Raw genomic sequence first — 72,089 nt, 5'->3', positions numbered from 1 at the left:
CTCTTTTTGCCATGACGGCCGTTCTGGAATACGCTGGTTTTAAAAGTACAAGGAGGAGGCCGGCACGGTGGCATAGCAGGTAAAGCTGCCACCTGGAGTACCGGCATCCAAGTTCCGGCTGCTCAACTTCCAATCTAGCTTCCTGCTATGTCCTGAGAAAGCAGCAGAAGATGGCCCAAGTCCTTGGGCCCCTGCACCCACGTGAGAGAGCCAGAAGAAGCTCCTGGCCCCTGGCTTCGGATCAGCGCAGCTCTGGCAGTTAGAGCCACTTGGAGAATGAACCAGCAGATGGAAGACCTCTCTCTGCCTCTTTGTAATGCTGCCTTTCAAATAAACAAGTAAATCTTAAAAAAAAAAAAAAAAAAAGGTACGAGGAGAAATATGCTGGCCTTGACTATAGACATAGGAGTAAAATCAGAAGACATAATCTTAGCACATCACTACTTTGCTGTGTGGATTTGGACAAGTCAGTATTGATCTTGCAAGTTAAGATTTTGCAGATGTTCAGTGGGATAACAAGAACATCCCAGATCAACTCACAAGATTTTACAAGAACCAAACCCGATCAAGTTTGTGAATGTGCCACACAAAATGTAGCGATGTTAGCTACAGTTAATGCCAGGTCAGCTAACTTTATACTCATATTCTATGGGTTCAGTTAGTTTTATGTTATTACATTAATTAAATACTTAAGTTGATTCATTCTCTCAAACTCTGGAATTTTCACTATCGTATCCCTATCTCATTGATGAAATGAAGAAAATTAGAATTGTTATTGTACTCAAAGTGGCACAGTTATTCACATAAATTCCAGGTAGGAACTGGCTCTTTGAAACAAGTCTGTGTGCTGCTTCAGTTAGCTCTTTCCATGCAACATCCTCATGATATGACATTTTGTTTAATGATCAATGTGCCAACCTGCGTTAAGAAGTCATACTTCTAATCTGCTGAGATTACTCTTGTCCATTTGCAGGCCGTGTAGTGATTGGGTAAACAAAGACAAGATATCCAATTAGTCTGACTCTCTCTTAATCTTTTTTCTTTCATTATTGGCATCTATATTTTTCCATTATCCCAAGATTTGGAGGGTTGGGAACAGCAAATGGTGAAAACCAAAATCACAGAAAATGCAATACAGACACTTTATATACAATATGTTTTCCAAAGTGTAACTAAGAACTTGCAAAGAAAGTCTAGGGCATCAGAATATGAACGTATTACAATAATTTTATTTGAGCTCCTAAATGCTAGACTCTGTACTAGAATATAGAATAAAAGTTGGAGTGAGTGAGGGAGGGAGGGTAAGGAGGGAAGTATCATTTTTTGAGGGGGAATATCATTATGTGCTTAAAACTATATATGTGAAATACATAAAATTTGTTTCATTTATATAAATTTAAAAAGTGAAAAAATAAAAGTATAGCCTCAGTGTAAAGTTGTCATTTTTCTACTCCAGCCTGTGAGGCAGGCAAATAAACAGAGTGTTGTAGCTGAGCACAATAAATTCCAGGTGAAAGATTAACTGAGTGTGCTTTGGGGCATGTAAGAGAGCCTACTACCTAGAAGAAAGGTAGAGAAGAGAGGGCAGGTTTCTAGATCAAGGTCACTGTTGGTCTGAGTCTTAAAGAAGCAGCACAAACATTACTCCCGCAATGAAACACAGTTCTTCCTCCCCCTTCCTCCCCGTATTTAGTTTCTACAATCTCTTTGTGGCTTCATTCCTTATTTTCTTACACCCTATCCTGATTTTTTCCTTAGTCACAATTAAAGCATAAGAAGTAGAGGGGTTGGTGCTGTGGCTCAGCAGGTTAAAGCCGTGGCCTACAGAGCCGGCATCCCTTATACACACCGGTTCAAGTCCCAGCTGTTCCACTTGTGATCCAGCTCCCTGCTAATGTGCCTGGGAAAGCAGCAGGGGATGACCCAAGTACTTGAGCCTCTGCATCCATGTGGGAGACCCAGAAGAAACTCCTGGTTCCTGGCTTCGAACTGGTCCAGTCCTGGTCGTTGCAGCCATTCAGAGAGTGAACAAGCAATGGAAGCTAACTTGAGCACACATTTTCTCTCTCCGTAACTCTGACTCTCAAATAAATAAATAAATCTTTTTTTTAAAATAAGGCATAGGAAGTCTTAAACCTAAGTTTTCCCTTCCACTCTTTAACTTAAGATATGATTTGCTTAAAAACTAGTGCCACCCTCCTTGTTTGTTGGAGGAAATGAACCCAAATGAAACCCTTTTACTTTTGGAAATCAGCTGAGAATAGCTTAAAAACCCTGAAATGTTATAGAGTCATCAGAATCATTTAACTTGGCCTAAGGAGACCTTGGGCACCAGAAGTGTGGAAATCAGTATTCTTTTTTTTTTTTTTTTTTTTTTTTTTTTTTTTTTTTTTTAAGATTTATCTATCCATTTGAAAGGCAGAGTCACAGAGAGGCAGAGGCAGAGAGAGATCTTCCAAATGCTGGTTCACTCCCTAAATGGTCACAACAATAGGAGCTGCGCAGATCAGAAGCCAGGAGTCAGGAGCTTCCTCCAGGTCCCCCATGTGGATGCAGGGGCCTGAAGACCTGAGCTATCCTCTACTGCTTTCCCAGGCCATAGCAGAGAGCTGGATCAGAAGTGGAGCAGCCGGGACTCGAACTGGCACCCACATGGAATGCTGGCCCTGCAGGTGGCGACTCCACCTGCTATGCCACAATGCCCGCCCCACCAGTATTCTTGTTTTTTTTTTTTTTTTTTTTTTTTTTTAAGAGAAAATGTGTGTTCAAGTTAGCTTCCATTGCTTGTTCACTCTCTGAATGGCTGCATTTATTTGAGAGAGAGAGAGAGAGAGAGAGAGATCTGCTATGTGCTAAATGTGAACAACAGCCAGGACTGGGTCAGGCTGAAGTCAGGAGCTAGAAACTCCATCCAGGTCTTCTGTGTGGAAGGTAGGGGCCCAAGCACTTGGGCTGTCATCTGCTGCCTTGCCAAACCTATTAGGAAGCAGGATTGAAAGTGGAGCAGATAGGACTCGAACCAGCACTCCGATAATGGATGCCAGTGTGAGTGGGTGGCTTCATCCACTGAGCCACGATGTTGGCCCATAAGCCAGTATTCTCTCTCTCTCTCTCCCTTCTTTCCACAAATGTGCACAAAAGAGACATGAAAGAACACCTCCCGTGGTTTTGCTTTCAGGGGTTTACCTTCCACTGGCCATGAACTTTTTGTGCCAGCAGAGGTCCATAAGAATATAACTGACTTATCTGAGACACCTAGACTCAAATACTAAGAAGAGAGAAAAATAAAATATATTTGAAATCAGAAGAACATTAATGGGGCTGGAACTGTGGCATAGTGAGTAAAGCCACTGCCTGCAGTGCCAGCATCCCATATGGGTGATGGTTCAAGTCTTGACTGTTTCAATTCTGATCCAGCTCTCTGCTATGACCTGGGAAAGCAATAGAAGATGGCCTAAGTTCTTGGGCCTCTGCACTTGCATGGGAGACCCGGAAGAAGCTCCAGGCTCCTGACTTCAGTTTGGCACAGCTCTGGCCATTATGGCCAACTGGGGAGTGAACCAGCGGATGGAAGACCTCTCTTTCTCTTTCTCTTTCTCTCTTTACCTCTCCTCCTCTCTCTGTGTAACTCGGACTTTCAAATAAAATAAATGAATCTTTTTTAAAAAGAAAAACATTAATGACTTTTCATGAAAAGTTAATACAAAACAAATGCTGTAGTTTGGGGTTGCTTGCCTGAGCCCAGTTGGAATTAAAATCAAGTCGCTTGTATCAAAACCCTAACACCAACAAAAAAGCATGAAGCTGGGAAGTAATGAGTGAGGACCCTCATACACACATGCCTATGATAAGAACTATTAGGAAGACTTCCTGAAGGGCTCCTAAACACATACATTGTAACAAGAACTCTTATCAAGGACTTTCTAAACTACAGTTCGCTACAAGGGTCTCAAGCACAGTAAGCTGGATGCACAAGAGATGGCTGACACACTTTCCTATCTAATGAACTGACTTCAACCCCTGTGATGAGACCCTGGAGCCAATATTCTCTATGTGCTTCTCTCTTTAGACTTTACTAGTTTCCCCTTGTATCAGCCTCCCTGGATATGCCCTTGGTTCACCATGGCACAAATCCCAGGTTATAATCCTTTTGTTTATTCCCAGATAATCTCATTATTTTGGGAGACTCTCTTTCTGTTGTTATTTAAGTTATTATGATTTGATGTTCAGGAATGAGAGGGATTCTGCAGTTAGTTCGTTTCCATCTCTGAGCTGATACCTACCAGCTGTGTACTTCCTCCACTTGGTTGGATTATCTGAGCCTCAGTTTCTGTACTCAGTTGCTCAGTTTTCATTTATTCTGCAAAATGGAGAAAACAGAAGCAGTCTCGCATGGCTGTTGAGAGAGGAAAATGAGATATTGACACTGAATGCCCACAGAATAGTGTCTGTTGTAAGTTGGTGTGCCGGAGAAGGTGCTGTATTCTGGCTTGTTCCATGGCAGCTGCCCTTTCCACTCTGCGTGGAGAAGCATGAAGTGTTGGCGTGCTGGGTGGTCTTAGCCCAACTCAGCAGTTGGGCCCAGGGAGACAGAGCCAGGTTCGTGTGTTGACAACCCCACTTCCTTTGGGCTAGGAAGTTTGGAGAGGATCATTCTGTCTGGCAGGGTGAGCACCAGTATGACAAAAGGCCCCATTAGAAAAGCCACATGCTTTCTGCCTTCCAAGGATGACTCGTGAATGGAAACACAGGGGTCAAAAATCTCCAGAGCTGTCAGTGTTTGTGTAAAAACACAGGGCACACTCTCACATAGATGGCCCTCTGCCATACTCCTGGGCTTTCTTTAGTGTCTAGCATGGAAGCTCCTGCTGTTTTCTCAAATGTAACTTACAATGTCAGGAGAGATTCAGTTACAGCTCCAGAAACTGGTAGCTAGAACATTCCACACTTCTGTCAACAGATTCTCCTCCTGCTGGCCTACCTCCCCATTGCCATGCTATACATATGTGTAGCTGGGCTGTGGTAATACAGGTCAACTGTATTCAAACTTTTTTTTTTTTTTTTTAATGAGCCTTTCTCTAAAGATAAGTGTCAAGATAATTCCCATTAAGGTGGTAAAATGCAATCATCTGTAGTTCTGTATGATTCAATGCAGGAAAGAACCTGGATGAATCTCCAGAGGATTATGCTGGGTGAAAAATAAAATGCCCATTCCCCAAAATTACCTTCTGTGTAATTCTTTTTTTTAAACTTTTATTTAATGACTATAAATTTCCAAAGTACAGCTTATGGATTACAGTGGCTCCCCCCCCCCCATAACTTCCCTCCCACTTGCAACCCTCCCCTCTCCCGCTCTCTCTCCCCTTCCATTCACATCAAGACTCATTTTCAATTCTCTTTATATACAGAAGATCAGTTTAGTATATATTAAGTAAAGATGTCAACAGTTTGCATGCACACAGAAACACAAAGTGTAAAATACTGTTTGAGTACTAGTTATAGCATTAAATCACAACGTACAGCACATTAAGGACAGAGATCCTATATAAGGAGTAAGTGCACAGTGACTCCTGTTGTTAACAAATTGACACTCTTGTTTATGGCATCAGTAATCACCCGAGGCTCTTGTCATGAGTTTCCAAGACTATGGAAGCCTTTTGAGTTTGCCAACTCTAATCTTATTTAGACAAGGTCATAGTCAAAGTGGAAGTTCTCTCCTCCCTTCAGAGAAAGGTACCTCCTTCTTTGACGACCTGTTCTTTTCACTGGGATCTCACTTGCAGAGATCTTTCATTTAGGTCATTTTTTTTTTTTTTTGCCAGAGTGTCTTGGCTTTCCATGCCTGAAATACTCTCATGGACTTTTCAGCCAGATCCGTGTGCCTTAAGGGCTGATTCTGAGGCCAGAGTGCTGTTTAGGACATCTGCCATTCTATGAGTCTGCTGTGTAACCTGCTTCCCATGTTGGATCATTCTCTCCCTTTTTTTTATTCTAATGGTTAGTATTTTCAGACATTAGCCTGTGTAATTCTTAAAATGACAAAATTCTGGAAATGGAGGACAGATTTGTAGGAGTTTAGGAAGCGAATGGAAGGGACATGAAGTGACAATCAAATGGCAACATGAGGGATTCACATGATGATGGAAATGTTCTTGAATTCAGCTGTAATGACACCAGCATTCTGAATTTGATTTTCCATTAGAGTGTTTTTTTGTTTTTTTTTTTTTGACAGGCAGAGTGGACAGTGAGAGAGAGAGAGAGACAGAGAGAAAGGTCTTCCTTTTTTTGTTGGTTCACCCCCCAAGTGGCCACTACGGCTGGCGTATTGTGGCCGGTGCGCTGCACTGATCTGAAGCCAGGAGCCAGGTGCTTCCTCCTGGTCTCCCATGCGGGTGCAGGGCCCAAGGTCTTGGGCCATCCTCCACTGCACTCCCGGGCCACAGCAGAGAGCTGGACTGGAAGAGGAGCAAGCAGAACAGAATCCGGCGCCCCAACTGGGACTAGAACCCAGTGTGCTGGCACTGCAGGTGGAGGATTAGCCTAGTGAGCTGTGGTGCTGGCCTTCCATCAGAGTTTTGCAAGATGTTACCACTGAGGAAACTGGGTAAAGGGTACATGGGACTCGCTCCTATTTTTAACATCCACGTGTAAATCTACAACTATTTAAAGTAAAAATTTAATAAACAATCCAGCCACAGTGAATTTACCATTCATTTTGAGTTTCTTCCTTGCCTGATTAAGTTTTCATGCCCTGACTTGGAATTCAGGTTTCCATGACCTTAGCCCAAATGGTCTAGTTTTACCTATTAACCAAACAGAACTTTGCTGTATGAACTTCGGGCTTTCCCACATTTACTGCTCATTTCTAAAACAGAAAATCCTTCCTGCTTCATCTGTACATGTTCATGTTCCACTCAGTATTAGAGGCTAGGCCAAATGCTGCCTATTCCATGATGGTCACTTCAGAGAGAAGCCATTTTCCTGCCTCCAAACAATTGCAGATTTTTTTTCTAAAAATATTGTGATCCTCTATATTCTACCTTTAATTTGCATGATTTGTGTGCATTTCTCCTTTTATTAGATTTATACATCATGAGGATAGGAACTTTTCTTTTTATATGAGGCAATTAATTTCTGCATGGCATTCGGAACTACATTTGCACAGAACAAGAAAATCATATCCATAATTTCTGTTGCAGTCCTAGATATTTTGTCCACAGTATTCTGACTCTTCAGTGACTCATAGACAGGGGCGGATGCTGCAGCATAGTGGGGTAAGTCTCCGCCTGAGGCACTGGCATCCCACATGGGCACCAGTTCATGTCCCGGCTACCTCTCTTCTGATCCAGCTCTCTGCTATGGCCTGGGAAAGCAGTGAAAGATGGCCCAAGTTCTTGGGCCCCAGCACCCATGTGGGAGACCCAGATGAAGCTCCTGGCTCCTGGCTCCTGGCTTCAGATCGGCACAGCTCCTGCTGCTGAGGCCATTTGGGGAGTGAACCAGTAGAAGGAAAACCCTTCTCTCTGTCTCTCCCTCTCTGTCCATAACTCTCTCTTTCAAATAAATAATAAAAAGTTTTAAAAAATTTTTAAAAGTGACTATTAAATAAATGTTAAATATAAGAGTGGGAATAAGAGAGGGAAGAGATGTGTAATTTGGGACATGCTCAAATGGTAGAGTTAGAAACATACCAGGGGATTCCAATTCAATCCCATCAAGGTGGCATGTACCAATGCCATCTCACTAGTTCCGGTGATCAATTTCTGTTCACAATTGATCATAATGATAGGACTAAGAGCCAAAGGGAACACACAAACAAGACTAGTGTCTGCAAATACTAGCTGATAGAATAAAAAAGGGAGGGAACCATCCAACATGGGAAGTGAGATACACAGCAGACCCATAGAATGGCAGATGTCCTAAACAGCACTCTGGCCTCAGAATCAGCCCTTAAGGTAGATCTGGCTGAAAAGCCCATGAGAGTATTTTAGGCATGGAAAGCCAAAAAACTCTGGCAAAACAAACAAACAAACAAACAAAAACAAAAACAAAACCTAAATGAAAGATCTCTGTGAGTGAGACGAGTGAGATCCCAGTGAAAAGAACAGGTCATCAAAGAAAGAGGTACCTTTCTCTGAAGGGAGGAGAGAACTTCCACTTTGACTATGACCTTGTCTAAATATGATCAGAGTTGGTGAACTCAAAAGGCCTCCATAGTCTTGGAAACTCATGACAAGAGCCTCGGGTGATTACTGATGCCATAAACAAGAGTGTCAATTTGTTAAGTTAACAACAGGAGTCACTGTGCACTTACTCCTCATGTAGGATCTCTGTCCTTAATGTGCTGTACACTGTGATTTAATGCTATAACTAGTACTCAAACAGTATTTTACACTTTGTGTTTCTGTGTGCATGCAAACTGTTGAAATCTTTACTTAATATATGCTAAACTGATCTTCTGTATATAAAGAGAATTGAAAATGAATCTTGATGTGAATTCAAGGGGGGAGGGGGAGAAGGTTGTGGGTGGGAGGGAAGTTATAGGGGGGAGGGGGAAGCCATTGTAATCCCTAAGCTGTACTTTGGAAATTTATATTCATTAAATGAAAGTTAAAAAATAAAAAAAAAGAAAAAAAGAAAAAAAATTTTAAAAAGTGACTATTAAATAAATGTGGTATTTTTTGGACTTAAATTTTCAATTTTATTTTTGTAACTAAATCATCAAGATACTCTATTTGCAAACGTTTGAAATTAATTTGCATTATTTTAGGGCTAATAAAATCTAGAACTTTAACAACAGGAATAAATTCCAATAAATAAATGCATACAAATGAAATGTAGCAATGGATATTATATAACTTGGCCTTTTTCAGGGAAAAGGAGTAAAATATATACATATAAAATGCAATAATGGCTATTACATATTTAACCATATATCAGTCAAATGTCTCCAAATGAGACAAGGGTAGTAGCAGAGAAGCAGGAGTTACAACACAAACAGTATTAACTAGATTCTGCTGCTGATAATTTAGAAATCTTTCAAGTGTCACTTGATTTCTCCATGCCTCTGTGAACTGAAGTTATTGGGCCAGAAGAACACCAGGTTCTTTTCTAGCTCTGGCATTTTGTGGTTTTATGAATGTGGGATGACTGAGCATTGGGCACAAATGCTAAGCCATGTGCCTTTCAGTCCACTAATCCTTCCCATTGAATTCATGTGGGTTGAGTCTCTGAATCAGCCATCGGGTGACCAGCATCATTGTGGGCTCCTGTGCCGCATGTGAAACCAGCCTCTTCCGTTTGTTGTGCACTTAGTTCTGCTGTCCCTGACTATTAGCTACAGATTAATCATGATGACTGGTAACTCTCGGGTGAAAGTCAGTTGAGTTCAGACTTTGGTATTAGATGTGTTTAAATTTCTAAGCTCAACTCCAAGCCCAGCTTTTGGCTTACATTCCCACCTTTTTCTTTCTTTGATGGCGAATTTTAAGCTTTACCTGAAGGCAAAGACTTAAAAAAAAAAAAAAAAGATGGAAGGGATGCATCTTGTGTGTATAACTATGGCATTGCCTTTTTCAGTCCACAGAAATAGGGTTATAACTGAAGCTAGTCTAAGAGCTAGTACAAAGGGAGACTGCGAGAAAGAGCATGAAGCAAGTACACACGAGGTCAACATCAAGAGGAAAACTTTAGTCACTTAGACATTATTTTGTTGAAATAACTAGTGTCACGATATTCATCGAATAGATGAATAGCATACATAGGGCATCAGTTATATCCAAGGAACTCTGCTAAGGACTTTAGAAGCACTTAATATTGCTTAATAGAAAATCCAATTAGATACATGTTATTATTAATTCCATTTTATAAATACACCAACAGGAACTTAGAAAAATTGAATAATTGGTCCCAAATTTCACGAACAGTGAGTACAGAACAGAGATCTGAAAACAGATTGCTGGGCTCCAAGGGGCCAGGTTATTATGCAGAACAATTATTGCTTCTCAAATATCAAAAGCCACATTATCATCTGAATGATTACTATACGAGAATTGCTTAATAATTGACCTGAGATCGTGCCACTAGTGAGTGGCAGAACCAGAATTTAGCATCTATTTGACTTCAAGGGTCAAGATCTTTCTAGCATTATTGTACTTTGAAAGAAAAGCATAATTTCCATGTGACTAAGGGATTTGCAACTAATTGATATTAAGGTACTTCTCCAGATGTCATTTAGGAAAAATATTCAAATGAGTAAGCCAGGAAATGAAAGGACACAGGGTAATACTCTAATTATGTACACAAGGATCACTTACTAAAATCCTCAAGGGAACACAGAACTTTTCTTCACAGTTGTCTTCAGTCCTGAAATATTCTCATTGAGTTGATCACAGCACGTGCTAATTAACCAAATACTGATATGAAGTTTTTTTTTTTTTTTTTTTTTTAAAACCACCAATCTCTTTTGGCTGATTCTTTTTCAGTAACTCTGAGTTTGGTGTGTTTTTTAGGGTTTCTCTTCCAGGCTGAGACAGTGCTAACCAGCTTTACAGAATATTAAGGGTGCTTACAAGTTGTGTCCTTGTGTTAAGGAATAGCGAAACAAAAGGAATCCACGATAACTAAATGCAATACACGATTCCAGATTAATATTTATCACAAGGGAAATGTCATAAAGGGAATTATATGGATGATAAGAGAAAACTGGAAGTGCCAATAAACTGTATATTAGGTTCTAGTGTTCTGTCAATGTTTAGTTTCTGGAGTTAAAATATTGTACTCTGGTGTTGTGAAAGAATGATTTTATTCCTAATTTTTTTATCTTTTTGTTTTTTAAAATTTTCGTTAATCTACCAAGAATAGAGTTCATATATATTTCATAGAAAAAGCTCTAAGAACACAACCACATTTCCCTCACTCTTATATAAAAGGGTTAAAAGACATGCCATCTGCAGATTACTCATTTGTCTCATGAGGAAAATGTGTCTATATAGAGAATGGGAGTGATAATAATATGAAGACTATTGCAAATGGAGAAATAAATGTACAAAAGGGTTCTGTGTACTGCTCTAGCAATTTTGAAATTTGCAATAATTTTACAATAAAAAATTAAAAATCAGTTGCCAGCCAAAATCAGTTTTATATTTACTATTTACTACATTTTTCCCCAGGCTGGATCAATCTGTAAAATGTGACTTGATAAAAACCAAGCAAACATGAGTTGCCAAGGCCATAGCCTTTTGAGTTCACCGACTTCGATCTTATTCCAACAGGGTCATAGTCAAAGTGGAAGTTCTCTCCTCCCTTCAGAGAAAGGTACCTCCTTCTTCGATGGCCCCATTCTTTCCACTGGGATCTCACTCGCAGAGATCTTTCATTTAGGTCTTCTTTTTTTTTTTTTCCAGGTGTCTTGGCTTTCCATGCCTAAAATACTCTCATGGGCTCTTCAACCAGACCCGAATGCCTTAAGGGCTGATTCTGAGGCCAGAGTGCTGTTTAGGACATCTGCCATTCTATGAGTCTGCTGTGTATCCCGCTTCCCATGATGGATTTTTTTTTTTTTTTTGACAGGCAAGAGTGGACAGTGAGAGAGAGAGACAGAGAGAAAGGTCTTCCTTTGCCATTGGTTCACCCTCCAATGACCACCACGGCCGGTGCGCTGCGGCCAGCGCACTGCGCTGATCTGATGGCAGGAGCCAGGTACTTTCCTGGTCTCCCATGGGGTGCAGGGCCCAAGCACTATCAGCTAGTATTAGCAGACACTAGTCTAGTCATGACTAGAGCCTAGGGAGATAACTGACGCCATAAACAAGAGTGTCAAATTGTTAAGTCAACAACAGGAGTCACTGTGTACTTACTTCTCATGTGGGATCTGTCCTTAATGTGTTGTCCAATGTGAAGTAATGCTATAACTAGTACTGAAACAGTATTTTACACTTTGTGTTTCTGTGTGGGTGCAAACTGATGAAATCTTTACTAAATATATTCTAAATCGATCTCCTGCATATAAAGATAATTGAAAATGAATCTTGATGTGAATGGAAGGGGAGAGAGAGCGGGAGATGTGAGGGGTGCGAGTGGGAGGAAAATTATGGGGGGGGGAGTCGTTGTAATCCATAAAGTGTACTTTGGAAATCTATATTTACTAAATAAATAATAAAAAAACAAGCAAACAACAATGCTAAAACTCCAGTGAAACCACATCAGGATAGCAACATGTCAATTTCTCATGAGCATTTCTATAGGTCAGAAATGTCCATTTTTTTAAGATTTTATTTATTTTATTTGAATGTCGGGGTTACACAGAGAGAGAAGGAGAGGCAGAGAGAGAGAGAGAGAGAGAGAGAGAGAGAGGTCTTCCATCCAATGATTCACTCCCCAGTTGGCCACCATGGCTGGAGCTGCACCAATCCGAAGCAGGAGCCAGGAGTTTCTTCTGAGGCTCCCACATGGGTGCAGGGACCCAAAGACTTGGGCCATCTTCTACTGCTTTCCCAGGCCATTGCAGAGAGCTGGATTGGAAGTGGAGTAGTTGGGACTCAAATTGGTACCCATATGTGATTCCGGCACTGCAGGTGGCAGCTTTACCCACTACATCACAACACCGGTCCCAGATATGTCCATTTTTAAAAAAATACTAAATTCTTGTTACATTGCTCAGCATTGAATTATGTATTTAAAAGCATTGCCATTCTCTTGGTATAAATATCTATTAAGTGATCAGGTTAACTTCCTAGTGATTTTGTAATTAACCTAAATATTTATGTATATGATTATTTTTTGCTGGAATAAACCCACTGCCCAGAAGCTAAGGGCCACTTCAGAACCATGGCCTAGAGTGTTTCAAGCCCCCATGGAGAATTTTGTGGTCTTTTCTTCATAGAGACACTATGTCTCCTTCACCGTGTGTTAAAGTGATGTTAAAATGACAATTGAGCTTTCTCCCAAACTTGTTTCTTGCCTCAGGTTTTTATTTTCCAGAATGCCACCTTCCTAGTGTGCTACAACAGAAAACTTTCAACCATTCTGAAAGTCACTGAATTTGGATATCCAAGGAATTTAGCTATCATCTCTAATTCTCCTTCTTAAATATCCTTTCACCCATCAAAATAGGAAGGCTCAAATATGTCTTCAGAGGACATAAAAATCCCAGAGTACATCAGCAAGTGAAATTCTAATGGAGAACTTGTGTTCCGTGTGAAATTGTAACCTGGCTATTCAGTATATTCTGAGATAGTCATCAGAAGATGGGTGTTTTGTAGATGGCACACGTGTACAACATCACTTCCAAAGGTCAAGTGAACTTAGTGAAATTCCAAGGGTCAAGTGAAATTAAAAGTACATGAATTGCCCAAGGAAAGAGGCTTTGGAGTTCACACTCCCATCTGAATTATGTGAGGAAATAACTAAACTTCTCTACCTTGAGGTGGCTTTATTTTGAGTTCATCTCAAAAATTAAAAAAAAAAATCCCCTATTCGTCTTCGGTTATTTCAAAGTAAAGTCAGAAGTAGAGATTTGACATTCTCTCTCTGGGAATGATGAATTCAGACTTCTAGAGCAGAAAATACTTTGTGCTATATGGATACTGAGGGTAATGAGATTGCATTTATGCCTGTAAAATAGAATTCTTCATGATAAAATTCCTCGTGGGCTCTCCTGCAGCACATGGGGGAATAAGATACTATTAACTTTTCAAGGTTTTAAGAATTATTATATGTATGGCTTTCATACAAATAATGAAATACAAATAATGTCTAAAGATTCAGGACAAGCCAATATAAAACAGATATTTTCTGTTTAATCCTTTAATGTCTTATTTAAACAGTGAAGATTTAATTTTCAAATATTTAAACTTGCTTCTGGCTTTTGTCTTGTTTTGTGTTCAGTACTTTTTGTTATACATTAACAATGTTCTGGTGGGATGGTGAGATGCCATTACAACATTAACTTGTCTACGTATTAATTTATTTATGCATAGTTTTATATACATCTTTTAGAAATATAGGCACTGTCTGGTTTCAGGAAAAGGAAATTCTCCTCTGTATTTAGATATTTTCCTTTCCCAGTGTCCAAAAGCTTTCACTTCTTTTTAAGACTTTGGTAATTCCAGTGTTCAAAATGGTAATTATGCCTCAAATCTCACAAGGTAGTCCAAATTGCATATCTTATAGGCCCACACATGTCTGAGAAACCTTTGAAATAGGGATTGAAATTTATTTCAGATCTAAGCAGCTAATGAAATTCACTCATAATTACATCATTGCACTTGACTGTGGCAGCTACCATGGTGTCCTAACAATAGTGTCACTGAAGTATCTGTTAACATGAAATGATGGACTTATTTATACTCATGTAAAATTATTGTCCTTGAAATCACTAGGCTTAGATTTTAGGCTGGTGTACTGAGAACATTTTGGAAACTGCATAGGAATATACAAGCGTTCACTTGATTTTACTTGGGTCCAAGTCAGTTCAACAGGAGAGCATGACAGAATGAAAGCACCATTAGCAGCGCTGGTGTGAGGACAGAAGTGTGTCAGCACGGTGCAGTTATGGAGGACGTGTCTACAGCGGCTCCCTTTTGATCCTCAGATCTCTCCTTAAAAGGATCAAGAAGTGCTCTCTCGCTGCATAAAACAGCACCTCCCAATATGAGTTTTCTGGATGTTAATTGACAATAAATGAGGGTAGTGGAAAGGCCAGGCCTCTGCTAAAATGAATTTGGAAAGAAAGCAAAAAAAAAAGCTTTAAAACTAAACAGGTTGCATGGTTTTTCAGACCCTAATATGCAATTTGAAAGTCCAAGAGGGGAATATATTGTATAGACTATTTCCAAAATTTTTAATGGAATATTGCCTGAGAGATTGTAGAACTTCTATCATTTTTTTAAATTTGTTAATATGAAGAGAATTGATTATATGTGTTTTATAGGTACAATTCTTGGAAGATAGCTATATTTCTTCCCACCCTCTTTACCTTGCTCAATCCCCTCTTCCTGCCTTGCACCATTTTACCCTTTATTTTTTGCAAATCTTATTAAGGTGCCAGTCCCATCAACTTCCGTTTGTGCGATCAGTCCGAGTTCGCATTAGACTTCCCAGTTCTGCTCCTTTGGCACATCACTGCACTGTCTGGGTTTTTAGAATCCTCATCGCTGTTTCACATCACCCTTCACAGCTTGCTTTCCTTTAGGTGGGTGGGATTGAGTCTTCGTTTACCTCTAAATTAAAGCATTTTGAGATAATGGAACATTCACTATTCTTCTGCCTTCTGTAATAACCATCATGGTGCCCAGAACTTTGTAGGAATTGAATACATGCTTATTGAAGGACTGATGCCATTTATCTCAAATGTGTGCTACTGGTTTCAAAATTCTTGCAGAAAATGTTTCTGTACCCTTTGAAAATGATTGATACTTTAATTTTTTATTTGCCTGGTACAGAGAGGGAGAGAACGAGAGTACCCATTTTTTCACTCCCCAGATTAATTCCCTTAACATTGTAGAGTGGTCCAAGACTGGAGCCAGGATGATAACACACAGTGCATGCCTTCCACATAGGTGGCAAGAACACAACCATTTGAGCCATCACTGCTACCTTAGCAGGTAGCTAAAGTCAGGAACAAGGAATTAAACTGAAACTCCAGTGTGGGATATGGGTGTCCTTTTTTATTTAGTTTATTTTTATGTATATGAAAGGCCTAGTAAAAGAGATATGGAGATCTTCTATTTGCTGATGCACTTGCCAAATGCTCACAACAGCTCATGGTGGGCTAAGTCAAAGTCAGGAGCCAGAAACTCCATCTGTGTCTCCCATGTAGGTGGCAGGGGCCCAAGTATTTGAGCCATCATCTGCTGATTATCAAGATCTAAATAAGCAGGATGCTGGAATTGCAAGTGGAGATGGGATTCAGTCTCAGGCACATGAATAAAGAATGTGGGGTATCCAAAGCTTAACAGGCCACGGTAACATCTCCACTCCACCTCTGGCCGACCTCACCACCTTTTTTAAGAATTTATTTTTATTTATTTGAAAGGCAGAGAGAGAGAGAGAGACAGAGACAGAGAGACAAGAACTTAACTGCTAGGCCAAATCCCACCCTTAGGACTTTTTTTTAACATATATTTATGCTCAGTTTAACAGTGTTTTAGAGGGACAAGGATAGTAAATCACTCTAACCGATACTTCTATTTGAAAAAAAAAATTCAGACGGAAAAAGAATCATGCTAGGTTGTTTTATTAAGCTTTCTATTCAGATTACAGCTGAGTACTGCAGGCATTACTCATTCGACAAGCAGACAGGGCATTCTAGGAACTATCTCAGGACACTGAGGACTTCCTAACTCCTGGGAACAGAGCAACGTGCTCTGCAGTTATCGTCTATGTTAAGCACTTGAAGGAGTCATTAAGGGAAAGAGGCTAAATGACTACTGGTTCTCTTCTATAAAGTGATTTTCCTGAATAAGTAGCTACAGAAAAAAAAAAAAAAAAAGCACATGGCTAGGACAGAGCTACAGAGAGCTTGTATCTAAATCTGTGCTTTCTATTTAGCCTAGGACCTGGGGGTCACATAGCAGGGAGCAAACGATTCTTCCAAATAAGCTGCCTGTCAAGACTTTAATGTGTAGCAGTAATACTAATGTGATTAGTTTATGCTAAAGAAAATCAGGAACAGAACAATTGAAGGTCTAAAACACATTCTATTTGTGACTGCTGCTGATGTGTAGCCATTGCAGTGTCGTCTCTCTCAGAAGTTCCTTTACGAGTTCTTCTGTGAGATTTTCACTGTGACTGTCTTGACCTCTGTATATTGTTGGAGACCATATTCTCCCCTAGAAAGAGAGAGAGAAAAATCCACAGACACCATTTAGCTTAGCAGTGCAAATGTACTATAGTTCATGATTTCGTGCAAGTTTCTTTTTGCTTATTTGACTAAGGTTGATGGAAAAGTATTTTATGTGTATGGAGCATTTCACATAATAGCTTACCATAATAGTATTGTTTTTATATAAATCCTTTTGTAGGAAACTTTAAAATTTTCTTTCATTTTTAAATAGCCATGTACTCTTAGTTGAATTTCATAAAAATTGTCCATTTTGGACAGTGTTCTACTTGACTCTAAAGTTCTAAATTACTCAAAAGATGACTCACCCCAACAAGGATTTTATCATGTCTGGTGTAAATTAAAGAAATTAAGATGGATGTAGTATAAGAGGAGAGGTATTAAATAATCACATGAGAAGGGTACAGTAAAACTGGGAACTGAAGTACAGCTGGCATTCACCAAGTACGACTGGCATAGAAATGTGTGGAGTGGAACAGGATCACGTTTCCATACTCCCTCTAAGGTGCTCCCACATTTTGCTGCTATGTTTTTAGCAGTATCTTCTAGCTCTTGGCAAAACAAAACCTGACCTTACTGCTAGAGTTTTCTTTCCATTTTCATTGGTGTTTGCTTTCTTTTTAAGAGGCAGAGATAGAGTAGGTAGTCCTAAATTCAGGTTTGGGGCTTTTTGTAGCATCTGCTTCTATACAACTTCCTTTATTCCCTGCTATTTGCCTATGTAACTCTTAGGTTCACCCCAAATAATCAGAAATTACCCCCCAACTCAGTCAGTTGGTACCCTGGTATCTTGTCAGATTTATGGGGACCTTTTATCAGTTTTGGAAACTTGCTGATTTATCCTTTTGGAAGAGGAAGCTGAAAGCAGCGGGTTCAGTTATTCTCCGTATTGTTTTGATGAGGGGACAAAATTCCATGTTTATAAGAGTATTCATAAAGTCACAGCACCATACACATGGATGCTTATAGAGAAATAAGATCTGCATCCCTCCTTGTGAGGGAGACAGGTAGGTGCAGACACCTTTTTCTCCTGGGTAACCTAATCTCCTTACACTGATTATTTTCTTGGGCAATTAAGCTTCTGAAAATACTATTTAAAAGCTTCAATGAGCATGTTCTTCAAAGTAATTAAAGGGTTTAGCCTAAGTTGTCTGAAACCCATTAAGAGATAATATTTTAATAAGTATTTTATCTCACAGAGGTACTTAAATTAACCCATGATTTTCACCAATAGGCTTTCCATTGTGTTTTGGGTTACATGGGCACTTGAAATTCCTGCGAGGACTAAGTGGTTATTGTCACGTGCAGGCTGAAAATGGTCGTATTCTTCCAGTTTACAGGGCATATATTTAATTTATAATATGACACAAAGACATCCATTTGCATTTCTTTGTATCTCACTAAGTCTGTGAGTTACCAGTTCTGTGTGTCTCAAGTCTTCAGTGGACAAATTAGCTGAGACCTTATTCAAATACGGATTCTGATTCTGAAGGTCTGGAGTATCTGAGACTATTTCTGGTATACTTCCATGCAATACCCAGATTTCTTGTCCAGGGTTCATACTACGTGTAAAATATACAAGTAATGGGGAGCCCCATTTCTCCTCTGTACTCAGAAATGAGCCTCACTGAGTCAGCAGGCACTGAGGAAATGTTTGCTAAACTGACTTAGAAAATGTAAGCCAGCCCCAAATATTAGAGTTTTGCTTTAAAGCTAGCAGTTTAAAACACTGCCTTTCTCCTCTTTTCTGAAAGAGGAAAGAAATACCTTGTGAGGAGCTAAGAGCCACCTGAATTTGAAGTGGTGTACAGAATGACTATCCCTTCTCCAAAAACGCATGGGTCTAGAAGTGTCTCAGGTATTTTTTAAGCTTGTAGAATGTTTGCATATATGTAATAAGATATTTTGGGGATAGGACTCAAAATATGAAATTTATTTATGATCCAGATATCCTTATAAATATACCCTGAAGGTAATTTTAAATAATATTTTAAATAATTTGTGCATCAAAACAGTTGTGTGTACCTTGTACCACCAAGGTTATGACTTGAATACTTAATACTAATACTTAAATGATTGCCTGTTTTCAATAAACTTTGTAAATCTCTTGAAATTTATGCACTTATTAGGCTAGAACCAATTTTCTCTTGCAATTGCAAAGCCTATCATGTTATTAAGTTCATTTTTTTCATTAATTGGTTCAATTAATGGCTTAAACAGCGGTCTTGGCAGGAGTTGAATTATCATTCAAAACCTTTCAAATTTTGTGGTATTTCAGGTCTCATATTTTTGCATTAGGGACACTCAACTTGTATTAGCAAAAATCTCACGTGATCAGTATTAAGTGAAAATTAATGCAGTTATATAAAAGGAGAAATTTCTATGCATGATGCCATTGGATTTGTATATGTAACTTTTTCCTTTGTAAGGTTTTTAATGTAATAAGAAAATTTTGAGAAATAAAATGGTTAGAATTATTTGAGCAAAATTAACCATACTGGCACTAATTTTTGTGCATACATATGTATGTGTATTTTGGAAAAGAAAAAAGATTGTATCCCGATTTCAAAAGCAACTAAAAGCTCTCAATCTAGTCAAGACTATAAAATATTTTCTTTCATCAATGTCCCTTTTATATTTATCTTAGTGCCCCAGATAACCCATTCAGGTGAGTTAAAATTCAAAGGCTTAATCATTAACATTTCAGCAAGTGAAAATCCACATACGCTGAAGGTTTTTGAGATAAGTCACCTAATTTACTTATTTAAGAAGTATATTCAAATAACTACAATGTTATATTTCCAGACTTCTGACAATAACCAAATAGGATCCTCACCTCACTTCTGGAAATGATTTCCAAATCGAAAATATGCACACATATAGCAAGCAGCTCTAAGAGTAGGCAATAGTTCAATTAGCAATATAATATCTTATTATGATTCCTTGTGACTAGTAGGAACTTAAAAAATTATATTTCTTCTCTGCCACCGCCTTGTTGTATTTATGGGGTACATCCAGCACTTAATAAGCTATTTGTTGTTATGAATCTCCAGGAAAGAACAAATGCAGATTTTCATTTAAGGTGGTCTCTCTGGGTTCATTCCTCAGTAATGACAACCATTTTCAAGATTAGCATCTAACTTAATAAAATTCTTACAGTTCTCGTCCATTTCCAGACATCTTGAATCCACCAAAGGGGACCTGGGCAGATACCACGCTGTAGCAATTCACCCTGAAAAGAAAGAAACATAGCGCATTATAGAAAATAGTTAATCTGTGCAATAAGTCTTAAAGTTGGAATTGGAAAAATTCAGTAAGTTTCTGAAGACCTGCATTCATTTCAGTATACCATACTCACTGAGATTAAAGAAAAAGCAGCACTACAGGTTAGAATGCAGTATATGGATGTATATGAAGGTACTTCAAACTGGTAATTGGAAACTTGGAATTAAGAAATCAATTTATACTATATTCCTAGAAGTGCATCTGTGAGCTATATTGAATCTGTTCTCTTGGTACTACTATCACATTAGTATCAGATGGTAACAAACTATCAGATGGTATCAATATAAAAGTAAAAATAAAAAAATAAGAACCCAGGGCCAGTGCTGTGGTGTAGAGCATGAAGCCGCTGTCTGTGATGCCGGCATCTATTATGGGTGCCACATTGGGTCCTGGCTGCTCCACTTTCAGTCCAGCTCCCTCATGTGCCTGGAAAAGCAGCAGAAGATAGCCCAATTCCTTGGCCCCCTGAACCCACCTAAGAGACCACAGAGAAGTTCCTGCCTCCTAGCTGGACTTAAGATTGGCCCAGCTCCAGCTGTGGCCATTTTGAGAGTGAAACAGTAGATGGTAGATCTCGCTCTCTTTTTCTGACTCCGCCTTTCAAAGATAAGTGGATCTTTAGAAAAAATAAATGATTACTTGTTTTCAATAAGCTTTGTGAATCTCTTTAAGTTTATGTGCTTAATAGGCTAAAATCAATTTTTTCCTGCAATTGCAATGTCTGTCATGTTATTAAGTTCATTTTTTTCATTAATTGGTTCAATTAATTGCTTATACAGAGGTTTGGCAGGAGTTGGATTTAATTATCAATTTGTTTGCTATCATATCTCGTAAAGGGTTTAACATACTTATGTCCACAAACATAAGTACAAAACGTGAATAAGTGGAAGAAATAGGATAAAACACCAAGACATGTAGTAAAAATTAGAATGCAGTTATACAAGCCATGAATGATTTGTGTAGCTCAAATTTCCTGCTGGCCAAAGGTAACAGTAAAATTTAATTATCTACATTTTTTTTTACCTCACATAACAGGAAAACAAATTTTTTAAAGAAAAACAATTTTCCTTTTTTATATATAACTTTCATGTCATAAAGTCCTAATAATAGGTGGGCAAGAATTTAACTGCCAGACAAACTACACTGTACTTGGAAGAGTTGGGTCTTGTCTTTGATCTTGAGATAACATTCAGTTATTTTCTCAGTTAAAAAATCTTGCTATCCCAGATCCCAAGTTCAATATTCTCACTGATCACAGAGATCTTAACCATGTCTTCCATATTGGAGGGGTAGTTCCTTAAACAAACTTGCTCTTTGAGATTTATTTTTTATTTATTTGAAAGGCAGAGTTACATAGAGATAGGGAGAAACAGAGAGAGGTCTTCCATCTGCTGTTACACTCCTAAATGGCTGTAATGTCAGGGACTGGGCCAGGAGCCAGGAGCTTCCTCTGCTGTCTTCCTTGTGGGAGCAGGGGCCCAAAGACTTGGGCCATCTTCTGCTGCTTTCCCAGGCACGTTAGCATGGAGCAGGATGGGAAATGGAGCAGCCAGGACTCAAATTTGTGCCCATACAGAATTCCACTGCTACAGGCAGTGGCTTAATTTGCTACGCCACAAAGGTGGCCCCAAATTTGCACTTTAGAAAAGTCGATCATCTCCTCTTTGTTTAGCTGCTGCTTAAATTGAAAAATCAAATCCCTACTTTGAAATCATAGATAAAACTACAGCAACTTTGAGATTGAATAGTTGTCCTAAAACACCAAGCAGCTTTTATGCCTAGAACAATTGTAGAATAATATTATGCTCTAGGATAAGCTAAGGAAAATAGGCATGACTTATTATTGAGAAATAATAGTCCAGGGACCAGGAACAGAAGATGCAAACATTTGAGAAGCATACTCAGAGTTCCTATCCTATCAAGTATAAAAATCAGCCACACAAACTAGGGCAAAGGTGAGAGTTCCTTGAGACTCAGTATGTTCTTCCAAAGTAAGAACTGCAGACAGCTGTAATAACCTCCAAGCAGGGAGCTGATAAGAGTTAAATGTTTGCACACTTAGGGTGCTGAATAAATGTGGTCTTTTCTAATCAAACTTGATTAAAGCAGAACTTTCCTTCCACTGCCTTTGTATGCATGATAACGTCAAGTGCCTAGAAATGACTTAGCAACACATATTGTATTAGCCTAACAATTAAATATTTTGGGGAGGCAATTTCAGGAAGCTAGACAGAATTAAAGTAAAAGCCTTCTAAAGTTCTTTCAAAATAGCAGTTACATTTTTATTTAATGGCGGCAACTGCTCTTCTAGCAGGTCATGTGATTTCAAATGAAATACTCAGTTCTGGAAAGGTTCAAGGTAACCTGCTAATGTGGTGGAAGGCTACGTTTCTTCCCTTTGACTTACCACACTGTTCCCGCCTGCAGAGCCGAGGACACTGTTACGGCTTTATCGAGGTCTTTGGTAAAGATTCCTGCTGATAAGCCATATGTAGTGTTATTTGCTCTCTTGATCACATCATCTAGAGATTTAAACTTCATGATTTGCTGCACTGGTCCAAATATCTGTATCACAAGAAGTGAATGATGTAAGCCCAAATAATAGGTTGAAGTTCAAGATTTTAAATATTGTAGATTTTCCTACAAACTATCTTAAGATTTTACAAGAACCAAAATAAGTAGCTGCAAAAATGGAAGGTGAAAACAGGTGAGTCTTAATCGTGTGTTACATCTCTTTCCAACAAGATAGGCTACAACGAACTAGGATTTACGTTCTTGACACTGGAATTCAAGAATCTGTGATTGTATATCAAATCATTAACTTCAGAATTTCTTTTTCATCTGGAAACATCTTAAATTCTGACTAGTTTTCTTCATTTTTCAAGTAAGTACAAATAATAGCAAGCCCAAGAAAGCAACACTTGCTTTCCTGGATAAATGGAAAGACAATGATTGATAAAAATTATAAATACCAGTACACCATTGATTAAAATACCAGCTATCTACTATATCTGGCTCTTCCAGAATTAGCCAAATTAGAGAAAACAGCATGAATTTCTATTTGGATTCCACTGTAGCCAAATCATATAAACTTACACACACCAAACACAATGGTTCCTTACAGCATGAGCATAAATCCCAAACCACCCTGTACTAACGGAAGCATGAGTTCACTTGCAGTGGCTCTAATCACAGGATAGGAAACAAAAGCCACAATTTGCTTCTTCCAGCCTAAACCACTCAAAGTCCTCTCAGTAGGCTCTCTAGACAGTGCAACCCAAACGCAACTCTTCCTTTCTCTCAGCTCCAAGTAGGAGAAAAACAACTAGATCCTCTCTTAAAAATTAAGCTCTTGTTTCAATAAAATATTTATTAAAATTAAATAAAACAGGGGCTCCTGTGTTAGAGTTTTCTGGGAAATGTGAAGAAGGAAAGCAAAAAATCAAAAATGATTAATGTTTTCTGATGTTCAGCATTGATTTAAGAGTTTGAGAGCTGGAGGTTACCATTCAATACAGGCTGAGTGCAAATCTTAAGGCTATAAATCTATACCTGATATTGTAACTGAGGAGCTAGATAGCAGCTACTGCAATGAATTGTCCATATTTTACATTTTAGCTGAACATAATTCCTGGCTCCAGGCTCCTACTTTGAAGTAGCAAACTGACTGTTCTACAGATACTGCAGGAAAACAATAAATGTTTTCTTGTTTGAAGACTTTTCCTCCTAATCCTTTCTATCTGATATAATTGAAGATATAGAAAAACAACAGCTCTGATTAGAAAAGCTTTTGCCAACTAATGCAAAGTTATAATTATAATTCAATTGAGGCCAGAATTAATGTGGACAAAACTATGTTTGATTGTACACATACATCTTTTAAAAAAGTATTTACTGTTTGCAATCTGATTATGTACTTTTCCCCTGGTTTGATGTTTTGGGGGATAAAGAAAATAACTTTCTCAGATTCTTTCATATCGTGGATGTGAAATACACACTTCCTGAAGGAAAGAATTTTAATTCCATAACTTCGAGTAGTCAATGTTTTATATTATAGCATACTATCTAACACTATTATAGCCCAAAGCCACTATATCTATCTCTGTGTTTATTAAAATCTCCACTGTCTATGAGTAGATTATTTATAATTATTAAATAGAAACTAGGTTTTCTTAGTTATTTGTCATACCCGGATAACATTTTTATTGATGTTAATTAGTTCATGCTCACCAAATATTTACGTATAGTATGTAATCTGTCACATAATTATGTGTATGTATATTATATAATAGTAAAAATAAATATTTGCATTGTGTGCATAAATATTGTAAGCAATCATCATCTTGCCTCCCTATATTTTTCAGCTGTTACTTTTTAATTTTGTATATTACAATTAAATATTTGGTAAGCATATATATACCATATACGTACATATATATTCACACATAATTTTGTAATTGTAATTTTTAGTTATAATTAAGTATTTGGGAAGCATGTATATCATGCAAAAATATATTCATAATGTACATATTTATGTATAACGTACAAAAATGTTCAGTTATATATACACACTTAGGGAGTATAACAGCTAAAAAATATAAGGCCAAGAGTACACAGAGGATTGGGAGGGAAAGAAGGGATGAATATCATTTTCAAATACATGGATGACTCTTGGGCAGAAATATCATCAGGCAAATATGGGACCAGCAAGTAAACATAAGAAGCTATTTTAAGTGCATACTCACCCAGCAGCTTTCAAGAATACATATATTGTTATTAAATATTTCTACCATATTATAAAATAGAAATAAATAAATAAAATAGAAAGTTTTTCTCCCATCTATAGAAACTTTGGATCCTTTGACTAATGTCTCCCCGTCCTCACCACCCACCCCACTCCAAGGCCTCTGACCCTGGTAACCACCATTTCACTCTGCTTTTATTATTTCCAAAGTTTTGGATTTCACATAAAAATGAAGTCATTATTTGTCTTTCTGTGCCAGGGAAATTTCACTTAACACAGCCTCCTCCGTTTATCCATGTTGTTGGAAATGATGAGATTCTTTTCCATTAATTAAAAGCTATAAAGGAAGCCCCTAAAAATTTGGCTGGAAATTCTTGGATAACCCAACAGATTCTTACCATTTTTAGTCTGGATCACAAATAACAAACTTTTATCAGTAATACAAATGAAGAATAACATTTAAGAAGAGATGTTGGAAATTGAAAGGGACACTGTGTTCACCCACCCACGGAGACAAAGCACAGCAGTAAAAGCAGTAGAACAGAACCATTTACCTCCTCTTTGGCAATGCGCATCTCATCTGTCACATTGGAGAAAACTGTGGGCTGGATAAAGTAGCCTTTATTCCCCCATGGGCCTCCACCACATTCCAGTTTGGCCCCTTCTTTCTTCCCACTCTCAATGAGGTCAAGTATTTTATTATATTGTTCTTTGTCAATCTATTAAAAAAAAAAACAGCACAGGGAAGGAGAAGAAACAAAATTAGCAACATGTAAAGGTAACACATTGCTCAACCTGCTAGCCAGGTCTTCCCAATGCTAGATATTGCCGTTAAATACCGAAACAAAGCAGCGGAGGTTCAGGTTCATTCTTTGGGTATATTTACTTCTCACAAGTTTTTAGGAAAGAAACCTTGATGACAAAGTTTGGTGTGATATTTATGGGGGAAAAACCCACAGTTTTGCACTGCGGATATATATAAACCTTTCAAACCACCATCATTTATTCACACTAGAAACGTGTCTGTTAATAATCTAACACATTTACTGGAAACTGTCATCTTAGCTGAAACTGTAATCTTAGGGAGAAAAAGAAAGAAAAAGAGAGCTCCGATACCCTGCTTCAATAGATCTGGCAGTTGGAAAGCCGATACTTTAAGAAGATTCCTACACCTGTTTGGATTTCACCATCGCTGAAGCATCCCCTCTGGCCAGGTCCATGCCCTTGGGCACCACCCACTACCGTGGTTATGTAGTTATGGCAGCCCTCTCAGATCAGGTCCCACTGGGATGGTGCGTAGATTTGATTTCAATTTCTGGCCTGTCTTAAGTGCCAGCAACCTGCCTCATCAAATGGGCCACATTGTACATGACAAGCATAACAGATTTTTTTTTTATTAACAATAGATTTATAAGAAAAAAAAAAGATTAAGGAATTCTTGTTGGGAACACCAGGAGCACATATCTCTTCCCATTTCCCAGAATGTGGGGGGGAGTGGGGGCAGGGGGCTATCCATGACCTCACTTGCTACTTTGGGACGTTAAGTAAATATTTTGTTAGATTGCACATTACCGATCAGGGCTGCCTGTCTTGGGTGTGTCAGGGTTGAAGATCAAAGGATAGACAAGAAATAAGATAGCAGTGTCACTTTCATGGGTCTCTTATCTACTAAAAAAGTGATTGCAGGCTTTTGGTGCAGATGCTACTTCCATGTCGGAGCACCTGACTGGAGTCCCTTCCCGTCCAACTTCCTGCTAATGTGCATCTCGGGAGGCACAAGGTTATGGTACTTGAGCTATAAACTTACCACCCACGTATGAAACCCAAATTGAGTTCTGAACTCCTGGCTTTGGCCTGGTCTATCCCTGGTTGCTTTATGCATCTGGAGAGTGAACAAGCTGATGGAACATCTCTTTCAAATAAAATGAAACAAAACTAAAACAAAAAATAAAGAAGGAAGAAAGGAAAGAAGGAAGGAGGGAGAGGCGAGGCCAGGGAAGGGAAGGGGAGGGGACAGGGGGTTGGGGAGTGGAGGGAAGGGGAGGTCATTCTCCTGGAGTGAGCTTTAGCCTGCAGTTAAGACACCAAACTCCAACATCAGAGTGTATGGTTTCAGTTACTGGCTCTGACTCCTGACTCCAGCTTACCACCAGTGCAAAACATGGGAGTCAGTTGGGATGGCTCAAGTAATTAGATTCCTATCGCCTATGTGGGAGAATTGCAATGAATTCCTGGGGTCCTGTGGACATTTTGGGAGTAAACCTGTTAAAGGGAACTCTTTGTTCCTTTATGTCCCAAATACAAGATATTCTGTAACTTCTTTGAATCTGAAATTCTTCCCCATATTCCAAGGTTCAGATAAAGCTCCCACACAGTTATTTCTAACTGCATACAACCCAGCTTGTTTATCTAGCTAGATTAAGTTCTATATGAAACCAAAAACTATTTTCTAAAATTTGTACAATGTTTGATACAATGATAGATATGATAGATCTTTAGAAAGAAAAGTAATCAGAACAGAAAACATAGAATCTCAACTTTTTTTGGAATGGGAGACCAACTCAAGATTAAGTTTAATATGTCTCTTGGCACCATTTGAAATTACCAAATATGATAAAAATTGACAACTATTTCTATATACTCATTAAACTCATGAACAAATATAAGGTGTTAATGGGATTCAGAGAGTTATTTTAGAGCTTTTAGGTTTCAATATCTGACATTGCCTAAATCCTGATTTTATAGCAGTGTTCACTACATTTGGCTTAAAAATGTTTGATTTGAAATCAACAGCATAAAACAGTATATAATCTTTAATGTGAAAGAATAAAGCTCTAGATTTAACTGCTAGGCTGTAGAGCAGCAGGATTTCTCAGCAACAGCCTTATTGGCATTTAAGGTCTGAAAATGCTTTGTTGAGGGGCACGCTGAATCACTGTTCTAGCATAAGACCCCAAAGAGCAGGAAGAAATTCAGGACCGAAGTTCCAGGAAACTGCTTAGTAGACAATGAACCAAGAACTGTGCAAGGAAGAAGGGAGAGTGGACCAGAGATTTTCTGAGTGAACATGGTTGTAAGTAGGTAGAAGAACACTGGGGGCCCCAGCAGAATAATTGTACTTTAACAACTCAAATGAGAAGTTTGCTACAAACCCAGGAAGTCAGGATCTTTGAGGATGTCTGTGCTACCTTTAGAAGGTAACTGAGGACCCTGGAGATGACTTATGGGACTCCTAGCTGTCTATATCTGGGGGATGGCAGCAGAGATGACAGATTAATGCCATGGAGAAATGATAGGAAGAGATGAGACGTTCCAAGTAGACAGAGCTATGACAGGTGCTTCAAAGGACATTTTGCTTTTTATTTGCTAAACTTCTTATTTGTTGATAAAATAAGCTTTTTATAGTAATATGAATTTAAAATGTTATTTCAAAATGAATGAAAGAGAAACAGAGAAATAGAAAAAGAAGAAAAGGAAAGAAAGTAAAGGAGAGGGAGGGAGGGTGGGAAGGAGAGAGCAGCAGGGAGGCAGGGAATATCATTATATTTTTAAGATTATGTATACAAATGATATTTAACTAATTAAATATAAAAATATGCTAAATAAAGTGTATGAAAGGGGCCATCATTGTGGCATAGCAGGTAAAGCCATAACCCGTGATGCTAGTCTCCCCTATGGCAGTCAATTTCTGTCTTGGCTGCTCTACTTCCAACACTCTCTAATGGCCTGGAGAAAGCAGTGGAAGATGGCCCAAGTGCTTGGGGCCCTGCCACCCACATTGAAGACCTAGATGAAGCTCCTGGCTCCTGGCTTCAGCTTGACCCAACCCTGGCCATAGCAGCCACTTGGGGAGTGAACCACCAGAAGGGAAGATCTCTCTCTCTCTCTCTCTCTCTCTCTCTGTGTGTCTCTCTCTCTGTAATTTTTTTTCAAATAAATAATTTTTTAAAACAAACGTTTATAAAGATGGTATCAAGATAAATTTATTATTGTGCAAAAAATTAGATCCATACAAATGATTCGATGGGTCATCTAAATTATCATGGACAATGTACATTATGAAAAGCTATGGCCGGCGCCGTGGCTCACTAGGCTAATCCTCTGCATTGTGGCACCAGCACACCCAGTTCTAGTCCCAGCTGGGGCGCTGGATTCTGTCCCGGTTGCCCCTCTCCCAGGCCAGCTCTCTGCTATGGCCAGGGAGTGCAGTGGAGGATGGCCCAAGTGCTTGGGCCCTGCACCCCATGGGAGACCAGGAGAAGCACCTGGCTCCTGGCTTCGAATCAGCGCAATGCGCCGGCCACGGCAGCCATTGGAGGGTGAACCAATGGCAAAAGGAAGACCTTTCTCTCTGTCTCTCTCTCTCTCTGTCTACTCTGCCTGTCAAAAAAAAAAAAAAAAAAAAAAAAGGAAAAGCTATGCATGGATTTCAATTTTATTTTGCTGCAAAAAAATGTTTCTTTTATTTTGATTTTTTGAGAACTTTTAAGAATAATCTCATATTTAAAAACCAACAGATTGAGTAAAGCAACAGATATATAGCATTTGTCAATTTTCCTCATATCTTTAATTCCTAGCATAGCTATAACTTTTTTCGGCAGGAGAAATGAGTAATACAAAAACAGGATGATATCTTTTCCATTGGGAGTTAGGTATTTTTGTAAATCACCCAAGTGGTATAGTATTTTCACCTAGGAAGATACATTGATGGGAAGTAATCTTACTCAATAAAAGTAAGGACACACTATTCTTGACCCTTGCGAATGTTATCCCTTCTGTTGTATACTCACCTGAGGGCCTTGGTTTACTTCTGGGGCCAGAGGATTTCCAAGAACATACTTCTTGGCCCGCTCAACACTCCTTCGAACAAACTCATCGTAAATGGATTCCTCCACAAAAAGCCTGGATGCAGCTATGCAACACTGGCCCTGATGGTAGAACACCCCTTGGTGTGCAAACTCAACAGCATTGTCCACTGCAAAGAAAGAAGACATTCACCTTACACAGCCACTTTCTAAAGGTTTTATATATAATCTTATATAATATATTATATATTATATATATAATCTTATATATAATCTTATAACCTTATATATATAAGGTTTTATATATAATCTCAGAGGCAGTGATGCAGAATAATCATGTGTTGTATAGTCAGACACAGACATCTTTTAAGTCCTTTTCCAAAAAATAATAGCAGCAAATAGTACAATATGAATAAAATAATTGTAATTATAATAAGATTAATGGCATTATCAAGTACATTTGATGTGTTTTATGATTTTTATAAATATCTTCATTTATAACTGTACTGTGAATATTTCTTTCAGAATTTACTTTTTAACTAGATGACAAAGAAAATCTGAAATGTATATGGTATTAAGTAATTTTCAAAACATTCTTAGATACCCTGAGCCAGAGAAAAGTGATCTTTCTGTAAACAAAATATAACAACGAGGGCCCAGCACTGGGTGCTGGTTCGAGTCCTGGCTGCTCCATTCTGATCCAGCTCTCTGCTATGGCCTGGGAAAGCAGTAGAAGATGGCCCAAGTCCTTGGGCCCCTGCATCCATGTGGGAGACCTGGAGCTTCATTGTGGCCATCTGGGGAGTGAACCAGTAGATGGAAGAGCTCTTTTTCTCTCTCTCTCTGCCTCTGCCTCTAATTCTTTCAAATAAATAAACTTTAAAAACAAACAAAACAAAAAAAACCCAAAATATGGCAACTAAACTAATATACAGTCACCCTCCTACCTTCCATAACCTTATATTAAGAAATATATTTTCAAAAAGCAACCTAACATATACTGTATTATTTCATAGGTGCCTATAAAATCTTCCTATCCATTTGTTTTATATGGTAGAATATGTTTTAAAAGGAAGAAATAAGTTGCTTCCTTAGTAGATACTAAACAATAAAATAATTTTCATTTTAATGTTTAAAGGCTGAAAATGGAAACATGAAAGTAATCCAGGTGTTGTTTTTACTAACTGGTGAACTAATCACACCTGTTGAAGTTGCAGCAAAAGCAGGGTTTGCTCAGGTTTGGCAACATAGTCATGTCTGCAGACTGTTTAATAACATTGGATATTCTAAAAATCCTCCATTTAAGATCACCATATTAACATAAGCCCAAGAAAATTTGTGTTTATAGGTTCACGCCAATAATATAGCACTTAAAAAGTTTTAGGAATGTTTGATCATGTATTTCCTCAAATTAATTTCTATTAATTTTGGATTTTATTTGGTGATATGATCAGCATGAGCTTATATTATATAGCAAAGCCGCATCATAATTGTAGATTTAGTATATGTAAATTCAACCACATTTGTAAGGAAAACATATGTCTAAATAGGTTTAATTTTCTTTTGGCCATTTCATTTAATGAATGGATGACTCATACATATGGAGGTGGAGGACATATAACTGCCTTCCCCTCAGTTGGTCTCAGTCCAAAGTGTTTGGGGTATCTCGTTACACTTAATTACACTAATTATTATATTATATTAATTAGTAACACTAATAATTAAAAGTAAAAAGTATATCATGGCCTCTAAACACAAAACATTTCTGCCATCTGAGGCTCAACTGAAGAAACAGCTGTCTATTTCAAATCAGGATGAAACGGTGTCTGTTAAACTTGTCTATGCATTTGATCTTAGGACAATGGAGGAGATTGTCAAGAGTATTTCTGGACTTTGATGTTAGAAGCAGACCCTTTTGTAAAATTCAAGTTCACCGTCTAGCACAATCAGGCACCAAAAAGGCTGAAGAGTGAAAAGTTGCCAAGTGGCTTCTACTCACAGTCAGCATCAGCAAACACAATGCAGGGGCTCTTCCCCCCGAGCTCCAGGGTCACCCTCTTCAGGTTGCTTTTCCCAGCAGCTTCTTTGATCAATTTGCCAACCTGAAAGGGAGCATTACAAAGGAGGTGGCTTATGCTGTGCTCATGAATTTATACGACACTGGTGCTGTATTCAAATTCCATTTGAGAGAAACATTCAACGGTTTTAAGATTTGACATCTTTATATCTAAAGATATATATTATATATAAATGTATATATCTCAGTGTATTCTATGATATTGGGGCAATGCTGTGTGGGGCAGAAATAACAAGTGCTCATGAAAATGTGCTAATATATTACCTCTGTGCAGTGGAGACAAGGGTCTTTTTTACATGAATCTAATGGGACATTAAAATTCTTACCTTGCCAAAAGTTTTGTTAGAATGGTTCTCATTGCTTTGATGGTGATAAAGGATGCAATCTACTGTTAGCCTCTTTGGTGAGATTTGGCAAGTTCCTTAATAGAAGCCAAGCAACACACCTGAAGAGAACTGAGAAAGATGGTTCTGGGAGCTCTTGAGCTGGTACTCCCACTAATTTGTGTGTGTGTGTGTGTGTGTGTGTGTGTGTGTCTTCTAAAATTATGTTATTCAAAGTTAATTCCATAGTTCTAATTCAGAAGTAGTTAGTGTACGTGTTCAGGCTTATGGAGATAACAATGAACAAAGACAGTCTTTGAAGACAGTCAAGCAAGAGATACACAACAAGGCGATGGGTGTGTACCCTCATGATTGTGTATCATGGACAATGGGAATACATTCAGAATGCTCATCAGGTGCAGAGATAAGGAGAAAGCCAGAGAGGGAGCCAAGCTAGAGCAGGTCATGGCTACACATGAGCAAAAGCCATGAGGAATGAAAAGATATATGGAATACTCAGGAGTAGCAGGGCAGAGTGGCAGCGATGGAGACAAACTATGTGGTAAGGAAGCTCTTCCCCTCCGCTTTTAAAACTAATGTGAGAAATTAAATGAGTGGGGAAGAGAAAACGGAAACGAGTACAGGACGCACATGATAACAACGCCATTTCCTGAGTGCTCTGTAACGTGCTAAATGTGTTACTGCTCTTGGGTTGCTCAGTTTTGCTCCACACAACTACTAAGGTAGATACCATTCTCTCTATTTTACAAATGAAGAAGCTCAAATGTAGCAAGGATATTTAACTTTATGAAGACACACTTCTGGGGAAGGTAAAGTTAGAATCTGAATCCAAATGTTTCTCAGTCTTTGGGTAGGTTAGAGTCCCCTCCAGTTTGCTACAGGGGCTCAGGGATGAGCCAAAGCAAAATGCTGGAGGTAGAATCGCAAGTGGTGGCCCCTGGTCCTAACAAACTGGAGAAATGAGTAGGCATAGGATCCAGACTTGCAAATGTATATGGAATCCTTATTGGGTAAGATCTAGAATGCAGGCTAATGAACTTGGAGGTTGCTTCATTTGCATCCTCTGTTACGATTTTAACTTGTGATCATTTTAAAATTCCTGCCATGTCTTGAAAAATCTCAATTGTTTTGTCTATAGTAAATTCTAACTGTGAAGTTGCTTTTTCCCTCCCTCAGGGCTTAGTAAAATGCAAACCTTTTCTACTATATGTAGAAAGTATATATTTGTACATCTAATTTTTAAAAGATCAAGAAAAATAAATTTTATTTTCTACCATTTCAGTTCCTTATGTAAATATTTCTTTACATTGGATTGCTGACTAGGATTATAAAATAATCATAAAATTATCAAATTACTCTCATATGACTATCTACAATGTTCTTTTTGCTTCTGTCTCCAGGGAGTTAAGAAAGAAACCAGTTTTCAAAATTCAGAGCAAGTTCTAGCACTGATTTAGGCATCACCATCCCTGTCTGTGAACCCCCTTGTATATTTCTTGGTACATTTTTATATCCTGCTATATTTCTTACTTGTATCAACGACTTTTAAGATGGGCTTAGCTTATTCTTCCCCCTCTATCCCACATTACAATGAGGAATGCACTATATTTTTGCATAAAGTATCTAATAAAGTCACATCATTTAACAGAATGACTCAAGAATTATTTTTGCCTAATACCATATGATTGCACCTCTTTCTTTTGCTTAGGACAGAAATTGTCTCAATAAACAGGACTCCATCCTTCCAAAGTCTGCCTTCCCTCTTGCTGTCTTGCTTCTACTTACAGTGCACACGGCTGAGGTCCTGTCCTTAAACCTTTAGGATGACCAGACAGGAACCAGAGAGACAGAAAATAGATCAGCTGTCTCTGGCTGCCTTTCAGAAGACCCACAGAAGAGAGAGCTCCAAACAAGGAGCTAAGTTGATTCACACAATCTAAGGAATAAAAATTACATTAATTTGTACAGCTCACTATGGCCTAATTTATATTTTCTGTCACTGCCTTACTAATCATAGCAGGGTCTCCATGGTCATATTTCTCATCAGCAAAGGTAGTGAGCACATTATGAATGGTTTACTCTAGTCCTTCTGAGTTTGTAATAGGTATTCCATTTCATCCAAACTGTATCTGCTTATGTTCTATAAACATATTTGAAGGCTTGAATAAGGAACAAATCATTAAAAAGAACTTTTGTTTTAAGGAAGTGTCGGCTCAAAACTAGTTACATAAAACATGCTTCTGGTGGCTGGACACGCACACACCCTGAACTCCTGGCCTGAGTAAATGATATTACCTCTGTTGATCCTGTGAAGGCAACTTTGTCTATGTCCATGTGGGAAGAAATGGCTGCCCCTGCAGTCGGCCCATAACCAGGGACAATGTTCACCACGCCGGGAGGAAACCCTGCCTAAGAGGTGAAAAGCAAAATAGTTACAAGAGGAACAAGAATGTAGTTCAAAAAAGGGGAGAGTATGGGATCAAGGCTGCTGTTTTAAACGACCTTGTGAGTTTCTCTACCAAGAAAAATCCGCTTAGGTTTATTAACACCATCAGCACTTCTAAAAGCCAAAGGAATCTCAAAGGTTTAGTTTTCTATCTATCTGTCAGAGTATAACAGGTCAGTTGCAAATTCCCATTAGCATTATTTAATCAGTAGAAACAGAAGTGTGATCATGCCATTCATGATGAAGCACGGATTAGTTCCTCCCCATGGAAAGACTCAGGGGGGAGTACTCAGACAACTGAGTGGGGGCACATCGACAGTTCATGTTATTTTCATCAAATACCTCATGTTGACATCTATTTGAAGAAATAGGTTTAGATTTTCTAATTTGTCTTTTTTTTCCTTCTTCTTTTTTTTTTTTTTTTTTTTTTTTTTTGACAGAGTGGACAGTGAGAGAGAGGCAGAGAGAAAGCCTTCCTTTGCCGTTGGTTCACTGCGCTGATCCAATGGCAGGAACCAGGTCTCCCATGGGGTGCAGAGCCCAAGCACCTGGGCCATCCTCCACTGCACTCCCTGGCCACAGCAGAGAGCTGGCCTGGAAGAGGAGCAACCAGGACAGAATCTGGCACCCCGACCGGGACTAGAACCTGGTGTGCCGGCACCGCTAGGTGGAGGATTAGCCTATTGAGCCTCGGCGCCGGCCTAGATTTTCTAATTTGAATATTCCAGAGACTGTTTCTTTTAAAGCTTTGGTAAGATATGAATGCCAAAGGACAACAAATGTTTTGTAAGAAAAATATTTTAACACAATCTGGATAGTTAAAGTAAGTTTCATGTGTTCTTCCATCACTTTAGAACAGGAAGAGGCAACCAACATAGAAAGGTGAATCCACTCACGGGTAGAAATGCTACGGGATAATGGGGCACAGTATTCAAAACCAGCAGATTGGTGAACATGGCCTTCAACCTTCAGATAGACTAAAAGTTGCAATTTGCTTAAGGTTAAACTAATTTGCGGAAACCACCAGGCCATTCATGGCAGTTAGCAAACTAATGCAACATTTCAGGGTGAGAAATAATGCTATGTTACTTGCAACATGAATTTATAGTCACAAGAGTTGGACAAAAGAAATGAAAACTGATCACAGGTGACACACCAAGCTTTTGAGTCTGACTTCCTGTTTGTATTTGGGCAGAACTCATTTGAGTTGACTGCCAGAAATCTCAGCCAGCAGCCACGCTAAATATATCCCCACCAGTGGATGGGGGTCAGTTGTAAATACCACAGTCTATTGGCCAGGGCAAAGCAAGTCTTCCTCTTGAGTTCTTGTATGTACTTTAGCTTAGGAAACTTACCTCTTTTATCAAAGACGCCACATGAAGAGCAGTGAGGGGAGTTTGTTCTGCAGGTTTCACGATCACAGTGTTTCCACAGCTCAGGGCAGGCCCTATCTTCCAAATGAGCATAACCAACGGGAAATTCCACTAGAAAGCAATATATAACAATAGGTTCTTTGTATTAATGAAAGGCACATTTGCCAATCTAACTTTCACATTATGCACTCTGTAGATGTTAAATAATAATTACAACAGTTGTGTAACCATCTTTGTGTATTCTCATTAAGTTCTTTGCGAAAAGAAACTAGTAGGGCTGAAAAGCCCTAAATAAACCATATATGGAAGGGGAGCACGAGAACGAGACAACATTTAATCAACTGCTATTATTTTTAGTTCATTTTCTACCAGGAAAAAATAATCACTTCATGATTTGGTTTATTAGTAAGCACAACATAACTTATCTGTGTTTCAAAAGTATGATTATTCCTCTCTCCCCATGCACCATCTATTGTAACTATTTACTGAATAACATTATTTAGTAGCATTTATATTCAGGACAAATATTTTGTTAACAAATATGTTAAGGGTCAGAGACTGAAGCTGATTCAAATCTGATCTCAGACAAAAATCAGCCATGTGAACTTAAACAAATTCCTTGCTCTCCAAGTATGATTTCATTACCCCTAAGTGCCTCAGAAGTTTGTCCTGAGGATTAATCAAGAATGTGGGCCAAGAATTTAGATATATTTTACTATTCTGGATTTGTGATTTTCATACATTTTCTATTGCAATTTTTAACTAATGAGAAATTTCTTTTAAAAAAATGTTGAAATGTTTACATTTCAATTTCATTAGAGCAAAACATAAGTCAATGCCACTTCTTATCTAAGAAATCCAGGAAACTTCAGTAGTCTTTTATTTGACCTTTGTAGGTATGTCAATTCAAGAAAAATCATTTAGATAATCTCCTGTCTGTTGGGCTTAAAAAGAAATCTTTATGACTCTATATAAGAATATTACCTTCTCTACTACAATGAATTTAGAATATTTGATTCTGTAATCAAAAGATACAATATATTTCAAACCATGTCCCAAATGCCTCTGGTATAATTTCTGCCATGCCTTTTTTTTTTTTTTTTTTTTTTGAAAGGCAGAGTTACAGAGAGAGGGAGAGATCTTCCATCTGCATTCACTCCCTGAACAGCCACCACGCCCAGGGCTGAGTTAGGCAGAAGCCAGGAGCCTGGGTCTCCCATGAGGATGGCAGGGGCCCAAGTATTGACCTGTATCCTGCTACTTTCCCAGGCACATTAGCAGGGAGCTGGATTGGAAGTGGAGCAGCCAGGACTTGAACCAGTGATCATATGGGATGCTAGGGTCACAGGCAGTGGCTTAACCATCCATAATCCAGCCCAATTTCTTCCATCCTTACTTAAAAATATTCAAGATTTGGTCACATAACATCCATTTGCTACTCTTCCCCACAATGAGAAGTCTCAAGGAGGAGATAAGAGTGCTGGAGAGTAAGACATACCACATTTCACTAAAATGATTTCCTGCAGCTAATGTGCTTATGACCCACACTTTACCACCTATGTATACACTTGGCTCTTGGAGTGAAACAATTTTTTTAAAAAAAAAGATTCATTTATTGGTCTGATTGATTAGAGAGAGGGAGAGATAGAACGAGCTCTTCCATCTGATGGTTCACTCCCCAGATGGCTGCAATGGCCGGAGCTGAGTCCATCTGAAGCCAGGAGCCAGGAGCTTCTTTTGAGTCTCTCACGTGGGTGCAGGCTCCCAAGTACTTGGGGCATCTTCAGATACTTTCCCAGGTACATTAACAGGGAGCTGGATTGGAAGTGGTGCAGCCAGGACTGGAACTGGTGTCCATACGGGATGCTGGTGCTGCAGGTGGCAGCTTAATCAAGTTCAACAAGTCCTACCTTTACTCTATATTAAACAAATATCTAAGCATCCACTTATGTTGGATGAAGCTTCACTCTCAAGTCAAATATAATTTGAACTTTTTTTAAAAAAAAAAACATGTTAATTTTATAAAGACCAACTTACAGGAATGATTTGGCCACATACACCAACAGGTTCATGTCTTGTGTAACAAAAAAAGTCTCCATCTGGGAAAGAAAATACAGAGTAATATATTGACAAGTGCTTTTGACATTCATTAAGGTGGCCTGGAAATTATTTTATAAAATGAAAATTAAGGCTTTTTTATTTTTTAGATTTATTTATTCGAGATGCATGGTTACAGAGAGAAGGAGGGACAGAGATCGAGGTCTTCCATCCACTGGTTCATTTCCCAGTTGGCAGCAGTGGCCGGAGCTGGGTGAATCCAAAGCCAGATGCCTCCTCTGGGCCTCCCACACGGATGCAGGGGCCCAAGCACGTGGAACATCCTCCACTGCCTTCCCAGGCCATCAGCAAGGGTCTGGAGTGGAGGTGGAGTAGCCAGGACTTGAACTGGCACCTATATGGGATGCTAGCTCCACAGGCAGAGGCTTAACCTACTATGCCATAGCACTAGCCCCAAAATTAAGGTCTTAAATAGTAATTTGGATTGATAGGTACCATGGAACTGAGCTAGGAAAAAGTAACAATGCAAAACTGGATAAAATCTGAATGATAATGAATTCTCTCAACATCTAGGAGATCTATTCTCTAAATGATTTTTTTCTCAAAGTTTCAAATAGAAAAGGAATGAAAAATGAGGTTGGAGATGTCTGGCTAAGAAAAATTGTAGTTAAGTAGGAAAAATGTATTTTTTGACAGTTTTTCTAAGTCAAGTCCTACTGCAGGTAGAATTCTTTAAAAAATTAAATGCTATACAAAGAATCTTGAAAATGTTATAGGAAATGAGTATTAAACTGCATTGATTGCAAAAAGTTTTGAATCAAAATAAACTTATGCTTTACTTCTTCAAACAGTTTAAAGTATCACAATTGATCATGACAGGATTAAAAGTCAAAGGGATCACATAAACAAGACTAGTGTCTGCTAATACTAACTGATAGAATTAAAAAGGAGAGAACAATCCAACATGGGAAGTGGGATACACAGCAGCCTCATAGAATGGCAGATGTCCTAAATAGCACTCTGGCTTCAGAATCAGCCCTTAAGGCATTTGGATCTGGCTGAAGAGCCCATGAGAGTATTTCAGGCATGGAAAGCCAAGACACTCTGGCAAACAAATAAATAAACAAACAAACAAAAAAAACCACCTAAATGAAAGATCTCTGCAAGTGAGATCCCAGTGGAAAGAATGGGTCATCAAAGAAGGAGGTACCTTTCTCTGAAGGGAGGAGAGAACTTCCACTTTGACTATGACCTTGTCTAAATAAGATCAGAGTTGGTGAACTCAAAAGGCCTCCATAGCCTTGGCAACTCATGACAAGAGCCTAGGGCTATTACTGATGCCATAAACAAGAGTGTCAATTGTTAAGTCAACAACAGGAGTCACTGTGCACTTACTCCTCATGTAGGACCTCTGTCCTTAATGTGTTGTACAATGTGAATTAATGCTATAACTAGTACTCTAAAAGTACTTTACACTTTGTGTTTCTGTGTGGGTGCAAACTATTGAAATCTTTACTTAACATATACTAAACTGATCTTCTGTATATAAAGAGGATTGAAAATGAATCTTGATGCGAATGGAATGTGAGAGGGAGCAGGAAATGGGAGGGTTGTAGGTGTGAGGGAAGTTAAGTGGGGGTAAAAGCCACTGTAATCCAAAAGCTGTACTTTAGAAATTTATATTTATTAAATAAAAGTTAAAAAAATAAAGTATCCTCATATAATTTAAAACAGAAAAATTTTAAAAAGTCTTCCTATGAGTAATAAGCTTTTTCTACTTACTTATTCTAAAATTTTGTTTTTATTTTGCTTACCAAAGAGGAAATAAAACTTCCTTAATCCTAAAATATTCCTCAAGTAAACAATATTTAATTGAACCAAATTTGATTGATTTCTGGTGCATCATAGTAGGCATGGTCATTCTGAAGGCTTCACTGTGCCTCACATCTAGTTCAGTTCCACTTCCCACAGAAGCCTCCTGGCTGTCACAGCAAGAACTCTCCATATCAAGATCTATTTGTATTAAGTAGTTTTTCTCATCTTGTTCCAGAATAAAGTAAGACAGCTTCTAAAATAGTCACATTTCATGATACCATCAAGTTCATCTCTCTTTGAATTTCCTGGCTGTCACTTTTTTTTTTAAGATTTGTTTATTTGAGAGGTAGAGTTACAGACAGAGAGAGGGAGAGACAGAGAGGAAGATCTCCCATCCGCTGGTTCACTCCCCAAATTGCTGCATATGGCCAGAGCTGAGCTGATCCGTAGCCAGGAGCCAGGAGCTGCCTCCAGGTCTCCCACGCAGGTTCAGGGGCCTTAGCACTTAGGCCATCTTCCACTGCTATGCCAGGCCATAAGCAGAGAGCTGGATGGGAGGAGGAGCAGCACCTTGGACATGAACCTGGCCTACTATGCCACAATGCCCTCCCCCTGGCTATCACCGCCAACCCACTATATGTTCCAGTTAGATTGGAAATGCACACCAGGGCCAGCTGTGGAGAGTGCTGTGCTCCTAAAGTCAATACATTTATGTGGGTTAAACTCTACCCATGTTTCCCAAATAGACATTTTTTCACAGGAAGTAATTTTCATGTACATACCCCACTCAAATAACATGTGCAATGGCACTTCAAAAAGTTCATGGAAAATAGAAGTAAAAGCTGTGTTGATTTGGGTGCAAAATATTTGCAACTCCATCCACATGAGAGGTCTTAAAAACTCTCATGGAAAATGTGTATTATGAAAAAACGACACACTACACTTGGATGTCAATTTTTTTCTCTAAAGTGAATTTATCTTTTAATTCCTTTTTTCCATGAATGCTTTATAGCACCTTTATATACATACACATTCACACACGTGAATTTCTAGTTCAGGCTATAAATACAGTACCAAGTTGCTTTGAAGCTACTTGAAACAAATCAATGTGAATTCGTTTGTTTAATTAGTCTGTTCTAACTATTCTGAGTTTGACCAGGCACAGATGACCATAACTGACTCATACAGGACATGCAAAGAGGCTTAAATAATTACATTATAAGAGGGTATAAATGCCACTATGGGAATACAACCTAAATAATTTCACAGAGGCCAACTTTGAAAAGTTTGGGCCCCTAGAGAGAAAGTTGTCTCAAATCAGTTATTTGTCCGTAAGTATGTTCTTATTTCAATATTTTCTAAAATATCCAGAGTGTCATATTCTGTGTAATGTGCAATTATGCTAAAGCTGCTTTAAAAGCCATTTGACAAATCTTAACAGAACTTCCAAGTTCAGAACTGCATTGTCTCAAAGTCAAGGGGAAAATAATTTTGCCTTATTTGGTTGACATCTTTAAAAGGAAGAGTTTGAGATTTTTCAGCTCTATAGTAATCTCCTCACCCTCTCCTCTGAGCTACTTACCCATCGGCATTGTGCGGCCCTGGATCTTGTCAGCCCAACCTGCACAGTAGCGTAGGGTTTTTATGCAACCTCCTAAATCCATCAGATATGCATTGGGAAACAGTTTTCCAGCATTCAGTGACTCCATAGTCTGAAAAATAGAGCATATCCCAAATCTAAAATTCCATAAAAATTTTAGGTTAAAAAATACATATAACCAGCATTTTAAGTAATCATATGCTGGAGAATTTTGGAAATACAAGTCATCATGTCTAACCACCTCTTTTTCAAAAGAGACTAAAAGAAGACCTAAAAGAACTTGCTATGGTCATAGCAGGATCCAAGTAGAAAGTATAGTAAGTTTCTCTGCTCCTGCCTGCATTCTGAGTATCCTTCATCGAGCTGACATGCTAGGAACTGGTCACAATTTGATATATAACAAACCCTGTACGGATGGTCCCTGCTCCCCATAGATCAGAGTTCCAACAAGATTTTGCTTATCTCCAACTGTGCTGAAAATTCAGTGTTAGTGACTACTGTAATTCTTCAATAATGATTTTTAATTCTTACATTTTATATGGATATAGCTAATCTATTTAAACAAACTTGAGCAACACACGACTCTTTCATCCATGAATTTTCTTCAGCAAAATTTTCAATTGTGACACTCCCAGTTTTGCTGCTTATAATGATTTGACTGGTCAGGCTGTAAAGTTCAGTACGCTAACTATTACAGGATGGCCTATCTTTTCCTTTCCTACAGTGGCAATCTATGTATGATCCACAGATCAGATAAAGAAAGAAGCCAAGTTTTAGCTTGGCTAAACTGTTTTCTTCCTACAGAACATTTTGGTTAATATAGTTATATTGTACACAGTTTCTGGTTCTATATTTTTGCATATTTTGAATTATACTGAATCTGAGTAGTACGTGGTCCCTGAATTATTAATGCAGATGTTTTTAAAATGTAGCCCTTTTTGTTACTGCCACTTAAAGATCTCAAAGGTAATAATATTTACTTTCAAGCCTGATCTTGATATTAGTTTATATTAAATTGACTTCACTATAATGTTCAGCTTAAAAGGCAAAAGCAGACATGCCCTCCTCCACCTATAATGTGGGTTGACTCATTTAACTGTTCAAATTTAAAAGAAAACCGAAACTAATCAACATACATAAAATATAATTTTATACAAATATTAATGATTGCATTTTCTTTGCCTTTTTTAATCTATAAGAAGAGTATCATTTATCCTGGTCATAACTAAATGGATACTTTTAGGAAGGGAAAAGGAGCCATTTGTTAAATATTTTTCCTAATGAAAAATATTTATTTTGGGGAAATATTTTGGGTACCTTTAACAAACTTGATGGTATTTTCTATTAAAACAGTGCATTGGTCAAGTAAGTTTGAGAAACAGCAGATCATTCTAGGAGACTCAACACTGGCATGTAATCTTGTTGAAGGCAAAGTTCTAGAGTGAAGACATTTCTTTAATGTAGGTTAACTCAGGATTTGCCAAAGTTTAGATTGTGGATCTCATGGAAACAGGAAGTAACATCATGCAGTAACGAAGTACAGAGTACTAGCTGAGATGAGGTTCATTGGGTAAGTCTCATTCAAGAGCTGAGAGATGCAGTTTTCCAATTTGTTTGTATAGAGGATGTAAGGATCACTAGACTAAATCAAACGACCTGCCCATTTAAACAATGAATGTTTTTGAGACCTCTTGCTCTCTATCCAGTGTGGTTAATACTCACTGCCAGCAGCAGGCGATCTCTTTCAATTAAGTCAGCCAACTTGTAGAGTAGTCGTCCCCTCTCGGAAGCATCCATAGTACGCCATGGAGAGCCAATCTGAAAAGCCTGCCTTGCTGCCTTCACAGCCTTGTCAACATCTGCCTGAAGGTCCAGAGGAACGTAAGTTAGTGGGGTAATACATCAGATAAGCAAACTCAGTGGCACAAAAACCCAGCCACACACCGAATCTCCTTATAAACAGGCGTTGCGTCTCTATTAGCCCAAAATATAGCACGCTGTGCACACTTGCTGAATAATCTTTAGAATGATGAGCTCTATGTACTTGTATAAGCTTGATTTCCTAAAAGGGATATGTCATAATATCTTAATAGCTGGTTCTATTTGAGAACTTTCCATATTTTCTAATAATTCACACATAATAAATCATTTAATTCTCAATAATTTTGTGGGACAGATATTTTTCCCATTTTACTGATGAAGACGTTAAAGCAAAAACAAAGAGGAGCTTTGCCTCAGATCAATAGTAAAAGTAGCTGACTAAGTTGTAAATGGTGCCCATTCAACTGTAAAACCTTTGCTCTTCACTATACATTATATTCTGTGGGAATTGGATGACATGAATTCTGGGCTAGAATTCTGGGTTAGAATGGCTCACATACAGAAATCTACCAACAACAGATGCTGGCGAGGATGTGGGGAAAAAGGGACACTAAGCCATTGTTGGTAGGAATGCAAACTGGTAAAGCTACTAAGGAAGTCAGTCTGGAGATTCCTCAGTAACCTGAATATAACCCTACCATACAACCCAGCCATCCCACTCCTTGCTAATTTAATTGCCTTTTGGTAAATTGCAAACAAAAAAGCTGTCTGCACCTTAATGTTTATTGCAGCTCAATTCACAATAGCTAAGATCTGGAATCAACCCAAATGCCCATCAACAGTAGACTAGATAAAGACATTATGGGACATGTAGTCTATAGAATACTATACAGCAGTAAAAAACAATGAAATCTGGTCATTTGCAACAAAATGGAGGAATCTGGAACACATCATGCTGAGTGAAGTAAGTCAGTCCCAAAGGGACAAATATGATATGTTCTTCCTGATCAGTGACAACTAACCGAACCCAAAAAGGAAACATGTTGAAGTGAAATGGACACTATGAGAAACAGTGACTTGATCAGCCCTTGTCCTGACTGTTGATGAACAACTTAATACTTTATCCCTTTTAGTATTTTTTTGTTCTACTTAATACTATTGGTTGAACTCTGTAATTAACATGCAATTATTCTTAGGTGTTTAAATTTAACTGAAAAGTGATCCCTGTTAAATATAAGAGTGGGAATAAGAGAGGGAAGAGATGTACAGTTTGGGACATGCTCAATCGGACTTGCCCCAAATGGTAGAGTTAGAAACGTGCCAGGGGATTCCAATTCAATCCCATCAAGGTGGCATGTACCAATGCAATCTCACTAGTCCAAGTGATCAGTTTCAGTTCACAATTGATCATTATAATAGGATTAAGAGTCAAAGGGATCACATAAACAAGACTAGTGTCTGCTAATACTAACTGATAGAATTAAAAAGGAGAGAACCAACCATCATGGGAAGTGGGATACACAGCAGACTCATAGCATGGCAGATGTCCTAAATAGCACTCAGGCCTCAGAATCAGCCCTTAAGGCATTTGGATCTGGCTGAAGAGCCCATGAGAGTATTTTAGGCATGGAAAGCCAAGACACTCTGGCAAAAAAAAAAAAAAAAAAAAAAAAAAAAAACTAAATGAAAGATCTGTGAGTGAGATCCCAGTGGAAAGAACGGGGCCATCAAAGGAGGAGGTACCTTTCTCTGAAGGGAGGAGAGAACTTCCACTTTGACTATGACATTGTCTAAATAAGATCAGAGTTGGCGAACTCAAAAGGCTTCCATAGCCTTGGCAACTCATGACAAGAGCCTAGGGCTATTACTGATGCCATAAACAAGAGTGTCAATTGTTAAGTCAACCACAGGAGTCACTCACTGTGCACTTACTCCTCATGTAGGATCTCTGTCATTAATGTGTTGTACAGTGTGAATTAATGCTGTAACTAGTACTCAAACAGTACTTTACACTTTGTGTTTCTGTGTGGGTGCAAACTATTGAAATCTTTACTTAACATATAATAAATTGATCTTCTGTATATAAAGAGAATTGAAAATGAATCTTGATGTGAATGGGATGGGAGAGGGAGTCGGAGATGGGAGGGTTGCAGGTGGGAGGAAAATTATGGGGGGTAAAAGCCACTGTAATCCAAAAGCTGTACTTTGGAAATTTATATTTATTAAATAAAAGTTAAAAAAAAGAAATTCAGTTAATCAAATTGATTGCTTACATGTAGGCATTGTTTTAGATGAAAATAAAAAGCAAACCACAAGAATCTGAGATTGTGGATAATATGACTTATAAACTACATGCTGCTCTGGGTTTAAACAGATCTGTGTGACTCGGTTTCTATTTGGATCTTTCTGCTCAGTGTGTGCCATTGGGGTTAGAAAATCAGGCATCCTGGTCTCCTGATGAGTTATGGAGAAATTGACTTTGAGACAAATAATTCCAACATAGAGAAACATACCCAAAGACAACACTGCTTTAAACTGAGAAATTCTTGGGCTGTCTCAGGCTCTTTTTTTTTTTTAAGATTTATTATTTATTTGAAAGGCAGAGTTACAGAGGAGACACACACACACACACACACACACACACAGAGAGAGAGAGAGAGAGAGAGAGTGAAAGAGTGAAAGAGAATGAATCTTCCAACCTTTGGTTTATTCCCCAAATAGCTGCAATGGTTGGGGTTGGGTCAGGCTAAAGCCAGGTGCCAGGAACTTCTTCCAGGTGCATGTGGGTGCAGAAGCCCAAGCACTGGGGCCATCTTCTGCTACTTTTCCAGAAGCATTGGCAGGATGCTGGGTCAGAAGCAAAGCAACTGGGTCTCGAAGTGGCACCCATATGGGATGCCGGCATCATAAGTGGAGGCTTAACTTGCCATACCACAATGCTGGCCTAGTTTTTTTTTTTTTTTTTTTTTCATCTTATATTTAATATTATAGGAGCAGCAATAGAGTAGCAGTAGTTAATATAGAATTCTGAACCAAAACAGCTCTTATTTGTGTGTGTGTGTTTTTTTGTTTGTTTTTTGACAGCCAGAGTTAGACAGTGAAAGAGAGAGACAGAGAGAAAGGTCTTTCTTCCATTGGTTCACCCCCCAAATGACTGCTATGGCTGGCTTGCTGCAGCTAGTGTGCCACGCCTATCTGAAGCCAGGAGCCAGGTGCTTCCTCCTGGTCTCCCATGTGGGTGCAGGGCCCCAGCACTTGGGCCATCCTCCACTTCACTCCCGGGCCACAGCAAAGAGCTGGACTGGAAGAGGAGCAACTGGGACAGAATCCCGCGCCCCAACTGGGACTAGAACCCAGGGTGCCAGCGCCGCAGAAGGAGGATTAGCCTAGTGAGCTTTGGCACTGGCCTTTATTTGTGTTTTGAATCCTTATTTAGCTACATAAGCTTTAAAGCACCCCATTACCCAATTGTCCATCCATCTAAAGGGGTGTTAAGCATCCCTCTCTGTGGAACTCTTATCAAAAGAATGGTTAAGTGAGGAGATGGCCCTTTTGAAATATAATCAAAAGAGGGAGACATACAAGAAAACCAATATATATTAATGTGTTATTATATGCTGTAATAAATGCAGTTATACCTTGATATCTGAGGGATGTTGTTCCAGAACCCCCTTCAGACACCAGAATCTTATATATAGTGATGTGGTATTTGCATACAACTTACACATATCATTCTATATACTTTAAAACATTTATACATATTATATGTAATTTTTAGGGAAGAGTAAGAAGTCTGATCCCTGACAGTACAGATGAACAACCTCCATAGGTCTAACTAGTTTTAATTTGTGGTTGAATCCACAGATGCAGACCCAAGCATACTAAGGGCTGACTGTCCTAAGGTGAAATATACTGTACCACAACTTCTTTAAGGTTTGATTTTCTTGCCTTTAAAATTGCGGTGGGGCTAATATTTAGCCTAGTGGTTAAGATGCCCACATTCCACATCAGAGAGCTTGGGTTTGATACGTAGCTCTAGATCTTGACTCTAGCTTCCTGCTAATGTCTACCCTGAAAGGTAGCAAATGATGACTCAAGTGATTGGGTCCCTGAGACCCTCAATGGATCCCATTCCTGGCTCCTGTCTTTGGCCTAGCCAGCCCCTGCCATTGGGAGCATTTGGGGAGTGAACCAGAAGTTGGGAGCTCTGTCTGTCTTTATCCCTGTCTGCCTCTCAAATAAATAAATAATTTTTAAAGAATCAAAGTAAGTTATCTTACAGAGTTGTGTTGAAAATTAAACAATGTTACATTTGAACCATGTTTCCTATGTGTTAGCTATTAAGTGTTCATTAAATGGTGGTAACTGTTATTGCAGTCCTAGAAGTCAGAACTTCAGATAACTCTCAGTAATTTCAGAATATTTCAATATTTCCCTCCAGTTTTTACTTCCTTCTACTACTTTAGGCCCTTGTATTTCAAATGCTTAATAGTCTTCCCAAGATCATTCTCTCCCACCCCAAGTTCTCTTGCTTATTGTCACCAGGTTAATTTTTCTCAAATAATTTTGTCTTATCATTTTCCCTTTCACAAGTTTGTAACTGTTCTCTTTTATCTACAGACCCAAGACCAAACTCCTCTGCTTGGTTTTGAAGACCCAATATTCTTGGGCCCCACCTTACCCATCCAAACTTAGTGTTTAATATTTTTTCTAGTCTATCTGACTCAACGCCTTCTCACTTTTGCTAGTTAATCCTTCCAACCTCGAATGTTTCACCACAGCTCCACTTTACTTCAAATCCTATAAAGTACTTCAAATTGTTCATAGTAAAATCCAATTGAAAGATATTTATTTTGATGAAAAGTTTCTCAAGTCATGCATTTTTTCTTATTATGCATTTTTCATGAATTTTTTGAAGACTGTATGCACGGATTTCAAAAGTTCTTTGCTCCAAAACACTTATCTTTCAACTCTGTTTCAATACATTTTTTGAAGTACCTTCATACACATTCTTTAAGACTCAGCTCAAGTATCATAATCTTCCTAAACCGTAAGCAAACCAATCAAGACTAATAATAGTTACTTGTTAAGAGTATACTGAGATCCAGATACAAGGACAGGTTCCTTACAGTCCCATAGTTACCACAGGTCAAGTATCTCTTATCCAAAACATGGAGGCCCGGACATGTTTTGAACTTCTGGATACTTTGGGAATTTTTGCATATATAGTTCACAACAAGATATCTTGGGCTTGGGACCCAAGTCTAAACATGAAATTCATTATGTTTCATTTATTCCTTAGGCACATATCCGCATGTTAATTTTACATAATATGTTTGATGTGCCTGTGTCTTGACTGAGATTCATCTCATGAGGTCAGTTGTAGAACTTTCTATTTATGATGTCATCTTGGTGCTCAATTTTGGATTTAGAGCATTTTGGGTTTTGGACTTCGAGATTAGAGATGTCCAATCTGTACTATATTTATTTATCTTGACCCTTGTTGTACAGATGAGTAGACTTGGCTCATGGACATGAAATGCAGTGGATAGTAAAAACAAAATTTGAGACAATAGGACTTTAATATCTAGTTTTTATTGCTTTACAAGGCTGCCCCAATAATAATCTCCTCTGCAGTAAGTGTTTACTGTTATCTGTATTATAAGCTAAAATATTTCTTACTCTTCTGGGCCTATAATATGCAACCAATAAGCATTTAATAATTTTGTCATCTAGCTTACAAACTTATCATGTTACATTAAGTTTGTATAACGGTACACTTTATATAATCAACTTTACTGATATTTACATTTATATTAAAATCATAAATTAACCAATGCTACTATATAAAAAAGCTTTTACATTATTCAAAACTATTAGGCCTAAGGGCTTTTGTGCTTATTTTAAATTGCAGGACTACCATTTCTTGGACTGTTAATTCCAGAACTGGCATTTTGGGGATTTTATTTTTTAATTATCTAGGAAACGATATGCCTCCATTCATAATGCTGCACCCTATCCTATTGAAAATGTTCCCTTTTCGAGATAGGGAGCCTGTAAGCTGAAAACATGAAGACGTTTCCAGTGACGCTGAGCTTTGAAATGCTTCCTAAGCATATTTAAGGAAGGACTGAACTCTTCAGTCACTCCCAGATGGTATATTTCCATATTAAATCCATTCAGAGTGGAGGAAATAGTTATCAGGCAAGTTTTGCTTTTACACCTGTCATAGGCACTTACTTTAATGGACATTTACTTTTATCCCCACCAATTATTTGTTAGGTCATGCTGTAGCATTAAGAGCAGTTTTCAGGATTAGTCAATATAGCCTAAGAGAGCCACTGAAGTGAAAAGAAAACAGTTCCCACCCACATCTGCGCTTTGCTTTGTAACCTCCATTTGTTCTTGCCTCCTTTTTTATAAAGCCACTGAGAGGCAGTACATAGTCCATTGTTAGCTCCATTCTACTCATAAATTAAACCCCTAAAACCTCTTGGCTCATTATCTAAGAGTCAGTTCCAGAATATTAGGTTTCCTATGCCTGTGTAATTTACTGGGTTCGTACCTTTCCCAAAGCAAGGTTGTTAGTTTGCTATACATTTGAAGGGAAAATTGTGAGAACAGAATAATTTAAAACTCAAAGTGTCTGAATAAATAAAAAATACAATATAAGAATGTAGGATATGAATCAAAGAATTGCATACCACAGTTTGTATCATTAACAATTTAGTCTGAGTGATCAAATGTCCAGCCAACTTGATTAGCACTTTGCTGGATGTTAATGAGTGTCTTTGATCTCTTGGCTGAGCAAGAGCCATTGTCAATAAGCACAGCACAAATCAATTTCTGAAGCTTCAGATATAACTAACTGCTTTCCCTTACTATGCTTTAGGAAGATGAATTCCACAAACTATGTCAAGAAAAATCCTTAGAACAGTTGACAAAGTTGTATCTGGAATGCCAGGTGTGGAGCTGTGTTTCACTGATGTGAGGAACTAATCCCAGGGAGAGAGCAAGGTGTGTTCAACTGGGAAGCCAATGGCAAAGCTAAGTTCCAGGCTCCAGAGCCTGGGGTCGGCGCTATGGCTCACTTGGTTAATCCTCTGCCTGCAGCACCAGCATCCCCTATGGGAGCTGGGTTCTAGTCCTGGTTGCTCCTCTTCCAGTCCAGCTCTCTGCTGTGGCCCGGGAAGGCAGTGGAGGATGGCCCAAGTGCTTGGGCCCCTGCACCCACATGGGAGACCAGGAAGAAACTCCTGGTTCCTGGCTTCTGATTGGCACAGCGCCAGCTGTAGTGGCCATTTGGGGAGTGAACCAACCAAAGGAAGACCTTTCTGTCTCTGTCTATAACTCTATCTGTCATAAATAAAAAAAAATAGACTATTTTACCTCCTATTAATTGTAAACTGCAAACAATCTTCAGTTTGACTCCTTAGCAGAATTTATACCTATAGAGGCAGAGTGGAGGAGGATCTTAGGAGTTAACTCTGCCCTCTTCTTGCCCTTTATTATTTTTCTGATCTCATCAAGCTTGCTAGCAGAGGTGGGGAATATCCTGCCCATGGGTTGTATAAGGCCCACAAAATCATTTGTTCTGTTCCTGCCAAGGCAGCCACAGGTAGGACTTGAAATTCAATAAACCTACAGTAGGCTAATTTTTAAGATGATTTTTTTATGGCTCATGAATGAGGTTATAAATATCCCAATGGCCTTTGGCGATTTCCCACTCAAGCAGTTAGAGGGACATTGGAGGTAATGTGTGGTCCTCTAGAAGTCTCTTGGAAAGTAATCGCTCATCTTTGTTGGATGTGAACAAACATCTTTCACTTCTGGGTATGGCTTACATGACACAGGACACAAATTAATTAGAGAGGCAAAGAGAGAAAGATATAGACAGAGAAAGAGAGATTTTACATCTGCTGGTTCATTCCTCAAATACCTCAGGAGGTGGGATGGACAACATGGAAACCAGGAGCCAAGAACTCCACTTAAGTCCTCTCATGTGAGTGGTTGGGAGCTAATTACTTGAGCTACCACTTTCTGCCTCTCAGCATGCCCATTATATGAAGCCAGGGTCAGGAGTGAAGCTAGGACTTGGACCCAGGCACTCTGATACGTGATGTGTGCATCCTAACTGGCATCTTATCTGCTAGGCCAAATTCCCACCCCAGAAATACATATCCTTAATGTGTGGGTTCAGATAAACATTCTGAAGGCGTTTATTCTTTTCACACGCCAGGCTATTTAATATCACTGTATCATACTTTTACAGTAATCACAGGGTAGAACAGTAGTTCTGCCAGCCACAGGTTATGGGGTCAGAAGGGCAGCACTGGAATGCAGATTTTATTGTTTATTAGCAGTGTCACCTTGAGTAGATTACTCAGCTCTTCTCTTCTGTCATTTCATCATCATTTGCAAGAGACTAAAACAGTACCTTCCACATGGGATGCTTTTAAGTATTAAATTGAAACAGACTTTAGAATTTTCTAAAAGTTTCTAAGTAAAAGCGAGTTTGTTTTTAATATGAGCCACAGAATAACAAAATTTTAATTTTTTAACTTAAATCACCTAAAATTCATTTTTATGGTATTGATGATTTACTTTGATGATTTAATAAAATAATTCAGTAATATATTGTTCTAGAAGTCCTATATTAACTATTTTAATTTCATCCAGCAACTTTTTAAAATCAATTTTATATGAATAAAGGATTTGTTTCCTTTTCAAATTTGTGATCAACTCCTTCTTGTGCAACCTGTGTCACAAATCTAAACACTATTCCAATTGAAAAATAAGGAAAAATAGTGTGACAGAGGGTACAATAGCCAGGGCATAGGTTTACCATTATTATATGACTACTGCGTGTGCTTTATGTGCCAAGGACCTCTTAGGGAATTTCTCAGGCTGCCTTAGAAGCCATTTTTCATGGTCTGCCTTCTTGAACTTGTAGTAGAACTTGCACAACATGGTAAAAAACAAAGACACTTGGCTTAAAATGAAGCTCATATTTGGAAACTCACCTTATCTCCTTCTTCAATCAGGCATATTTGCTCCTCAGTGGCAGGATTAAGGACAGGGAATTTCTTGCCGCTCACTGAATCATGCCACTCATTGTTTATGAAGATCTGTAGGGACAGAGAAAGTAGGTTAAAAAAGGCAGCAAATTTTGGAAATTTTTATAGGCTTAAACTGAAGCATGACTTGAATATAAAAGATGTATATCCCTTCCTCCTTTGAATGGTTTTCAGTTGTTTCTGACATTTTATAGAAACATCCAGAGTATATACACATATCTACATACTAAAATAAAGTAATGCTTTTAGTTTCATGAAGGTATTATACAGTCATTTCAACATTTAGAAATACAGACTGGAGGAAGTAACATAGAAAAATGATGCTTTTACATGAAATAACTATGAATTTGAGGCAAGAGTAGAAAATTTGATGTGTCCTACATAGTCTCAGCCCTCAAATGATGTTAGCCTTAGTAGACAATTTTTGATTAAATAAGTTAAGATTGAATCAAAGAATCTGAAACCCACCAGCTACTCATGGATAAAATTATATTCTGAACATGAGTATACTATGATATTTACCATTTCTACAAAATGAGGTGGAGGATTAGCTTTCCTGTTGGCCTGTTCAGACCAACACAATTATTCCTATAGTAAAACATATCAAGCTATCTATGCTCAGGAGTTCAAAAGAGTTGTAGTACAAGCCTGGAACTGACAGGAAGATGTGAGAATGAATAAGTAGCAGAGGAAGGGGCCCAAATCACTTCAAGTGAAGAGACTAGTCACGCAAATATACACCAACCGCGGTATTAAGAAGATGGAAAGACTGAGAAAAATCCTTGTTTCTCCCAATCCAGTATTCAAATACAGGTGAGGACCATAGACTTTTTCATAATATCCCTCAAGAAAAGTGTTGGCATCTTAGTTCAGCTTGAAGATAAATTCAGATTAAAGTGCCGACTTGTCCAACGTCTCAGAGTGAATCAGCATTCCAGCTATCAGAAACACATTTTCTAGAGTCTCATAATTACTCTTAAAGAGTATCTTCTTTTCTGGACCCTGAGCTCTTACTGCTTAGTCTTTTCCTTCCCTAGGGATGGCTGGGAAACACTTTAATCAATGTGTCCAAGCTCACCTCTCCGTCCTCTCTAGATTTCTGCAGCTCTCAGTCCAAGCTCAAGTTCTAAGCATGTTTGTTCCATTCTTTCTTCCTTTCTCCTTCTCACATAGTCTTTCTTCTGTTAATGTTACATGTACTCCTTAGTCATCCCTTTGTGTCCCTTTGTTTTGTACTGTTGTAGAAAATCTCTCCCGGTCCCCACCTCTACCTACCTAAAACATAATATTAACTTGTTAAAATAGTCCTCTACCAACTCAGCTCAGTTGTTGTCTATACCTTACTCAGAACCCTTTTGTGGTTGTGTGTCAGGGAACTCCATCACTTGACACTTGAGGTGGTTTATGATTTGGCCTCAGGTTCTCCAGTCTTTTGTCCTATGATGCCCTCAGTTTATCCTTTGTTTTCACCTTATTTTTCTGCTTCAAACACTACGCCCTTTTGTTTCCCCCCACAACTTTATTCACATCGTTCTTCAGACTTGAATTTCACTATTTTCTTCTACCTCCACTTCAATCATGAGTTTGATGCAAGGATACTCCGGGAAAATGGTGGCCAATGTGTATTTTTTTTTTATCTGTTTTCTGTGAATGTTTTAGAGTATTCCTGCTTGTCATCTCTTCATGAAAATTTCACTGGTTGTTCCAGTTGAATTTAGCCTCCTTTCCAACCTAACAGGGGAATATCCTATTATTAAATCATTATTTTTTGCCCTGTTACAGCTGGATATCTACAAATATTGGGCCTTCAAGTTCCAAACAATACACATCATGGTACCATACTAGGATTTTTTTTTCTTTTTTCTTTTTTTCTTTCTTTTTTTTTTTTTTTTTTTGACAGGCAGAGTGGACAGTGAGAGAAAGAGACAGAGAGAAAGGTCTTCCTTTACTGTTGGTTCACCCTCCAATGGCTGCTGCGGCCAGCGCATAGCGCCGATCTGAAGCCAAGAGCCAGGCGCTTTTCTTGGTCTCCCATGCGGGTGCAGGGCCCAAGCACTTGGCCATCCTCCACTGCCTTTCCGGGCCACAGCAGAGAGCTGGACTGGAAGAGGGGCAACCAGGACAGAATCCGGTTCCCCGATCAGGACTAGAACCCGCATACCAGGATTTTTAATTCAGTCTTTTGAAACTTGGCTCAGATTCTCTCACACTTGCTAATTCTTCTTCCTTGTGTCCTGAGGATTGCATTGCCTCCTCAGATTTTCTATCAGTAAACCGAGAGAGCACAGTCTCACCCTGCCAGATACTTTCAGAATCCTTCTCTTCTATAGCACAATTTCACTAAAAGTATCAAGTTAAAAGAACATAGAAATTAATTGCAGCTTGTTAGGGTTATTATCAAATTTTCCAGCTTCTGACTGAGTCCCCTTGTTGCTTAGGCAATACCTTAGGCTGTGCTGATTTGTGTTTCTAAGTACTCAATAAAATACTCCGATACACTATATCTTATTTTACACTATATCTTCATAATGTCTTTTGGCCAAAGAATTATTTCAATATGTAAATGTCATCTAGTTTCACTGTTAGAATTTTGCATTTACGTTGTTCCTAAAACTCTCCCTTCATATCAAAGTCACTGAATGTTCTGTAAACAAGAACTGACCAAAGTAATAACACAATTTTATCTGGTAGTCTGCAGGCAACGGAAGAGAGTATCAGTAGATGATCCTAAGTTACCAACAACTGCTCTATTTTATTCGGTTTTGACTTTTAATATCAGAGAGCACTGTGAACCTTACTGGCTTTTGAACTTGTGATTGTATTTATATAATCCTGAATTATCACTTTAATTTTAGCAGAAGTGTGTGTTTCAAATAATAAGTAAATGCTCTGAAAGGTACTGTGGGAAAATGTGGGATGAGTTAGCTCTCTGCTCTCAAGGGACTTATCATCTAACAAGAGGATATTTATATCAAGATCAGCAAGTAAAGAATAAAAGGTTGTAAGCAGGGATGGGGAACCTTCTTTCTGCCAAGAGCCATATGGATATTTATAACATCATTCACAGGCCATACAAAATTATCAACTTAAAATTTAGCCTGTTGTAGGTTTATTGAATTTTGAGTCCCACCTGTGGTTGTCTGGCAAGGCCAGGCCAAATGATTTTGTGGGCCTTACACAGCCTGTGGGCCAGATGTTCCCCAACCCTGGTTGTAAAGCAAAACAGCCAAAGCAATGCTTTAGTCATTAAATTGCCTGGCAAGACTCATGGGAGAGAAGGGTGTCTGCTGGAGGAGTGAAGCCTTGAAGGATGGGATGGGTAAGTGGAAAGAAGGGAAATAAGGATCAAAGAAAAGAACAGTCTTGAGATATTTGCAATGCAGTAAAGAGATCAATCCTGTTCAATAGTTCCAGTGGAAACAAGCCATAGGTAAAGTCTGACAATGAAATGAAGTCAGTTTGTGGAGTGAGAGGTGTGGATTATTCTAGAGCACATGGATGTTCTAGGAATACTGATTTTAAAGTACCCAAATTAGTTTGAAGTAGTCCAATCAAAATCCAGGAGATTAGCCTAGATATGACTTTCATAATCCAAGCATGGGTCCGAAGGGTCTAGAATAGAGTGATATAGCAGTATAGCCTGGGAAGTGTGAACGTGAACATATTGCCACAGACAGGGCTTTCTGCACAAAAACTGAATGAAGCTTAGATTTTGTAATAATCAGGGCTGGTCTAAGGGTTCCCCTGTCTTCCCTTTAGCTATGGGAAATTTATGTGCAGGAACTACCTCAAGTCTCTTTTCTTCTATCTTAATTCTATTAGCTTTGCTTTTGGCATTTGCCTTTCAGCTAACTGTGTGATTAAATGTTTTTTGAATAGTCAGCCTTCCTGTAGTTATCTTAAGTGGTTATAGGGAGAAGTCTAGGCTAATATATGTGCATTGTAATAGTCCTGAAAACTATTTTACACTGGTTGAAATAATCTATCATGGCAACAATTTCATTTTCCACTTGCTGTTTGCCTTTAGCAAGATGAAGGGAAAAGGAATGTTATAGAAGTAAAATATTCTCGAGTCTTGTTTAACTATCATGTTAGCTATATTCTAATTATGAATTTGGGACTCAGGATGCTTTTGAATAATATATATGTATAGTAAGCATCAGCATGAAGGTCACAATATTGATTGGACATAATAGTTAATGATGTATGTGCTTGAACTTTAAGTGCTTTTTTATTTGGAGAAACAATCAATTGGAAAGTGAAGGCAACCGAAAATCGATTTCTACTCTTTTAGATATGTGAGATTTTAAGGGAAATATCATATTACTTTTAATAAATAACTGCTGTTTCCTGGATGCAGTTCAGTGTGTAAGACTAAGTCATAATTTTGAAAAAAATGCCTTTCTAGAGTAAAAGTTATTATGTCTTAGATTTTTTAAATAACACATTATATATATATATATATGTGTATATATATATATATATGCCATTTACTCAAAATATTTCTTATTTGGATCAAACTGAATTTGACTAGTGGGCAAAATAAAGACCTACCAGCCCGTATATGGCTATAAAGTTTTGGAACCAATTTCCTAAAGCAGAGAGCCCCTTACTCACTCTAACAGGTTCCCTGATTCGCATTACTTGGCAGAGCAGCAATTGGGCCAGTGACTTTAGTTACGGTAAGGGAAGCCAGTACTTTCCTGGTGGCAGAGAGATTTTAAAAGAGCACTTTTTCAATGCAACTTGAATGCCTGAGTCATGGCACTGCAAGTAATGGAGCCGTAAATGTGGAGCGAGTAATGTCTGTTGTAAATGAGCAAACCTCTCTCAGTCCTAGTAACCAAACCAGTTTCAAAGGCCATGAGGAATGAAGGAAGACAAATGAAAGACAGGGAAGAGTATGAGACAAGGAACCAAAGTCAGATGTGTGTGAAACATTTAAAAGAATCAAAGCTAGATTTCTGGCAACTGCTTTTTTATTTACTTATTTATCTTAAAAATTTTATTTATTGATTTGAGAGGTAGAGTTACAGAGAGGGAAAGACAAAAAGGTCTTCCTTCCGTTGGTTCACTCCCCCCCAAATGGCTGCAATGACTGGAGCTGGGCTGATCCGAAGCTTCATCTGGGTCTCCCACTTGGGTACAGGGGCCCAAGCACTTGGGCCATCTTCTACTGCTTTTCCAGGCCATAGCAGAGAGCTGGATTGGAAGAGGAGCAGCCGACAAAGTGGTACCCACATATTATACCCCAGCGCTGGCCTCTCTGGCAAGTACTTTCAACTGACAAGCCACGCCAGTGAAGCAAACTGTTAAGACCCAAAGTAGACATTGTTTACAACTCTGTGTCTTCTGTTGAGGAACATTTTTTTTCCCTTCATACTATTTGTTGAACTCATCTACTTAGTGTAGGGTTAACTATATGATATTTAAGTAAAGTGAAAATTGATCTTTGTAAGAATTAAGAGTGGGAATGTGAGAGGGACGAAGAGGAAGGGTTGTCGCACAGGTGGGAGGGAAGAAAGGGGAGAAGTGTCACTTGTTCCTGAATCTGATTATATAAAATACATGAAATGTGTATAACTTAAATAAAATAATAAAGGAAAATTAAAATATTTTGAACAAAAGACCTGAGGTAGAAGATATAAAAGGAAATTAAGGAGGAAATAACAGATGAGAAGGATATGTTTTACAGCACACAAAGGAATGAAAACAAAATAAGAGTGGCCAAAACAAAACAGGCAAAATAAAATATTACTTTCATTTTTGTCATATATCTATATGGTCTGACTTCAGTATGATGATACAGAGTTACTTCAAGAAGTTCAAGGACAAATGGGATTTAAAGATGCTAATTGAAAATGAATCTTGATGAAGAATGGGATAGGAGAGGGAGTGGGAGATGGGATGGTTGCAGGTGGGAGGGAGGTTATGGGGGGGAAAGCCACTCTAATCCAAAAGTTGTATTTTCAAAATTTATATTTATTAAATAAAAGTTGAAAAAAAATCAAACTTTAAAAAAAAAAAGAAATATGGGACAGAGAAAGAAGTCAACATTGCCCTGGCTTTCTAGATTTTCCCTCCTAGATTCCATGAATATAAAAAATAAAATGTTTAATTTTTATGAGGAAAAAAAAGTATGCTTTTTTTGGGGCCAGCAGTAGGTTAATCCTCCACCTGCGGTGCCGGCATCCCATGTGGACGCTGGTTCTAGTCCCGGCTGCTCCTCTTCCAATCCAGCTCTCTGCTACGGCCTGGGAAAGCAGTAGAAGATGGCCCAAGTCCTTGGGCCCCTACACCCTCATGGGAGACCTGGAAGAAGCTCCTGGCCCCTGACTTTGGATCAGCGCAGCTCCAGCCATTGTGGCCATTTGGGGAGTGAACCACGGGAAGGAAGACCTTTCTCTCTGTTTCTCTCTCTTCACTGTCTGTAACTCTATTTCTCAAATAAATAAATAAAATCTTTTTTTTAAAAAAAGACGCCTTTTTATGAACATTTTGAAGATTCTTCGGAAGCTCTTTTTTTCTCTTTTGAAAAACCCCTTCAGTCTTTAAATGCAGTCGGGGACAAAGAAAAGATACCAGAGCACTTGTTTTGAGCCACACTGTCACTGTGTCATTCAGGTGACAAAGATGTTTGTCAGCAACTTTGTCACATATGTCCTCTGTCAAAGGACTAGGATATAGAAGCCTTGGAAAGCTCCTTCATATTTAATATTTAACAGTCAAGGTCCGATAACATGATCGCTTGTACTTAAGTACTCTTCCTTCTAAGGAAATTACCGAATGTGGAACATAATTCCATTGTTTGTTATTTGCATTCCTTTAACTTCTAAAAAGGTATTGGACATCAGCTGACATACTCAGACAGTAGGGCCAAGGTAGAGGAGGTAGTGGGTCAGGCAAAGTTTTATGAGCTGTGATATTTGTATAAATTCCCAGCGAACAAATTTCCATCAACAATTCCAATATTCTAATAAATTGGTTAGAGATACTATAATATTACAAAACCAAATATTCAGAATACTTAACATGACTTCTAAGCAATGCTTCTAAGTTTGTGGAGACTTTTGACACATATACATGCACACACACACTCAAAACATTAGAGGTTCATGACATTCAAATGTATGCAAATACATTGGTACCCCCAAATCCATCGGGGGATATGTCACAAGACCCCAGTGGATATCTGAAGCCATGGTTAGTACTGAACCTACATTCCCCATACCTCATACATACCTAAAGTTTAATTTATAGATTAGGCACAATAATAGATTACCAGTAAAATAGAGCAATTATACTGTGATAAAAGTTGTATGAATATGATCTCTCACTCTTCCTCCTCCCAACAATTTACTGTACTTTCACCTTTTCACTTAAAGGAAGCACGTTATGGCTTTGGATGACAACTATTGATCTTTAGGGCCATTACTAAATAAAATAAAGGTTACCTATACACAAGCAGTTAGATACTGCAATAGTTGGTCTGATAACGTAAGTGGTTACTAAGTGACAAATAGACAGGTAGTAGGTATGCTGGACAAATGGATGATTAATCTCCTAGGTGGGATGGAGCAAGATATTGCAAGATTTCATCATACTACCAGAATGACTTTTCATTTAATATGTTCTGACTGTGGTTGGTTGACCATTGATAAGTAAAACTGCAGACACCAAACTCATGGATAAGAGGAGACTGCTATATTTACTTTCCTGATTTATTTATTTTTAATTAAGTAACTGTGAAGCAATCATTACTCAAGTCCTTCTGCACAACGTTCCATGTTGTCTCTTGCATGTGGTAAATATGTAATATATCTCTTGGCCATAATGATAACAGCATCAAGAGAATCTGAACACTACCATCACCACCTCAAGCCAGATTAATTTCTCTTTGAAGACAAATGCATATCTGTTTTACAATGTCTGAATTCCCATGAGGTTTCCTTTTGCTGATCTGGTCTATACCATCCATGTCTTTTCAGAAGTATTACCTTTGGATTTCTTGTCTAATGAGTCGTTTTTCAAATTCTTTAAGAGTGTCTTGCCTAGTCATCACATTATGGAAAATAGTGCCAAATTTAATAGATTGTCAATATATTAAAAGTCATAGGAACACTTTTAGGATTGAGAATCCTTTTGAAATGGGGATAATGTCTTCTCTTAGTTTATACAGTATTTATTTTAAGATTTTTGCTGATTAGGAGCCAAAGGATAAAACACAATAGAGCAGTCCTCAGAGATGAGCTAAAATATAGCCTTTTAAGTGAATGGTCATCTCCTATGAGGAAAATCAACAATGAGTTCCCCCTCTGGTCTGTGGCTATGATCTAGCTGGTTTCTCCTGGACTCTAGCCCTTCCTGAAGGGGAAGATAAATGATTCCGACTTGCTTGGATGAGAGTGAGTTTCTGAGAGAAACAGAAAGGCAGATTTTGAAGTAACCTTATGGTGGTTGCTCCAAGCTGACTCAAACTTTTAGACCATTGCTGCACTCCACATTTTGAGTTGTGCCAGCAAAACCTGGAAGACTTAGAAATGTAGAATCTCAGAGCCAGCCCAGACCTAATTCTTGCAATCAGAGTAAGGTAAATGCAGGAATCAGTATAAAAGCAGTTGTTAGAGACAAATATGAACTAGAGGATAATACCTTCCCATAGGATATGAGTTATTGACTTGGGACTTTTTGTTGATTAAGTTTTCTTGAGATTGAAGTGCTACTGGTTTTAAGATCTAGGGAAAAATGCCATTACGTGGAAAAGTATCAGACTAAAATGATAATATTCCAAAGCCATTGCGTTGTGTTTTGTCTTAAAAGCTGTGTGACCTTCAACAAATCAGTTATAGTCTCTGAACTCAGGTTCCTGAGCTTTAAAACAGAACTCTAGTAACATCTTTCGCTTTTCCCTTGTAGTTAATTATAACCCCCAGATAAGATAAATAGATGAAATCATCTTTGAACTGTGAGAGGCAGTACAAGTAAAAATTTCACTTACATGAGGAACTGAATAATGTGTCCTTTAAAAATTATTTATTTGCTTATGGGAGAGGGAGAGAAGGGGAAAAATCTTTGATTTGCTGATTCATTTCCCAAATGCTTGCAACAACCAGGGTTGGACTAGGTGGAAATCGGGAGCCTAGAACTCAATCTGGGTCTCCCAAGTGGGTGGTAGGGAATCAGATACTTGAGCCAGCACTGCTGCCTTATTGTAGCAGGAAAGCCAGGATGAAGAGCAAAGCTAGAGCCGAACTCTCACACTCTGACAGGATACGAGGGCCTCCCAAAGGGTGATCCAACTGCTGGGCCAAACACCTGCCACGGGACCCGAATCATCTTAGAACATGGAGTTATTTGGGGAGAGAGTGTTAAAGAGAAGGGACTAAAATAGTTAATAAGTGCCAGGCCCTTTACCCAAACCACCTCATTAAAATTTTACAGTCACATTCCAAGGTGGTCATTATTATTCCAAATTCACAGATAGGGAACTGAAGCTCTAAGAACATTATCAGGTTGGCCAAGGTCATACCAATTAAATCAGTAGAAAAACTGGAAATTAAGCCATGTTTATCTTTCAAACAACTGCACCTTATAGCCATTAAGCTATATGTGACAGTTTCCAAACCCAAAGCAAACAAAATATTGCTTCAGTCAGAGTGACGTTCTTCTGACTAAAACAGTACCACAATAAAACCAGATTTTCCTTGAACCCAAGTCCTGAACTTTTTTAAGTGCCCCTTCTTGATTTCCTCAAATACAATTCATCAGTCAATCTGGCCCCTCTTCTGTTGCCAGTCTCACCCATGCTCTCCCTCCCTCCATGCCAGCCATGTTGGTCTTCTGGTAGATTTGTGAACCAAACACACTCTTGTCCACACTGCGTTTGCATGTGCTAATACAGCTAGATCTCGGCTCCTTCCCACTCTGTGGCCACTTGGTTCTTTGCCTCCCTCAGGCTTACCTGAAATGCCGCTCCCTGACAGGAATCATTCCCAACAACCTCACACAAAATAAGTCCTTCCCTTCTTGCTCCAAGTTTTCTCTTTTCTCCCTTTAAACTTTTATCCTAATTTGTGATTAACATATTCTCTTGCTTGTTTTCTGCCCTACATAACCCCATCCGGGAATATGAGCTCCATGAGCCAAGACTCAGACTAGTAAAAATCAGAGACAAGAAGGAAAAACAAATAGGAAGAAGTGTGTGTGTGGCGGGAGGCGAGGCGGGGTATTTGGAAATGCATGTGACCTGAATTTGTGTGCTGTAAGGATGTTTTAAAAAGAATTGTGAGGAAAAACCAAATGCCTCAGAATATGCCCAGCACATAGTGTTCAATGGCTTGTAACTCTTTTCTATCAAATCTTTAACCCAGTAGGGTAAAACACACCAGAAATCTAAGGAAGTAATCTACTTGAACCAAACTGTATTCTATCAGAGTTAAAGAATGGGAGCTTACATTGGAATTGCACACACCTCTGCCCTCACAGCCTCTCCCAACTCAATCCCAAATTTTGCATCAAAACTCAAAGCCTGTTTCTCTCCAAAGCTCCTCTGTTACTCTAAGTTGGTGGAAAACGTCCTCCTCTGGCCAGGGAACTTAAGCAGCAGCTAGCTCTCCTGGTCATGTTCCCCAAGGGATCAGGATGGGCAGATTAAAGAATAAAGAAGGGCTAACCAGGATTCCAGCAAAGTCCATGTCCCCAAGTGGTGGTACTAACAAGACACTTGTTAGTGCGAGGGCTCAGACTGTCACATTCAAAGTCCAGCTGTGTCACTTCCTGGCTGTCTAACTTTAAGCAAGCTGCAAAGCCACTCTATTCCTCATCAGTACGATGGAAATAGCAACCTCATAAGGCTATTGTGAAGGATTAAAGAAAATCATTGTGAAAAATGTAAACAGTCAGTGGCAAGGCAAACAGAATGAATTTGAGTTGCAATTTTTCCTGTGTGCGTGTGGTTATGTGTGAAATTTCATCAGCTGACGAAGGTCTTTTCTAGCATGAAAAACTGGTGTTGAATGAGTTAAGTTTAATAAGTCAGTTAATATTTTTGGATATGAACTCTGAGAAAACTTGTCTTCTAGAATTTCCCATTTGTCTTTATGTTGTTGTTAAAAGTAGAAACGAGTGTTGTGAAAGGAGAATGGAAAACAAAGTTACCAAATCCTGTAAGAGAAAATTCTTGATCCCTGAAATCCTGGATAAACCTTCGGAACTTCGCTCCAAAGCAGTCTTTGTCAGGTGGGACATGACTGTGCAAGACACTGACAGAGAAACTAGGAGAAGAAAATGAAATGAGAGGAACACTTGTGGGAAACAGGTCTAGGGAAAAAAGTTGGGTAAAAGAAAATTCTGGAAACACTGGAAAGAATTGAGAAAAATAAATAGGACTAGGAAAACTAATGTTTATCAATTCCCATTTGTTAGGCTTATTTCAAGTGTTTTCTATGCATTATGTCCACTTAACAATTTCATCCAACAAAGGTGATAGGTACCTTTATAATCTCCAGTTTTACACATAAGGAAACTGAGGCAGAGAGCGGTGATATATAGTTTCCCAAGTGATCATAATACTTGGAAAAAAGCTCTTCATTTATAGCTTGGTAAAATGGGGGTGGGAGGTTGGCAGATTTTGGATTAATTCAGAATGAGAAAGGGGAGCAATAAGGAAAGGGATCAGATATCAGTTATATCAGTTCACGTGGATTTATAATGATGTTATTGAGGCATTAAATTACAAAAGCTCTTATAAAATTTTAGCAAGTTTTCCTTAAACTCTGATCTCCTTTATCTACCCCAACAAAGAAATAATCGAACAGCGTTAGAAAATAAGACATTAAAGGTTACACAGCAATGAATTCTTTTGTTTTGGGTGATGTTTTATTCATTTTTTTTCCGGTTTGGCTCTTTTACTATAGTTGTAATAATAAAGCTTTTGTTATTCAACTCTGATTGCCTTTTCCCTCCATCTTGCCCCAACAGCCAATATACTTCTAGCAATTACAAAGAAAGACACTGAAATATTAACAGAAAAATAATACAGGAGTTTAGGGACTGATCACAGAAGCTAATACCTCAGACACTAAACACCCTTGCTTACTTGTTCTGCAAGCAGGAAACTTAGCTAAGAACCATCACTTTTCCAACTCCTTTTGCAAGTGCAAATCCAACACCATTCTTCAGTGGAACACAGTAAAAAGAAAACGCAGAGGCATTTGAGAAAGCTCACCCATTTAGATTTAATTACATACATAACTGGTGTCCTCCCAAGTGTAAAAATGTTGTGACCAGTAAGACAAATAGTAAAATGCTATCTGAGTAGAACAGATCTGTATAGAAGATGCACAAGAAAACAACATTCACAAACCTCCATGTGGGTGTTTATATTCAGGAAAGTACTTAAACACAGAGCAAGTGTCTGCTCTTTGAATTTTGGCTTCTTTTAGACACTTCAGTCAGTCCTTTCACCCTGGAAGAGTGTTCTTATGTAATGACTTCACAACGAACAGGAGATTTCAATCTTGGAAGCATCTCTCTGTGTTAAGGGATGATGAGTACTGTGCCTGTTAGCTTTTAAGGAACATCTCGTTTTCTAGTGTGATTACTCACATGCTTAATTCATAAGTACTAAATGAAGCTTAATTCAGCACAAAGCTTATTTCACATTAGAGCTTCCTCAAGGTTCACGTGCAAGGAAGATTTTTGCAATGTTATGTAAAGCCAAGTTTAAAAGGTGTGCGAGGCGGGCATCCAAACTACCAAAATATCTAAGGAGAAGATATTTGGTTATTAGAGAAAAATAAGCTCATAATAAAAGTAGTGGAATAATGTAAACATGGTCAAGAATTTTATATCTTCATGAACTATTTTTAAAATGTACTTTGAACTGAAATTTCTTGCGAATGACAAACTTAGAGCAACAACATGAGAAAGACTGGCTGGAGTTTTGTGATATTTTGAGCATCCTTTTGCCATATGTACATTGTTTGAGAGCATGGGCTCACCACACTTTTTGTGTTCCTGTTTGTAATAAAATTAAGTAGGAAAAATTTTTCCCCATGGTAGAACTCTGAAAATAATACCTTAGTACACTTTATAACTGCTGGTCAATCATATTACAGCCACAATCTGACTGCAGACAGTCTCCTAAAGGAAGGAGCCAATCAGCTGAGCCACTTCCTCATTCACTGTGCTTGTGAAAATGAAAATGCAACAGATCTTAGAATTTCAGAAACCATCCCCGGGGTAAGGGTAGGGAAATGGATATACAATAACAGGGACTTCACTTTATCATGAAAGTACAGCGTTCTTATTTTCTCATTGGTTAATTCAAGAAGCAAAATGGCTCTCCCCTGAGTTGCAATAGATCATTTCCTACCTTACTTTCTGCATCACACCATAAAGCTAACTTTAAGTGAGTTTTGGTTGGACTGCTTTTGTATGTTTGTCTCATGGCTCTGTTCTGCAGTTCGGGGCTCTGACAGGGAAGCAGGCATGTAACAGTGAAACAGGCCAAGTTCAGAAAGATTCTCAGAACTACTCGAGCAGCATCCACTTCCTAGTTCTCCTGAGGATTGCGAATCCTGGATCTGGCTCCTGCTCCGACTTCTCTAAATATTTATCAGTTAACAATTACACATCAGTTCCCAGGGCAACAAATTTGGCTGAAGAAATAAATAAGCATGCCTTCTCTCCGCAAACATGCAAAATAACGCATGCCCATTTGAAGCCTTCTACAACAACTTCCATCTAATTATCAGATTTAGCTTTGATTTTAACATGTAATAAACATCTTTAAGAAGTTAGGCTATTTCAGTATATTCCATTTCTACTTTTAAAAAAAAGTGTTTCCCATTTGTTTGCCTTTTTGCAGTAAGTTCCTCTAATGAGTATTTACTTCTCATATCAAATATATTATTTATACTAAAGTTAATAGAACTGCTTAGTAAAGACCCCTGAATAACGTCCATTGAATCTTTTACACAGGAGAGAATTTTTTTTTTACTTGAAAATATTTTCAGCAGAAAATTCAGGAAAAGTTGTTTGATATGATTTAGAATGCACTACTTGATCGGGGTAAACCCAGGCGTGCATTTTGCAAGTCTTTTGTTTTTGTACGAGTATTTGCAAAGGGCTCTTTGCACTAGTTTACTTAAATTGACCTTTTATGCTTTAAAAGGATGTAGTTTTTACAAACCCGAAGTAAAGCAGCAAATACAAGTTGTACTAACCTTGGTATATTGAATCTTCAAATTGGTGAGTGGGGTAGGTAAGTCTGCCATGCCTGAGGACGATTTTCCTGGTTCGGCTCCCAGAACACAGGTGACAGGCTCAGCAATTTGGTTCTGATAGAGCACTTGGCTTTATTTGTTCCTTTTTATCTGCACGGGCTAAGGTTTATTTGCATACTGGGATATGATTGGATGAATAAACTCGGAGCAAAAAAAAAAGAAAACGACACTACTTATTTGTAACACCTAGGGCAGGAAGCCTTTGACTTTAAACTTAAATCCTTAAGAAACCAGCTTTCCAGCATGGAAGTTGCATCTGGAGACAGTGCACTATTTGCAGATGAATTAATTTACAAAGCTGAAACCTGTGATCAGGGTATGCAGAACAGCTGCTCTGGCCACTAAGGCCAGTTATTATTTCTTTTGACTTTTCAGGCTTTTTCTGCTGCTGCAATGTAACTTTCTGTTCTCTGAAAAAGACCTGGTATCAGAGAATTTGAGGACTGAAAAATGGTCTAAAAGGGCACATGTTCTCAAAAGAAGCTGCTGAAGACAGAACCCTTGCCAGGTGTTTTCAGGACCAGGCTGTTAGAAAATCAGCCCCTGAAAATCTGGGTTCTACAGCAAGAAAGCGCCCTGTCTAGACCCTACCCTGTCAGCTGTAAAACATCATATCACTCAAGGGTATTTTCAGTGCGAGCTAAGGAGACCTGCTGTGATTTCAAAAGCCCTAAGCGATCTTTATTTGCTATGTGGGAACAGAAGAGTCAGCAAGACTTTTAGGCAACTCTGAGTGCACTGTCATACACAGCCACCATGATTAGTAACACGGCGATGTCGTCTGTTAAAACTCATTTAAAATGAAAGTAACCTCTGGCTTTGGCAGTTGTCTGTATCAGTCACTGCTGTAGGCAGTTGTACAAAGAAAGAATTTAAGCAAGACTCCCAAATAATTCAAAGTCGTAGTGTTTCAAGCTGGGAACATTCAAAAAGGACAATTTTTAACTGTGGTACTCCCAGTTGAAGGACAATATGTTATTGTATTGAAGCTCGAGCAAAAGTTACAGCAGGAACAAGATAACATACTTTGAATGCTTTGATTATTAAGAATTAACAACATTTTTTTTCCAGTGAAAATTGCCAGCTCCCCTGCCAGTGGCATTTAGGTCGAGAAACTAAGAACCACTGAATAGTTTTTGCAAGTCAGGTGCCAAAATCTGTTTGTCTTTCTGCCCCCTCTCCGTATCCCCACTTTCTGGACATCGTGAGAGTGAGTAGCTTGCTCCCAGTTGGTCTCAAATCTAATAAGTACAAGACCAGGATTTCGTTGCAGGCCAGTCTGTATCTAAAACCTCGGCTCTTCCCATGTATTCTCCCAGTCTTCTCGATAGGGTTCCCAGATGGGCTCAAGAAGCCACTACAATGGTATATAGTCACCATCACTGGCCCTTAAGACTTTTTTTTTTTTTAATCTAAAGTAGGGTTTGGCAAGCTTTTTCTGTAAAGGTACAGAAAACAATTATTTCCTGTTTTCTGGACCAGATGGTTTTTGATACAACTCACTTGACTTTGCTTATGAGAAGCTTCAGACAATACATAGATTAATGGGTGTCTGTGTTTTGCAATCAAATTTTATTTACAAAAACAGGAGGCTGGCCAGATCTGGCTCATGGGCCGAGCCCCCTGTATGCTAAGCCCTGCCATTCACCAGGTGCTTCACTCCTCTGTGCCTCCTCGTTGAGAACCAGATAGAAAGTGCTATGCTCTTTCAAGATTTCTCTCTCTCTCCCAGTTCCATTCTGTTTGGGAAAATCTAATTGTTTTTTCTTTCAAAAATGTGTTTTGAGTTAAATGCACAATTACACAACAGCTGTTACATAACTTGCAAAGCAGTGCTTCAGCCATGCCCAAACAGCTGTGTTTTGCTACTGTCTTCTCCCAGCTTCGCAGTTGTTTGTGGACACAAACACTGGTTTATTTGATGTCCGGTTGGTGAAAGCTCAAGGGTTCATAGCATACTTGGCGTGTTGTATCATTCCTTGGATGAGCACATCCTTGACTGCTTTGTATTGACCAATTATCTAAGAACAGTCCCTTTATGTCAGGTATTACCAAACAGAGGCAAAGGAACGGACTTGGAGACAGATTTCAACACCTGCCTGATTAAGTCCAACAAATATTTACTAAGCATCAGTTATGCGTCAGTGATTCTCAAATCTGAACTTCACTTGCAGACCAATCTTTTCTTTCTGGAAACTACAGGGGCTGCATTTATATTTTTGAGGTAAGCATTGCCCTCACCTGAGAGTTTTCCTCGTAGAATCACATATTCCTGGGGATGGTTACCGGGGTCAGAGGCTTAATGAGACCACTTTCCTCCCTCACAGAGAGGAAAATGGCTTTAGTGAGAACAGCAGGGCCAATGAGACCACTGAGATACATGACAATGTTGGACTCAGCGTTGTGTATTTTTCTTGTATGAGGTGAATTCAAGGAATTAATGAAAAATCAGAAAAGGAATTTATTTTGGTGCAAAACTTTTTGAAATCCATGCTGTTTTTCATTTTATTTATTTTCCATGAATTTTTTTGAAAACTCCCTTTATATTAGGAGTATGCAGTGGGGGAGTGGCTGGTGCTTTAACTTGGGGGAAATAGCCAAAAGTGTTTAATCATTTCTTTCCTAGGGACAAGCTAGATTGCACACACACATACTTGAGGGAGGGAGAGTGATAAGAAATATAACAGAATAATGTAGTCAGCTCTTGAGTGTGACTGCTTCCAGCCCTTTGTGACAGCTGTCAGAATATCAAAAAACCTACTAACCATGACTTCAATCATTACTGAAACTACTCTCTCGTCTTAAACAAACTTCTCCAGAATTCCATTCAAGCCTTAATCAGTAAAAACACAAAAGATTATTTACAGGAGTAAATGAAATTAAAAAAAATATCAAACATTCGGGGCTGGTGCTGTGGTGCATCGGGTTAAAGCCCCAGTCTGCAGCGCCAGCATCCCATATGGGTGCCAGTTCGAGTCCTGGCTGCTCCACTTCTGATCCAGCTCTCTGCTATGGCCTGGGAAAGAAGAAGATGGCCCAAGTCTTTGGGCCCCTGCACCCACGTGGGAAACCTGGAAGAAGCTCCTAGCTCCTGGCTTCGGACCATCTCAGCTCTGGCCATTACTGTCATTTAGGGGATGAACCAGCAGATGCAAGACCCCCCCACCCCCACCCGGCTCTACCTCTCTCTATAACTCTGTATTTCAAATAAATAAAATAAATCTTTAAAAATATCAAACATTTTCACAAAACTTAACTTTATGGTGAAATAAAAAGCCTCTGTGATGGGCTGAATGCTTATATCCCCTCGATATATGTATGCTGAAATCTGGAATCCCAATGTGATGGCATTCGGAGGAGGGGAGTTAGGGAGGTGATTAGGCTGTGATGATGGAGCCCTCAAGAATGGGATTAGTGCCCTTATCTGGGCTTTAATAATTTGGCAAAAGTGGACCTTGTATGTGTAGAGACAGAGAATATGTGCTTGATGGGGAAGTTAGTGATAAAAATGAAAGTGGAAGGCAGAACTTGAGCATGTGAGCAAATATGCTTGTGGGCTACTTTCTGTTCATTAGCCAGTCTTCAGCAATTAGCAAGAATTCCTCCCCTCTGATCTCTCTGGCCCCTCACATACCCTATCATTGTTTTCTTCTTTCTCATCTGTTACCGAGAGATGGTAGATGCCCCTCTTGGCTGATGCAATCAGAACACAACTTATTTAGGGACATCACTAAGACAAACAATAGATTAAAGACACTAGAAGATAATAATTTTAGTTTAATGATTTTTTGCTAAGCCTTATAGGCCAAGGCCATTTCTTTTGTAAGTGGTTCTGCTTCTTCGAATTTGAAATAATTTTGCAAAAATAGCACTCAGTGTGTTGCCTACAGTTTCCAGTATATTTTCATAAGATGGAGAGAGAAATTAAAGGCACTGCAACATCAGTAAGGCAGTCTGAATGTAGACTGCTTTTCCCCACCTTTTCATAACTGTCTTTAGGTACTGATTACCCAACAATGTATTCAACAACTTGATAATATTGAGTGACTACAATGCATTTAGTTCAGTTTTCTTTGTAATAAGTCTCCTATTTACTTTAATAAATCAGTAGTCTAGATAACAATTTAATTACATATAATTATATAATTTAATGTAATTGTGTATGTAAGTAACAAGTTCAAATGAATACTAAGATTTTGGGGCATAGAGATTTGAATATAGGTAAACAGACTAGATTGTGCCCTAAAATGACACATGGGTGTCATTAGTTTTTGGATTTCTTTCCCTTTTTTTTTTTTTTTTGCTTTTTTAAAGCCATAACCTTTTATGATTTATTTATTTCAGCAAGAGTTTGCTGGTGATGAATTATATCAGGGTGTGTGTGTGTGTGTGTGTATTTGGTCTAAAGATATCTTTTCTTTTTAACCTTAAGTATTGTAGTATATTTTGGCTGGATCAAGAATTCCTGGTTGGCAGTTTATTTTAGCTCTTTGGACATACAATTGGACAATTCCAGGACCATCTTGTTCCCATCACTTCTGTCATGCCATCAACTGTCAATCTAATGATTGCTTCTTTGAAATATATTGTCCTTTTTTGGTTGTTGCTGTTGTTACCAGAATTGTTTTCTTCTTTTTATTCCTCTGCTTTACCAAGATGTCCCTATGGTTGGATTTTTTGTTTATTTAGCCTGTATTATGTTCATAGGTCTTCAAAATCTGAATCTTTATACCACTCATAAGTTGGTAAAAGTTCTCAGATATGACTCCTGTTGTATTTTCCTCTCCTTTTTTCTGGGACTCCATCTATATTTTAGCCTATCGTGTCATTGTACCCTTTAGTTATTCATCCTCTCATCCATTTTTATCATTTTGTCTCTCTATGCTTTATTATGGAAGCTTTCTTTTAATTTATTTTTTCTTTATCTGCATCAAATTCTTGTTAAGTATCCAGTGAATTCTTAGCCTAGGTCACTTTTTTAACTCAAGAATAATTTCCTTCTTCTTCTTTTTCAGTTTGTAAGTCTCTTCTGAAATTTTCAATTCTGACTTTTGAACACATATGTTTTAAAGTCTGTGCCTGTCATTCCAATTTGCTGAGCCCCTCCATTTCTCTTTATATTATCCATTGTCCTTCAGGTTTATGTTCACGTTTTCTTCTAACTCTGCTAGACATTATGTGCTAGTCATTGGACTGAAAAATTTGATTAATGGCGGGCATTATGGTATAGAAGGTAAACCACCACTTGGGATGCCCACATCCCATATCTGAGTAATGCGGTTTAGGCTTAACTGCTGCTTCTGATCTAGCTTTCTATAATGCACACCCTGGCAGGCAGCAAGTGATGCTCAGGTACTTGGATCATTATAATCCATGACAGAAACGTGGATGGAGTTCTGAGATCTTGGCCTCAACCTGGTCCAGCCCTGGCTTTGTGGTCATGTGGGTAGTGAACCAGTGATTACAGGATCTCTGTCCACCTTTCTCTATCTGTCTCTCTTGCTGTCTCTTTC

General features: G+C 38.5%; 1 protein-coding gene across 2 annotated transcripts; it reads right to left on the bottom strand.

Moving 5' to 3' along the window:
• Positions 1–16,221: 16,221 nt before the first annotated feature.
• On the bottom strand, positions 16,222–66,635 carry ALDH1A1 (aldehyde dehydrogenase 1 family member A1). 2 transcript variants are annotated; one of them, NM_001082013.1, is given in 14 exon segments: positions 16,222–16,832; positions 20,001–20,075; positions 22,536–22,693; positions 25,427–25,591; positions 29,663–29,847; positions 31,677–31,770; positions 31,773–31,778; positions 34,394–34,507; positions 35,900–36,028; positions 37,955–38,016; positions 41,373–41,502; positions 43,113–43,253; positions 52,235–52,339; positions 66,517–66,635. In NM_001082013.1, coding segments are annotated over 14 exon segments (1,488 nt in total). In that variant the 5' UTR covers positions 66,568–66,635; the 3' UTR covers positions 16,222–16,759.
• Positions 66,636–72,089: the final 5,454 nt, after the last annotated feature.

This window comes from Oryctolagus cuniculus, chromosome 1 (assembly GCF_051225735.1).
Source record: "Oryctolagus cuniculus isolate XC-2025 breed Fujian yellow rabbit chromosome 1, ASM5122573v1, whole genome shotgun sequence".
Classification (NCBI taxonomy): Eukaryota; Metazoa; Chordata; class Mammalia; order Lagomorpha; family Leporidae; genus Oryctolagus; species Oryctolagus cuniculus.
The sequence above is the reverse complement of the archived record's forward strand: the minus strand, read 5'-3'. Positions and strand labels throughout refer to the sequence as shown.

Bases quoted from the DNA above. Each gene is read 5' to 3' on its own strand.
- ALDH1A1 (XM_051857372.3), bottom strand. From the start codon at position 66,567: ATGGCAGACTTACCTACCCCACTCACCAATTTGAAGATTCAATATACC. The intron at 52,340-66,516 runs GTTAGTACAACT...CTGTCCCTACAG, and splicing joins TGAAGATTCAATATACCAAG to ATCTTCATAAACAATGAGTG. The intron at 38,017-41,372 runs GTAAGTAGCTCA...TTTCTTTCCCAG, and splicing joins GGGCCGCACAATGCCGATGG to ATGGAGACTTTTTTTGTTAC.